The 70,628-nt window shown below is 41.7% G+C and overlaps 1 protein-coding gene across 1 annotated transcript; it reads left to right on the top strand.

Moving 5' to 3' along the window:
• Positions 1 to 19,909: 19,909 nt before the first annotated feature.
• Positions 19,910 to 48,867, top strand: LOC142095101 (proton channel OTOP2-like). Its single transcript, XM_075177883.1, has 7 exons — positions 19,910 to 19,998; positions 34,803 to 35,269; positions 44,878 to 45,014; positions 45,122 to 45,180; positions 45,367 to 45,506; positions 45,590 to 46,434; positions 46,803 to 48,867. The coding sequence occupies exons 2-7, from the start codon at positions 34,819 to 34,821 to the stop codon at positions 46,971 to 46,973; spliced, it is 1,803 nt and encodes a 600-aa protein (XP_075033984.1). The 5' UTR covers positions 19,910 to 19,998; positions 34,803 to 34,818; the 3' UTR covers positions 46,974 to 48,867.
• Positions 48,868 to 70,628: the final 21,761 nt, after the last annotated feature.

Here is a 70,628-nt window from a genome sequence, read left to right as displayed (position 1 = left end):
TGTAAATTGGACTTTGTGTTTACCTTATTAATAGACTATTCATCACTGTACGGATTTGGGTGGAGCGCCCCCTGTGTGGTATCTGTATTTTTGTGTATATATATATATATATATATATATATATATATATATATATATATATATATATACATACAAGTTAACCCGTGCATGATACTCATGCATTCTAGTCAAATCAAGCTACTTAAGGTGTTAAAAAGGTTCTTGTCATGCATTTGGGCCCTAGCCCAGGCCTCCTCAGGGGAAGAGCGTTACTTCCCGACGTAAGCGCCCTTTTTTAACGTGGTTTTGTCTACATGTCACCACCTCATCATTCTTCTCCATCACCTCATCCTTTATTTTCATCGCCACATCTATCCAGATGTCTATCCAGACACAGGGATCTCTCTCAGCGGTCCTGAGTATCACACTCCTCTCACTCTGTCACCCCCGGCAACCACCAACCACTCCCCACTGTCACCCCCGGCAACCACCAACCACTCCCAACTGTCACTTCTCCTTCAAGAAATATATATATATATTTTTTAAAATCTTTATAAACACTTTTAACAATTAACAAATTAAATTAACAAATTAAAAACATCTTAGTATACCAAATTTCAGCCCTTTCTGAATTTTTTTCTCCACACACACTAAGAATTTACTAGGTCAGTGTATAACTCCGCCCAGAAGGTGGCGCTGCAGCTTCATTTTATTTTTTCCACACACACACACACAGACAGACTAACACACGCCACTAGGCATTTGTATTATAGATATGTAAAAAAATAAAATAACTACCCTCCTTCTTCCCTTCATGCCTTTATCCATACAAAATATCAGTGATTGGAATATCAAACATCTGCTAGTTAAAAGTTTTCCGTGATTTTGTCAGAATCAAAGTTACCTAACACCATGTGTATTACAGAACAGTCAGTGTTAATTGTTTATTGTAGTGATCTATATATATCCTGGAGTATTCTTCCAGTCTTCCTCTCCAGATGCCAATGTCACAAGTCATTATGTGAGTTAATGGGAAGGAAACAACAGTGCCAAGATCACAAAGATGCAAATATATTTGGTAATCTGGTACGTTACTCCTTGCACTTCATGATGACACACGGACCCTTTTGAAAATATACATCATTTAGATATTTAAATCCACACTGGGGAAACCACCACTTTGACAAAACTTTGGTCTCCAAAGGTCACAATGACGTGTGCCCACTCCTATAAGAGAAGGTACGTCTGCCAAAGCGGCTCTTTAAAAATGAGGATTCACATAAAAAGTAACTTAACTTCCAAAGTGTTTCCCGTTAATATTGGGAGAGACAAAGGGCAGGAATTTGTCACATCACAACCCCTTCCCCACCGCAAGATGAGGACCGTTCACTGGTCACCTATGTTACAGTTCATTATAGTAAGGATTGTACATTGCTTTTCTCTAGATCATTAGCTTGATGAACAATTAATATTCATCATCATCATCGCCATTTATTTATATAGCGCCACCAATTCCTCAGCGCTGTACAAAGAATATTTGTCATTCACATCAGTCCTTGGAGCTTACAGTCTAAATTCACTATCACACACACACAGAGACTACGGTCAATTTTGATAGCAGCTAATTAACCTACTAGTATGTTTTTGGAGTGTGGGAGGAAACCCATGCAAACACGGGGAGTACATACAAACTCCACACAGATAAGGCTATGGTGGGGAGTCGAACTCATGACCCCAGTGCTGTGAGGCAGAAGTGCTAACCACTGAGTCACCGTGCTGTGTGTAAAGGAAGCTGAAAGTGGGATGGTAAAAAATATAAACACTGAAGTATATACAGAAGCAGAGGTGCCGCTGCGTTCAGCATTTTTTTTTCGACCTAAAAGTAGGGAATCTCTTCTATAAGCCACATATTATCATTATAATGATTATATCAGTGTTCAATATTATCAGTAAAATATTTTTCTACAATACATACCAGATTAACAGGGGGCTGTTGTAGATACAGCTCCAGGTCTTTTTCATAAAATAAGTCCATCAGTTTCTAACACTATTGGAAACCACTGAAACCAAAGCCAGGTAAGTAGACCGTGAAGCAGTGTTCTGTACATTGTTGGTTTGTAATTAGGTGGTGGAGGAAACTGTTTTTGGGCTTTACAAACATATGAGTCAAGGAAATGAAGTCCTACAGACTGAATAATAAGCAGTTTTTAATCTATGACACATACATAATTCAAAAGTGGGTACATCAGGATATCAGGGCTTACAAGCTTAATACAATAGGCACTCTGCCATGGTATGTGAAACACTGTCACAGAAAGTACTGAGAGCCTCTATGTGAAAATTGTTATATAAATATATTTCTTTACAACTTCATATGATAAAAAATGGGAAAGCTTTTAAAAAACGGGATCAGTGTGTCTTTAAATAATTATAAAGCCTAACTTTGGGTTGACTTTTTTGCTTTTTTTCAACTGTCTGGTTAGATTAGAGATATTTTGTCCCCGTTGTCTTGCCTGCTGTATTGGGAGGTATGAACTAGTGCCACATTTTAACCCCACCAGCAAAACTCCTGAAAGTTAACCCTGAATATGCCCCCTTGCCTGATATGCAAAATGGTAGATAGCTTAAAAGTAGCAATATAAATACTCGTGGCTGCTTATACATAGAGTGAAAGTATATCTTACAGCAAGTGGAGCTCTGTTATCTTGTAAAAACAGTGTTTGTACCAGGTATTGTGCACAACACTATCACAATCATATCATAATAATGATTTGTTTAAGTAAGTGGCTGCAATCACAATTTTACTGTTCACCTCAGGCAGTGCAATTACTAAAGCCACAGATGCACATCTTTATTACTAAAGCTGGGTACACACTACACGGTTTTCGTCCAATAATCGGCTCAACCAGCCGACATACGACCGCTCGTTCAAAAGTCGGGTCAGTGTGTGTAGCAGGGGCGGATCCAGACTATTGCTATACCCCGGGCGATTTTAGGGGGGGCGATTTAGGCCCCGCCCCCTTTCTAATTTCGAAGGCTGCCGGCGGCTGCACAGTATGTGCAGGTCCGCTCGGCAGTGACAGTGTGCTGCCCCGCTGCTCTGATTGTATTTAAAACACAATCAGAGCAGCCGGGCTGCACACTGTCACTGCTGAACGGACCTGCACAGTGTGCAGCCGCCGGCAGTAAGCCCCTGGATCTGCCACTGGTGTGTAGTGACTCGATGGTGGAAAGTCTGCCTAAATGGACGATTGTCGCCTCATTTGGTTGGTCGTACCGTTCAATATTTTCCGATCAATCACCTAACGATCATGTAGTGTGTATGCACTCATGCTGATGATCTCCATAGAGTTTACAGAGTGGGGCTCTTTCAGCTGATGTTAGCACTGAATGTCAGAGTGAATAAATGTAGAGAGTGTTGTAGAAGGAATAATTCATTTGTTCGTTCTGAGACAGAATATTTTGTTTCAGAGTCACAGAAGTTAACGAAATTCGTTAGGACATGTGTATATCTATAAAAGGAGGTTTTAATCAGTGTGACAGGAATGAATGACTATTGTACTGTCATTCTCCGGACTAGAGGACCAGATAAATAACCAGATGAAGAGCACAGATCTGAAGGTAAATCGTGTCAGTGTGTACGTATGAATCATCACACTGATTGGACTTTCAGTCGCAGGTACAATCGTTTGAGATAGCACGTTGGGCGGAAAAATTCTTCAGTGCGTACCCAGCTAAAAGCAGAATACTTAGGTGTACCTGATAAATACATTCTTATCTCTATGAGCTAATTAGTTCTCCGTTTCTGGCTGAAAGTAAATGACACTTGATAAAAATGTTTTTTGAGATAAGATTTCCAATAATATTGTTCAAGTATATAACCGTATTTAATCCTAAAAGTACTTCCTTCTGGGAAATGTATCTGCATACCTTACATTGCAACATGGTTTGTCCTTCTGCACATTTACAAAGTTAGCTGAATTTGTTCTTCAATCTAATTGAGGCCCATAATTTGTAATGATGTCCACAAGTTTTGCAGAATTTGATTTCTACAACTGTTTCCTCATTTGTAAATACAGATATATTTAACATATATTTTTCTGTATCACTTCCAATCAATTACCCTAGTTTATTTTTTAGTAGGCCAATGCTTTCTGATTTCTCTTATGCATATTTGCTACATTCCTGATTCATCAAGTCGCATATCTGTTGATTTTGTGCCTGTCGTGCACAAAATCACTCTGCGAATGAACAGAACTGGGACATAAGCCAGTAAACGCAGTAATATGTATGCAAAAGACACGTAATACTATTGGCAGAACCTTTTGGTGTCTGCTGTCTGCTGTTGGCATATTTGAGAGCAGGAACAACAGCAGTGATGCAGGTACACACAGGTTTAATGGCTGCAGCAGTTGTAACAGTTATAGAATGCAGTTAGGGTCATAGGATCACACAGTAGGAGGATGCTGATGTCATTAATCACCTACCCCTGCCCCTGCACCAGTTGGCAATAGAGGACCAACAGAGAGAGTGTGAGACAGTAGACAGCATACGGAGCACACTTTTCTCCAACAACTACCGCCCACGATTTCTGGGAGTGAAGGGGGTAGAGAATGGGTGTTCGCCCGTAGTTAAAGTACAATAAGGGCATGCCAAACTCGAGCACACGCAGCCATGTCCAAATCAAGCTTTGGACATCTCACAATTACTTGTTTTTCTGCCCTATTTATTGTTCCAACTACAGGATTAGACCGTTTCATGAGCATGCTATAACATGTGTTTGCAATCAGGAGGAACTGAAAAAAATTATTTTATGTTCAGTAGACGTTAACATCATCCTAATAAATATGTTTTGTATAAAAAAAAATTTTTTTTTAGTTTTTAACTGTTTTGCCGTTAATGCTTATATTAACAGTTGGCATTAATCCAATAGTTTTTTGTGTATCTGTGCATTCTTTTGAAAATGTATATTCCACACAGGTTTTATACATATCCTCCAGTGTCTTGTGAAGCAGAGCACAGCAGACCTACACCCAAATTCATCAGCGACATAACATCAGATCCAAAGAATTAGTGAAGAGTGGCGGTACTGATGTTCTTCAACAAAAAACAAATAAAATAACAGTTTGTAACGAAAAATGTTTTTAAAGTCTTTCTCTTGTTCAAAACAATAGAGATGAATAGTGCCCCCCCCCCCCCCAGGGGCGCAAAAAAGTGCTTAAAATAATAATAATAATAATAATATTTTTTTTTAACTATAGTGCTCCAGTGGGCCCCCGGGCCCCCCAGCCAGGCCCGGACCCAGGTAATCTGTACCTAACCCCACCCCATCTTGGCGCCCCAGCATAAAGTATCTACATGCAGTCACTGAATGCCAAAAATGACATCCAACAGATTGACACTGGTATGTTTCTTTGTGAATACAGCGATGAAAAGAGTAGCTTGCCTGTGAATGGCCTGGCTTTGTGTGCTAGCGATACTATGCAGAAATGAGGAGGAGAAGGAAGATGAACAGCCAAGTTTTGTGTGCAAAGCATGCTACAATCCCTATGAAACTGTTATGAACTCACCTTTCCTCGCTCCTGTGCCGTCCCCGCTCTTTGCATCTCAGATGGCGCTTCGGGTATCTGCGGTCACGTGACCACATGTTGGGGCGGGTGTTTTAATTTCAGTGTATATAAGTTCCAGTCTGACATCTGCTCAGTGTCAGAGCAACTTGTAAGCATCCTGACTCCTGCTCCAGTGTCCTGAGCCCTTGTGCCTCCCTATATCCTCAGTTGTTTCCTATGCACCAGACCCTTGTTCGGCTGACTACTCTCTGTTCTCCCTGCTCTGTGTACCGACTCCAGGCATATTTGACTATTCTCTGCCTTGTCCAGTTCCAATTCTGCCTCCTGACTCTGTTCATTGCTGCCAGATTGTGTACCGGACGGGCCTGCTTGACTTCACTCATCTCTATCTGCACATCCTTCAAATCATCTCTATCTTCATCCGCAGTGCTACATCTTGGGTTAGACCAGGGGGCCGCGATCTGCGAGCTCTCTGCAGCTAAGCCCATCCCACCTTGCAACGGTTCTTGGAGAGCACCAGGGGGCTCATTAGACTACGCACCTCTGGCCAGACAGCGCCAACCTTAATTAGCACTGAATCCGGAACCTGATTCATTAGAGAAACATAGTGACAAAGCACTGGCTGTTGGGAGGGTAATTTTATAGCTTTTATTTAAACATTTTGTTACACAATAAACATATATACTGCAGTATCCCAAGAAGGCAGAACCAAGTTACATTGTGAATTGGAATCTAATGTATAAAGAACGAGTCCACTTGAGGCGATTACAAAACATAGACAGGTAGAAGAATTTTGCAACAATAAATCAATGAAGAACCTTAAATATATGCTGAGGTGGATGGGGGTAGGGTGATGGAGGAGGGGAGAGTTGAGACCAGGTCTGGGGTCCCTGGCGGCCAGAGGGCAGACCAAATACAGCATTATGCAGCAATCAGCCTAGACAGAACTGTTCACAGGAAGAGGGTTGAAATATTCTGACTTTGATCAGGTGGCAGATTGGGACCTGAGGGACCATTGTAGATGGATCAATCACCCCAAATTTTGGGAGAATTTGTGGGTTTTATTATTAAGGTAAACTGACATTTTCTCAATGGATGCTAAATACCAGATATATTGAAAAGTTGCCTTCTGGAAGGAGGGTTTGGAATTTTCCAGTGTTTCGCGACCAGTCATCTGGCCGCGTTGATGATCTGAACAGACAGTTTCTCTGAGTATTTGTCTAGGGCCTCGATAGGAGACCCAAGAAGAAAGGACCATGGGCACTTTGAGACTTGGATGCTAGTAATGGCACTAATCAAAGCGGCCACGTCATCCAAGAAGTAGGCTATTCCCGGGCAAGACCACCAGATGTGGATGAAGGACGTCGGTTCCCCACAGCCCCTCCAATATAAGTCGGAAGTGAACCCGTAGATTTTCTTCAGCTGGGGAGGAACCAGGTACCAGCGGTAATAGATTTGGTAGGCGTTTTCACTCACAAGGGATGGGATAAAAGTCTTAGAGTCCCTCTCTCTAATTGTCTCCTATGTGTCCTCATCTGGCAGTCTACCCAGGTCTGGGAATGGTCAGTTTAGACAAGTAGATAGATGAAGCAGGAAAAAATGATGAATGACCATGCTCACTATATTTTCAATGTTAGACAGCATTCATCATGGATTGGAAAGTAAGGAGGCAGTAAGAATGGTACACTCAGAACTTTGTGAAAGGGTGGATTTAGAATAGATTTACAGACTGACATATTGTATTTCCCATAAAAGCCTCTTTGTCAAAAGGTGGGGTCCAGATTTATACCGATTCGTTGTTCACTGAGGCCGCAAAATTTTACAAGTATAAGGTTTGGTTTGCTTTCCAGATGTCACTGACATTTCCCCTCACAAGATTGCTTTCATTAGAAACACTTTAGATTTTCAAAGAAAAAATAGATTTGTTTTTTGGGGTCCGTTGCTCATACAGCTCTCATACTCTCTTTTTCACCACTAAATACTAGTTCAGAAAGAAGTCTATATATAGACAAGAAAAGATTCATAAAGCAGCTGGATAAGATGGTACGTGGAGAAACGAGGGGTCGATTTCACCTCGGCTGGAGCTCAAGGATCCAGGAGAAAAGATGACTGTCATCTTCTGGGTTAGTGGGGGTAAGGGATGGGGTGTGTGTTATACCTGCTTGCCATTCATTTAAAGTGAATTTTTATTCTGGTGTATTGTATAATAATAAACGCACCATGGTACTGATAACTGCTTTGCCTGAGTGATTGGTGAATCCCTAGAATGTACTGGGTATACTTCCCTGGTATAGAAAGGTACATATGGGTGGCCAGCCAATGTGAAGTGGGTATAATTGGGCCAGATAAACCTGGTATCATCATATAGTATATCCCAGTAATGCTGAAAATGATAACTTAAGTATATCAAAATAAACCAACAGAGAGTTAAAGGACCAATCAAAGTCTAATCAGTTTCTATGAGGAAGTAAGCTTGAAACTGGATCTTGGCAATGCAGTTGACGTCATTTATTTATAGTTTGCAAAAGCATTTCATACAGTTCCGCATCAGAGGTACATAAGATAAAAACACTGGGACTAAGAGATTATTATGAGCTAGATAACTGGCTGAGAGATTTAAAATAGATTGTACGAAATATATTGTGGAAAGTGGAACTGTAAGCTCAAGTCAGAGCTTCCGATTATACTTTACATGTGAGAAAAGGCAATGTTGGGTCACACATCATCATAATCATCAACAACAGCTATTTTATATATGTGCAGACGCACTGAAGACTGCCTGACAGAGCGGTAAGAGGAGTCTTACCGATGACAGCCAGGAAGCTGAGTATCACTAATTCCCTTCACAACCCTTACCAGCTCATGGTGACATCCACTGACTGGTAAAATCTTGCACTCCGCTACCTGTTGGAAGGGTATTGGGAAAGAGGGGACATTCCCTCTCACTGATGGGATTTTAAACCCAAAGTTAAGGGTTTAGACTCAAACTTGAAAGGAGGCTCAGGAACAAACGCAGGATTTCTAGAAGGAGGTTTCCATGCTATGCCGTCATCATGGGCATGACCATGACCATAGCATGATGTTATTATGTCCCATTGTTTAGCCTGCGTCTGCCTTGTTTAGGTATTGTTGCATATTCCGATTACCTAAGGGCAGCTCTAAGGGGAAAGGTGACTTCTGCAGGACCAAGAGCACTCTGAGACTAGGAGCTTAGTTCTCCAATAGTGGTTTGGGAAGTCAGGTAGTTTCCCTTCCCTATCCTCGGGTTTTTCTGCCTCATTCCATTATGATATTTAATGTCTACTTATTTCTGTTTTGACCCTGTGCTGTATGTGCTTCGGGCTCATGACCTGTATGATTTTTCTCTTGTCGTGACTCATACCCAAGGTTGCTATAACGTGAGTCATAGTCCCTCTCTGTATAATTTCCTCACTTATTGGTCCTGTCTTGTAAAATCCTTCCTTAGGATTTTGTTCTCCCTCAGTAACTGATCTGCATTGTCCTGCTGATAGTTACACAAAGGTTGTTGTAAAGGCGGAATCACTGGATTGATTGAAAAATGGATTGGATGCCTTTCTTACAAATACTGGTATCAATATTTATAATATTTATAATAAGAAAATGAAAAAGTTGGGTTGATTATCCACCAAACTCATCTGATTGCTATGTATCATCATCATTATCAACATTTATTGATATAGCGCCAGCAGATTCCGTAGCGCTTTATAAACAATACAAACAAAACAAACAGTAATAAAACAACACTCGGTAATATGTATGAAATCAAGAAAGATATGTTTCCCTTATGGAGTTAAGTTGGCAGATGCTTATGGATGTTGTGGTTGTCTTTCTGTAGGTAGATTCAGTAGTACAGTTGTGCAGGGGCTGGATGGCATATTTTAGGCCAGGACACGAGACCTAAATAACTATGGGACCAGCCTGGGGGGGAAGACAAAGTTTTTAGTTGGTACAAAGAGATTTTTAAAATTATTGTTCAAGCTGGAGATAACATCCCTTGTTGTGAGACACCATACTTTATTCTCCAAACTTCTAGAAAGCCTATTGGCATGTTATTATTATTATTATTATTATTATTATTATTATTATGTTTAATATATAAGGCGCCACAAAGGGTCCGCAGCGCCGTACATGACATATACAGAGAACAGTGACCCATGATACAACATGATGCGTAAAGAACAAAATATGAAGAACAAAAATATATAAATACACACACACACACACACACACACACACACACACACACACACACACACCGGTAACATGTTAATGCAAATCAAATTATTTCTGAGACAATGGGGTAAAGTGATGGTAGAAATCAGCGAGAAGCAGGGCAAAGCTTAAGAAAACAGGGCTAGGGAAGCAGGCCAAGAGGTACAGAGGGTGATGGAATAGTAGAAGGAGCACACAAGGAAAGAGGGCCCTGCTCCTGAGAGCTTACATCCTAAAGGTGGGGGGGAGACACAATTAGGGTGGTACAAACTGGGGAAGAGAGCTGGGACAAGGGGGTTAGGAGGAGGACTGATATACTTGAATAAAGAAATGAGTCTTAAGTGAGCGCTTGAAACCTTTGAGAGTAGATGCTAACCTGATGGAACGGGGGAGATCATTCCACAGCTGGGGAGCAGTCCGGGCAAAGTCCTGGAGACGGGAGTAGGAAGAGGTGATCAGTGAAGTAGTGAGGCGGCGGTCATAGGCAGAGCGGAGGGGGCGGCTAGGAGTCTAGGTAGAGATGAGATTGGAGATGTAGGGAGGGGAGGATTGATTAAGAGCTTTAAAGGTGAGGGTGAGGAGTTTAAATTTATTTCTGTAGGCCATGGGAAGCCAATGTAGTGACTGTTGGAGGGAGACAGCAGAGGTAGAGTGGTGGGAGAGAAAAATTAGGTGGGCAGCAGCATTGAGGATAGACTTAAGAGGGTCAAGATGAGAATCAGGTAGGCCAAAGAGAAGGAGGTTACTGTAGTCAAGGCGAGAGATTACAAGCGAGTGAACAAGGGTTTTCGTGGCTTCCGTGGTGAGAAAGGGACATATCTTGGATATATTCCAAAGGTGGAAGTAGCAGGATTTTAAGAGTGACAGAATGTGAGGTTTGAAGGAGAGGGAGGTATCAAGGATGTCTCCAAGGCATCAGACTTAAGGGACAGAAACAAGGGTAGTATTATTAACAGAAATAGAGAGGGGGGAGGTGGGAGAATCCTAAAAGGGGGGAAGACGTTAAGTTCATACTTGGAAATATTGAGTTTAAGGAAGCGTTGGGACATCCAAGATGAGATGGCCGAGAGACAGCAGGAGACACGAGACAGAAGGGAAGGAGAGAGGTCAGGGGATGAGAGATAAATTTGGGTATCATCTGCATAGAGGTGGTACTGGAGGCCAAAGAAGCGGATGAGCACAAAAATGGAGGAGATATTGAGGGAAAAAAACGGGGGGTCAAGAACAGAAACTTGGGGAATGCCAGCAGGTAAGGGAAGAGGGGGGATGTAGAGTCATTTGTAGAGACTGAGAAGGAGCGGTTGGGGAGGTAAGAGGAAAACCAGGAGAGGACTGTGTTACAGAGGCCTATAGATTTGAGAGTTTGTAAAAGGAGTGCGTGGTCAACGGTATCGAAGGCAGCAGAGAGGTCAAGGAGGATAAGAAGGGAGCAATGTCTTTTGGATTTAGCGAGGAGAAGGTCATTAGTGACCTTAGTGAGGGCAGTTTCAGTGGAGGGGAGGGGGCAAAAACTGGATTGGAGCGGGTCAAGGAGTGAATGAGACGAGAGAAAGGAGGTGAGACGGTTGTAGACAACCCGTTCAAGGAGTTTGGGGGCAAAAGGAAGAAGCAAAATAGGGCGGTAATTAGAGAGAGAGGCTGGATCAAGGGATGGTTTCTTGAGTATGGGGGAGATAAGAGCAGGTTTAAAAGAGAAGGGGAAGTTTCCAGAGGAGAGGGATAGGTTGAGGAGGTGCGCAAGATGGGAGCAGGCCTTAAGAGAGAGGGAGAGGAGGAGGTGGGAGGGGATTGGGTCCTGTGGGCAAGTGGAGGGGGGTGAGGAAGAGAGAAGGGTATGGACTTCATCTGCAGAGTGAAGGAAGAGAAAGAGGGTGAGCTAGCAAGTGGGGAGGGGAGAGAGGAGATAGCAGCCGCAGAGGGGGTGGGAAGGGGGACAGAGTGGGCCGGGAGGGGGGAGAGGGTGGGGTGAGAAGGGACTGCTGGGAAATGTCATGACATATTGACTCAATCTTGGAGGTGAAGTGGGTAGCAAAGTCGACAGCACAGTGCGTGGGGGAAAGGGGGTGGGGAGAGCTGGGAATTGAAGGTGGCAAAAAGCTGACGGGGGTTGGAGGATTGGAAAGAAATGTAAGCCTTAAAGAAGAATTGTTTAGAGAGCGATAGGGCCAATCTGTAAGATGCAAGCATGAACTTGAAAAGGAGGAAATCGGCCTGAGTGCTTGACTTTCTCCAGCGCCGAAGAAGTGATGTGAGGGAATAGATTTCCTGGGGGGAATGAGAGGGAGGTAGTAGGTAGGAACAGACTGACACTGAGAGAAGAGCGAAGGGGACAAGAGGGTAAGGGTGTGAGTGGGGAAAAGGAGGAGAGCGGGAAAGATGGTGGAGAGGGCAGCGAGTCAGATCAGGGGCACAGAGGCACAGAAGAGAAGAGAGGAGTGAAATAGGGAGGCGGGTGGGAAGGGAGAGGGGGGAGTGAGGAGGAGGAAGAATATGGAAGGGTTGGACAAGGGAAGCAGGGGGGTAGAGGGAGAGGACAGGAGAGAGGAGCAAATCATGATAAAGCTAGAGAAGATGTGGAATAGACAGTTGAAAGTAATACAGAAATCAAGGATGGTAAGGGCTTACAAGTGAAGTGAGGAAATGGTGAGAACAGGAAAGGTGAGTAAAGCCAGAGAGTGCAGCGGTAAAAGGAGAGAAAAGAGGAAGAAAGGATGTAAAGTATGAGCCAGGGAATAGGAAGCAGTTAGGACAGTGGAGATACCAGATGGGTGTGTTTAGAAAAACAATTAGATTAGACAGTGACATTAGGCATGATTGGAAGACAATAGTATAACATAAGGCATAATACAAGGTGCACTGAGCTGGTTATTTAAGTCCACAGGACAAGAGGGAGCCAGTTAACAATTCAAGCTAAGTGGAGCAACAGTGCGGTTTAAGGGTGGGAATACAGGCAGCATAAGTGGGATCAACAAGTCCTATTAAAACAGCACCAGCCAAAAATAATTGTGAGAAACAGATCAGCGGGGAGAGTCCAGGCAGTTGACAATGCAGGTGGTGGAGAATATCAGAGCTCACGGCTGATTGTGGAATGTTGTTCTCATGTAGCAGTGTTTGCAGGTAGAAGGTTCCCCTCATGTTCACCCCCTGTTCTCCTCTTGTATATCTCTTTACTATACTAACTAAATTTGTTAATACACTAGTAAAAATCCTCACTAGCTAACAGCCTCACACAGCCTTAGACTGCTGTTTAAATAGGTTCAAATAGCCATGTGACCACTTTCATGAATTAACCTCACTAATCACACGCACTGCAAACAAAGTAATAACATTCTTACACAAACAAACAGAGGGTAACCATACCATATAGCTAATAGACAAGATAGCACAAATGATCCTTTACAGATAGCTTGTGCAGTGGCGAGTGAGATATTTACCTTTTCCATTTATATTTCCATTTTATTTGATTTCTGTCATGTCAACATTTATTGTATGCCATTTCATTATATTATATATAATCACTATGTCTCTGACTATATTATCTCAAATTAAATATAAAATGTTATCAATTCTATCTTTGATTTAGAACCTCTGGTAACAAATTAGCCTTGCTCGCAAGTATTTATCTTAAGTATTCTGCTGCTGAGACCTATTAATTTAATTTTACTAAACATGTCATTTATACAAGTAATTAATTATCAGACTGTGGTAATCTACACCTCCTTAGTTATAATATCATATACAGAAAGTGGTGATAGCAGCAAGTTAGAAGTGTGGTGTATTGATCAAATGGGTATATATAGTAATTTTGTGCCATGGGGGAAGTGGCATATAAAATGTCTGAGTGGCATTAACTCTTTCAGACCCCCACATGGCACAGGCAAAATGGTAATGGAACGTCATGACACCTTGATACACATCTGGGGGCATATTTACTAAACTTAGGGTTTGAACAAGTGGAGATATTGCCTATAGCAACCAATCAGATTCTATCTGTCATTTTGTACAATGTATTAAATAAATGATAGCTAGAATCTGATTGGTTGCTATAGGCAACATCTCCACCTTTTCAAACCCGCAGTTTAGTAAATGTACCTCTAGACTTTTTAATAGGTAGAACTCAATAGGCTTTACACCAGACTATCGGGCCAATCACACGATAAACGACCGTTCGGCCCGATATTGCATTAGTGTGTACACTCCAATGATGAGCGATTATCGTTCCAAACCACATTATATCATTTCAGTTGATTTTATAAACGGACTAAAAATCTTTGTCAACGATGGAATGATGTTGTTTCAATTCTGCCTTGTGTATGCACTCAGGACCGGAAGTGTCCATAGATCTCCATAGAGTTTACAGAGTCACGATCCTTTCTGATGATAGTTATGACAAATGAAGAGGACAGGTCTGAAGGTAAATCGTGTAAAACGTGTATAGTGTGTTCACAAGAATCAACATGCTTATCGGGACTTTCAGTCATTGGTAAAATCGTTAACGATATCGCATCAGGAGAAATTTTCTGTAGTGTGTACCCAGCCTAAGAAGAGGAAGTTGTGAGGTAGCACAGTGTTAGAGGAGAAATGTTAGAGATAAGCCATGGTGGACGGAAGACACAGCTTGTTGTTGTGCAAGAAACTTTAAGTTTTATTAGAAACTCTAAGTTTGTTGAGCCTGTTTATTGGCCACAAAAGATTGTTTACGAAATGCAGAATATTCGGGGGGGAGCAATATATTGCACAAATGCTCCTAACTGACCGTCTTGTGCATAACAAGGAGTACAGAACATCCGCATTTCAGCTGTTGTACAAGCCCTGTAAAAGAGCTCTCTACACCCTCTTGTGGGTTTGCAAATTCAAAAAATTAAAACCTGAAAAACTTCACTTCAAAGTCTGACCAACAACTAATTGAGGACCATTGCGGTCATTAATTTCTATTCCACTTATCATCATTTATATTTCAAATTAATAATTGGAGGACATCAAAACTATATTTATTACATGTGTCACTTTTGTAATTTTATTATGCTGGTTGAAATATGCCTAAAAGGCATTCTAAAACGAACTCAAATAGAAAGTACTGTCTTATTTAGCACTCCAACACTCGAACGCTTTAGTGAAAATAAATGGAAATATAGTTATATTAAACCATAACATTTAATAAATATTAAATAGAGTAATAGCAAAAATTGTTAATAAAAAGCCTTCTGGTCACATGATCAATGATTTAAACTAGCAGATCACATTAAGGATCACATTAAGACAATAATTATTGTTGTGTGAGGATCCTGTGAGAATCACCAAGACTGAATACTAGATTAAAAGCCCTTTCTGATATAAGTGCTCACAGTGCTTAAATGAATAGGTATTATCTGAGAATAACAAGTTCGGACTGTTTGTGCAACTACTGATTAGCAATCTCACATGTAGAAAAGGTGCGACACGCTCCAACAATCTCCCTTGCAGCAGCTACCCCTAGCTTTGGCGAACATCATCACCATTTATTTATATAGCGCCACTAATTCCGCAGCGCTGTACAGAGAACTCACTCACATCAGTCCCTGTCCCATTGGGGCTTACAGTCTAAATTCCCTAACATACACACACACACAGACAGAGAGACTAGGGTCAATTTTGTTAGCAGCCAATTAACCTACTAGTATGTTTTTGGAGTGTGGGAGGAAACCGGAGCACCCGGAGGAAACCCACACAAACACGGGGAGAACATACAAACTCCACACAGATAAGGCCATGGTCGGGAATTGAACTCATGACCCCAGCGCTGTGAGGCAGAAGTGCTAACCACTTAGCCACCATATTGCCACACACCCAACATGGTTGGGAGTGTGGCTAGATAGGTCAGCACCAGGGGCGGGCTGGGCCGTCGCCCCCCCCCCCCGTGGATGCAATATTACCTGACTATTACCAGCGGCGCACAGGCGGCCACATCACATGACACGCGATGCGGCGCTGCATAGCGTGTCATGTGATGCGGCCGCCTGTGCGCCCCCCCGGGCTGAAATTTGCCAGCCTGCCCCTGGTCAGCACTTAGATTTAGCATGTTCTTTTGCTCACTATCATTATGTTACAAAACAAAGTTGACTGTAAGGAGAAAACATGGTGCAATCTGCTGTAACAGGAGGTGAATTTTCTGTCCGGATTAAAGAAACTGAAATCTGGACAGTGTTTAAAACTAGGCAGTCCACAGCAACATTGTGCAGCCTAGTTCTAAACTTAAGGGGTAGCAACCTTATAGGCATGGGTTGTAACTAGGGTATCAGCTGCTACAGATCCCACGTAACTGCCCCGTGCTCATGCAAGGCCCTGCTTCCTTATGTCTTTTTTCACTTATTGAAACACCAGGGTAAATGATGGACTCCAAGGATATTGAAAGCAAGGGCTTCCAGACAGGTATGGCTCACACATTACTTAAGCAAATAGCAAGTCATCATGGTCAGGGCCAAGTAGAACTATGCTGGACTGCCCTCGTTGCCTATAATTATGGCTTGCATGACTGCAAGAGGAGACCTCAGTGACTTTGTGTGGGCAGCACAGTGACTCAGTGATTAGCACTTTCTGCCTCACAACACTGGGGTCATGAGTTCAATTCCTGACCATGGCCTTATCTGTGTGGAGTTTGTATGTTCTCCGTGTTTGCGTGGGTTTCCTCCGGGTGCTCCGGTTTCCTCCCACACTCCAAAAAACATACTGGTAGGTTAATTGGCTGCTATTAAAATTGACCCTAGTCTCTCTCTCTGTCTGTGTGTGTGTGTATGTTAGGGAATTTCGACTGTAAGCTCCAATGGGGCAGGGACTGATGTGAATGAGTTCTCTGTACAGCGCTGTGGAATCAGTGGCGCTATATAAATAACTGATGATGATGATGATGATGATGATGATGATGATGATGAGGAGGAGGAGGAGGAGGAGTCATTTTTGGAAAGCATTTGTAAGGAGCTTCAATGATCAACACAGCCAAAACCTGCTAATGATTGACGAGCAATGGTGTCTAAGGTGAGATCAACATGGAACTCTGAGGTAAAAAACATAATCAGCAAAGGGCGACATGGGCGGAAGCCCATTCTCCGGCATCATGATATTCATGCATTGATTCAAAGTGCAAGACAAAACAGTCGATCAACTGTAGCACAATTAAATGCAAACTTAACCCTGTGGAGCAAGAAGACAGTTTCATCAAAAACAGTCCCACAAGAACTCCACACTTTAGTATTAACCAGAAAGTAGTTACAAGGAATCGGAGATGGCTCGACCCCACTATAAAAAAATCCCCCGTTGAAACGCGCTGGTTGCATTAATTTCGCAGGAGGACAATCAACTACCAGCAGGAGGTTAAACTGTGAAGAAAAATTTCTTCATGTGTAATTATTCCGCCCTCTGGTAGGAATAATAGCATGAGTTGTATATGTTGTCCACTAGCTGTCCATAGATGACACATGATTGTTATTTCTTTTTGTTTGAAGGTGGATTTTTTTATCAATTTGAAAGTTTTTAAGAATGTATTATGCCAGATTTTTGCCCTCTCCTTCTATTTACATAGCCTTGGGAATCTGGAGGTCGAACAGTCATGAATGTGATCTGAGATGACCATAATTGGCACTTTATATAAAAGTTGAACCTCTTACATTGGAAAGTAAGTGCATTGACAATTGGGGTTCTATTGCTGATTGGCAACTGGATATCCATCTGTACTGTCTCTTAAGACAGAAAGTCAAAAGTCTGCACCAATCCTCATATATTGTATATATATATATATATATATATATATATATATATATATATACACAAGTTAACCCGTGCATGATACTCATGCATTCTAGTCAAATCAAGCTACTTAAGGTGTTAAAAAGGTTCTTGTCATGCATTTGGGCCATAGCCCAGGCCTCAACCACCAACCACTCCCCACTGTCACCCCCGGCAACCACCAACCACTCCCCACTGTCACCCCCGGCAACCACCAACCACTCCCCACGGTCACCCCCGGCAACCACCAACCACTCCCAACTGTCACTTCTACTTCAAGAAATATATATATATATTTTTTAAATCTTTATAAACACTTTTAACAATTAACAAATTAAATTAACAAATTAAAAACATCTTAGTATACCAAATTTCAGCCCTTTCTGAATTTTTTTTTCCACACACACTAAGAATTTAGTAGGTCAGTGTATAACTCCGCCCAGCAGGTGGCGCTACAGCTTGGTTTTATTTTTTACACACACACACACACACACACACACACACACACACACACACACAGACAGACTAACACACGCCACTAGACATTTATATTATAGATATATATATTAATATATATATATATATATATATATATATATATATATAAATGGTGATGATGAAATGGTGATGATGATGATATTCTCCTTTGCTGCTTTTCACATATTCATGTAGAAAATGAATGAACAAACAAGTGGCAAAGGATAATTCTACCCACATACGTACCGGACCTTTTTTGTGATTAGAGTTGAACTGTGACACATAAGTAACAGTGCCTATTTTTTTTTTGTATTGAAAGCCTGTGAATCAGTGCTCTCGTGCCCAAGTGAACGAAAAAAAAGTGCAAAAACTTTAAAAACGTGCACAAGGGATGCAGAACTGGCCCGCTTCAAGAAAGGAAGGGCCCTTAGGGGGCAAGGGTCTTCAGACCCTCTTCACCGCAAGGCTAGGGGGATTCCTTTAGCCCCTGGGATCCATCGAAGCTTCACCCAGGGATGACAACTTGTCCACCCCTGGAAGGGAGGACCCACGATGGTTTGCAGGGGGGCCGGAACCTCAGGGCCACACAGCCCCCCCCCCCTAGATCTTGGGGGGGGAGAGCCCATAAGGACCTATCCGCACCCTAAAATCCATGAAAAAGAACTAAGAAAAAAGTGGAGTGACAAACCGTGAGAAAAATAAATTGTGCCGTGCAAAACGGCCCCAGCTTTTCAGTCGAGATGTTAAAAATTATTCCTGCCTAGACAAAAGGCCGGGGCAAGGAAGAGTGTGTGACTGTAAGTGAGGTTTGTGCATAGTGCCATGTATCAAGTGAGGGTCCCACGCCCCAAGTCAATTATGGCACCCCTGGGTCACCACTCCAGGGGCACTATCTCAGGCTTTCTAAGCCACCGGCCTTCTGGCCAAACCAAGCTTTCCCATGGTCCTTTCAGCTGCAGGAATTCCCTACTCAGACAGGTACTCACTTTATCTTAGCCAAAAACAGTGCCTATTTATTCATTTTCTTTTGTATATTGTTATGAAAAGCAGCAGAGGTGCTTTGTCTGTGAGTGCATGCAGTTATGGGAGCTCTGGCTTACTCACTGTGCCTATTATTTCAGGAGACAATTTGTACCAATTACTACAGATGAGAAAAACAGTTCAGTCATTTTCATAATGTGAAGGAGTTTAGGCTGATTAAGGCGTCTTCATTGACCTTTTTCTTAGTTAAATACTGACTGTTTTTTCATGTAGCACACAAATATCAACTTTAAATTTCAGTGTACAAATAAGCTAGCAAGTATTTGTGTGCTACATAAAAAAAACCAGTCAGTATTTAACTTATGGGCAAAACAGAATACTAATTTGCATTGCATTGTAACATGGTTTTGTCCAGGAGACTGAAATAAGAAGTTTCTTAGTTAAGATCCTTAATGAATCAGGCCCTTTTATTATTCAATGATACCTTTAGCTCAGAGAAAGTTGAAAAAACAAAATGAATGTTCCATAAAATAGAACACAATAATGCAAATAAAATAATGTAAATTGATTTGTTAGCCAATTTAACGCCAGGTGAGTTCCAGCGAAGTATATAGCCCATGTCTGCTGGAAGCCCCCCGCCCTCCCTCCCCTCTTTTGTACTCTGAGTTTGCCTGGCAAAGAACCCCTGCTAGGCAAGTATTATAGATTACTGTAATCGTGCAGCCTGTAGGTGTTGCTTCCACTAGTGACACACTTTTTGCTGTGTACACTGTTGTTATCACCACACACGGCACCTCCTGTCACAATTCTCCAGGGAGTGTCACTTATATAGAACCTGTTGGTCCACAACTCCTCTTAGCACAGGTTAGTTTTAGGAGCATACTGTGCTGACTTCCTTCAGCACACAACTGGCAGCACTTCACATAAGTCTGCTCTGATCATCAGTGATAACATCCACTTCATCCGTGACCTGCAGCAGGTAAGGACCTCAGCACCTAGCCTGTTCAATTCATGACTCTACCAATATAACTCATGCTTTCAGTAGTCACCTTTCAAACTAGTTTAAGTTGGGTGGCTTGTTTTCCTCAATTCCTAAGCTGTATATCTACTAATGTGTCATTTGCTTCAATATCAGTCTTGGGTTTTCTTTACTTTATTTGAGATTTTTTTTGTTTTCTGTTTTTTTTCCTGATGATATCCAGTATGTTTCCTGAACAACCTCACACCTATAACTTGTGGTAGACCAAGTCTGGGGTCTTTGAGGAAATTGTCACCAACCTGTGGACATCTCCATGTTCACTTTTCTTAATCAAATTCACAAACATCTCTTATAAATGCAGTGTCCCTGTCATTCTCAGTCAACTTAAAATATTTATTTTTTACAACATTTTTTTCACCAAGGTTTAGTATTTCTTTGAACTGATCTCTCCTCGTTACGGAGACATTTGACTTATAGCTGCATTGTTCCGTTTCTCTAGTTTAGTGCCAACGCATTAGTGTATATTTATCGTAGTGACATTGTGATTTTGCTGATTGATAACTTACTTTCCGATGCAGGCCAGCATTTGACAGTGTACCTATATTTACAGATAATTGAAAGTTTGAAAACTGTTCTGCTGAATATTTGTCTAATTTTGTTGTGGAATTTTGCACGTTTCTCTGGCGGAATTTGACCTTAAATGTTCGGTGCGGAATCCCCACCAAAGCACACCGCAGAGCGCAACAGATTGACACAGTGGTCCCAGCTCTATTTATAGATTAATACAGTGCGTCATGGCAATTCTGTGCATTGGTGAAGCCAAAGTGGAATTTGAATATTGCGTCACTGATAAAACAGCCTGTTCGATTGTATGCAAAATTCTGCAACAACTCTGCTTCAAATTTTAATTAGGTCTCTCCAGTATGACATTTAGCATTGATCTAGTACCAATATATTATGCAGAAGACGTGTAGTCATTCATGTCAGTCCCTGCTCCAATGAAGCTTACAATCTAAATTCCCTAGTACACAAACACACACTGGGGTTGTATGTATGTCAGAAGCCAACATTTGTTCCTGATTTAGTACAGTATGTATCTGTTGGATGACATTTGATGTCATGAAACAGTGCTGTACAGAGAACTCACTCACATCAGTCTCTGCCCCATTGGAGCTTACAGTCTAAATTCTCTAATATACACACACAGACTGAAAGAGACTAGGGTCAATTTAATAGCAACCAGTTAACCTACCAGTATGTTTTTGGAGTGTAGGAGGAAACTGGAGCACATGGAGGAAACAGCAGCATGGTGACTAAGTGGTTAGCACTTCTGCCTCACAGCACTGGGGTCATGAGTTCGATTCCCGACCTTGGCCTTATCTGTGTGGAGTTCTCCCTGTGTTTGCGTGGGTTTCCTCTGGGTGCGCCGGTTTCCTCCCACACTCCGAAAACATACTAGTAGGTTAATTGGCTAATTATCAAAATTGACCCTAGTATCTGTGTGTGTGTGTGTTAGGGAATTTAGACTGTAAGCTCCAATGGGGCAGGGACTGATGTAAATGAGTTCTCTGTACAGCGCTGCGGAATCAGTGGCGCTATATAAATAAATTATGATGATGATAAAACCCACGCAAACACGGGAAGAACATACAGATTTCACACAGATAAGGCCATGATCGGGAACTGAACTCATGGCCCCAGTGCTTTGAGGCAGAAGTGCTAACCACTGAGCCACCATGCTGCCCTGACCTTGTTTTCCACTCTAATTCCCATAGGCTTCATATACATCTGCACATTAAATAGTATATTGTTGTGTTAGATGTGTCTTCCAGTTTGCTGTCTATAGCTCATCATTAATGGGGGACCCCATAATTCTGAAACAAGAAACAAGGACGTTCACACAACCTGAAATTTGCTCATTCTATAAAAAATTGTTCTTATTCCGCTCATCCTGATAAATCAGGTACAGTAGCATTCAGAATTCTATGAAAATGAGGACACAATTTACAGATTTCAGGACTGTTCATGGAATACGGGGACACGGTAGCCTTAATCATTGAACCTTTTGGTGTATATATAAATGTATTCAGACAATTCAGGAAATCTTGAGATTAGGACATCGTGGATAAACGGATTTTCCCATAATTTATAGCCCCATGCTTAAAATCGACTAAAATACATTTAGGAATGACCCCTTCTTTCCCCACCTTAGCCTCAGCATAAACATCCTTATTACAATATGTTCTAGTGCTCATACAAGTGGCCCTCATTCACTTAGGAGCAAGGAAGCAAAAAAGGACCAAATTTGTTCCATGACAAAAAAAATGTTACACTGATTTATTTGGGGGCGTGTCTTAACTTAATTCTAAATTGCAATATAAAATAAAGCTGTTTAGTTTTTGTGAGCTACATGCAAATGCAGAAAGTGTTTTCCTGCAAGCAGAAAAAAATGCATTTGTACCCCCAGGTACAAATGTGCTCTTTTACTTGTGTTGCTCCTAATTTTAAATGAGGGTCATTGTCTGTAGGAGGAAACATTTTGGACCTGATTCATTAAGGAACTTTGGCAAGAATTTGAGTAAGTTTTCTCACTTAGGTTTTCTAGGCAAAACCATGTTTCAATGCAAGGGGTGCAAATAATTTTGTACATCAAGAAAATACTGGCTGTTTTTTCATGTAGCAGGCAAATACTTCATAGTTTATTTGTACACTGATATTTAAAGTTGATATTTGCGTGCTACATGAAAAAAAAAAAAGCTAGTATTTTCCTTATGTGCAAAATAATAAACTAATTTGCACCCCTTGCATTGTACCATGGTTTTGTCCTGAAAACTTAAGTAAGAAAACTTACTCAAATGCCCAAGTTCCTTAATGAATCAGGCCCTTGGTGACTATGGGCTAGATTTACTAAGCTGCGGGTTTGAAAAAGTGGAGATGTTGCCTATAGCAACCAATCAGATTCTAGCTGTCATTTTGTAGAAGGTACTAAATAAATGAAAGCTTGAATCTGATTGGTTGCTATAGGCAACATCCCAACTTTTTCAAACCCGCAGCTTAGTAAATATACCCCTATGTCTGTGTCTATAACATTATCCCCACGCAGTAGCGATCATTTGGCTTTTTATTTTACTTGGTTTTGGAACTTCGTGGGTAATATATATTCAGAGAGTAGATGCCATGCTTGTACATACATTTCTTGCATGTCTTATCTTGGTTGTGTATATCGTCTTCTAGTAAGAATTAATCTCCCTAATCAGTATGTACATTAATTGTTATTCTTTATTTTAACTTCTTGCATGTTTTTGCAGCCATGCTTGTACTAATTTGAGGTGCTCATGTTAATGGAAGTGTTAATACACTAAGCTGTGGCACTGTAGTTCTTTGTCCAACAGAGATAACAAATCTGATTTGTATAGTACTTTGTTAGTGTTATTTAACAGATACAAAGAAAGAACACAAACAAATCAGTTACTATTTGTGAGGACTTAACTGTGACCTGTCATCAGGTTTATTGCGTGTGACATCGTTCTCAAATGGCAACATAATAGCTAGAACATAATAGAAAAATGTGTCATGTGGTGGAGGGAGTACTGTTAAGCTAGGTACACACCTATACAATCATCATGCAGATCACACGATTCACGGCCGTTTGGTCAGTTATTGCAAGAGTGTGTACGCTCCCACAATCCTGCTTTATCATACCAAAGCACATGGCATCTGTTGAGTTGGTTTTATAACGTTCCTAAAAATCACAATTAACGATGGAACGAGGTCGGGCAAATGTGGAAGTGTGTACGCACCCGCGACCAGCAGCTTAGGCAGATATCTGTAGAGCGTGTACAGAGTCATGATCTATTCAGCAGGTGGGTTTCCTCCGGGTGCTCCGGCTTCCTCCCACACTCCAAAAAACATACTGGTAGGTTAATTGGCTGCTCTCTAAATTGGCCCTAGTCTGTCTGTTGGTGCGTGTCTGTCGTGGTGTGTGTGTGTGTGTGTGTGTGTGTGTGTGTTAGGGAATTTAGACTGTAAGCTCCAATGGGGCAGGGACTGATGTGAGTGAGTTCTCTCTACAGCGCTGCGGAATTAGTGGCGCTATATAAATAACTGATGATGGTTATGAGAGATAACGATTACAGAACTGAAGGTAAATCGTGTAGGTGTGTCTACATGAATCTGCATGATCATTAGAACTTTCAATTGCTTGTGAAAGCGTTACGGAAATTGCTTATGAATTAAGATAGCATAGGTGTGTACCTAGCTTAACTATCATATTGATATAAGGTGGCACAACATTCTCTCCACACAGTGTGACCAAGGGAAACCCTTTTCTTCACAGCTGTACAATTAGGGATGCAAAGTACTGAGTGACTAACAGGAGAGAAGTCATTTAGTGCCAAGCTGCCCCAATTGGCACGTGTTACTTTAGCATTTTAAAGAATAGGTCTACAGCGAACACATTAAAGACTGCTGCTGGCACAATAGGCTTCGTTACCATCTTGTCCTACAAGAACACTAACAGGCCAACTTCAATAAACTCAACAAAACAACCTAGGGACATTAGTACTATGTAATCAACTGTGTGATAAAACAAACAAGTATTTGAAATAATGTAGAAAGTATTTTGCCATAAAAATATACATGTATTTTTAATAACCACTATAGGCTCTCCGACTGACGGCTAAGGGCAAGATACAACTCTCCAGAGCATTTCTTTTGTGGCTCACAGCTTCTCAGGAATCTCCGTAGACTCTGTTGGATAATCTTCATCATCATCATCATCATCATTTATTTATATAGCGCCACTGATTCCGCAGAGAACTCACTCACATCAGTCCCTGCTCCATTGGAGCTTACAGTCTAAATTCCCTAACATACACACACACAGACAGACTAGGGTCAATTTTGTTAGCAGCCAATTATCCTACCAGTATGCTTTTGGAGTGTGAGAGGAAACCGGAACACCCCCACGCAAAGACAGGGAGAACATACAAGCTCCTTACAGATAAGGCCATGGTCAGGAATCAAGCTCATGATCCCAGTGCTGTAAGGCAGAAGTGCTAACCACTTAGCCACCGTGCTGCCATCTTATTTCTTCTCTCTGCTAGATATATAATACTTAACCAGCCATATAATCATACTTGCCTTCTGTTGATGCTGCCCATATGGAAAATCCAGAAATTGCAGATATAAAATAGATGGTCATTGATGATATTTACATCATAAAGTGCACAAGGCACTGTGACTAATGACCCTAATTGCATAATCAGGCTCCTTCATACAAATATATACAAGTAAAATTACAGAACAAATTTTTAAAATGTGTTTAGGCTATTTGTTATGTTTTGTAACACGGATGGTCCACATAACCACTGGTTGACACATTGCAACAGATTTTTTGTGATAAGCATATAACACAAAATGTAATATATAATATAAAAGTGTATACAAAGCAAACAACAGACATCTGTTCTTGCAGGGGCATTGACATCTCTCAGATAAATGTTGTTAGTACTATCGCTGGCTGTAGGGAATTATATGGATGTTCAAAGGGTTACAATTACAGCTAACACAGCACAACCCAAGTAAATCACAATAAAATGCCTGTTAACCAGATGTTTAGTTGGATCTCTAGTGTGTACAGACATCAAAAATTGAACATAATGATTTTACTATCTGCATAATCCTTAGACCAACATGAAAGGTCACATCAGTAAACATGACAAGGATAAGCCGGGGTCTCTGTGTTGTAACCAAAATCCTTGGTGGCGAAATGCAAATGTCATAGAAAGGTCTTATGGTTCAGAGGTGACGTAGACTGCAGCTTAGCAAAATCTTACATGTGGAAATGTGCTATACGACTATACGTGTTTGCTTTGCAGATTGGGTTTATGATGGCTTCATTTGGAAATTGTTGAATGTGTTTAGAACATCAAGGTTTTTTTTTCCCTTTGGAAATGTTCTGCATTGCTGTTTTTTTTTATAAAGTGTGGAAATAAAGAGGTTAAAAAAAAAAAAAAAAAAAATCAAGATTTTGCTTCAAATATGAACTAGGCTTACTATTGGTATACAGCTACCTGTTTCAATTTATAATATTGTTCCCCCCAAGCAGTTATGTTATTGGACATAAAAAGAGAATATGACGACAGATAAGAACCACTTGGCCCATCTAGTCTGCCCATTTTTAACCTATGGTCACCTTAAACCCTATTTGAGCCTTAGTAAACATTCTAAAGATGGTAGTAAACATCCTGAGATGGTGTTAACAGAATCGGTATCTTGATAATAAGTATCTTGGTATCTTGATCCTTAGTAGACATCCTGTGATGGCGTTAACAGAACTGGTATCTTGATAATAAGTATCTTGGTATCTTGATCCTTAGTAGACATCCTGAGGTGGTGTTAACAAAACCGATATCTTGATAATACGTATCTTGGTATCTTGATTCTTAGTAGACATCCTGAGATGGTGTTAACAGAACTGGTATCTTGATAATACGTATCTTGATATCTTAATCCTTAGTAGACATCCTGAGAAGGTGTTAACAGAACTGGTATCTTGATAATAAATATCTTGGTATCTTGATCCTTAGTAGACATCCTGGGATGGTGTTAACAGAACTGGTATCTTGATAATAAGTATCTTGATATCTTGATCCTTAGTAGACATCCTTTGATGGTGTTAACAGAACTGGTATCTTGATAATAAGTATCTTGATCCTTAGTAGACATCCTGAGATGGTGTTAACAGATCTGGTATCTTGATAATACGTATCTTGGTATCTTGATCCTTAGTAGACATCCTGAGGTGGTGTTAACAGAACTGGTATCTTGATAATAAGCTCCCAAATGCCGGTGTTGTAGCCTCTTTAATTGGGCGAAGTGGGGGAAAAAGCCATATCACCGGATTTTTGTCCATTGGTGGACTGGCTTCTTGGTCTCTTCAAGGATATGCCCACTTTTTGACAAGTCTTGCCTCTCTTACCTGTACTACCTGAGCCTGATGCCGCTATAAGCCAATTGTACTGTGAGCTGTCAGTATGGAATTCCATCCATGTCTCTCTGACAGCACTCAATGTAAGTCCTGCACTGACAGCTCACAGTACGGTTGTCTCAAGGTTGCACTAGGGTTCATGTAACGGTGGTGGTGAGGATCCTGGGAGAGGTCCTCTCGAAAGGATAATTTTGCTCTACATATAGACTGCGTAGTATTACAAACTGAGCTGAATACAGTATCCATCCTAGTTGTAAAGCACTGTGGAATGCTAGTGCTATATAATTGTTAATAAAGAATAAATAAAATAATAATGGCAGCCCTCAGTCAACAAAGGCTAAATTTGTAGCAATGTTGGGACCAGGACAGTGTTCCTAATTTAGTACCATATCTACAAATATATAAATATGTCTGATATGGCATTTTAATAAAATTAATAAATATAATGTATTGCATTATTTGTACTTAGATTTGCTTTAGTGGTGGTATATAATGTAAAAAACATTCATATTTAGTACAGCTATTTTTTTTTGTGATTTGAACAATGGTGCTTAAATTGTCTACATTGCTAGGGTCTAAATTGTTAAGGTCTACATTTTTTAATATTTTCTGATCAAATTTTAATTAAAAAAAAAATATGAAAGGAATATAATGAACAGCGCTCTAAACAATCCAATAATAGATACTATATGCAACACCTATGGCAGAAACGGAAGCTGCAAACGGTAAATACATAAAATAATACATTTATTGATATAAAACAAACCCAATACATCAAAAATATACAAAACATATAGTTGATAAAATCGTAATTTCATTGAAATAGACTATAAAATGAAAGGCAGTAAGACAGTCACCCGTATTTACAGTACAATGTTTGAACAAGGTGGTACTAATAATTAAAGCATTTTGCCAGTTGCGATACCTGGATCACTATATAGAATTGGAGCTGTACACATCCTTTGCATTGTCATGTCTGCCATCCTTGTCTCTCGTCTGATCATCCTTCTTTGCCTTCCTCCATGACTGTTGCCGGACCGCCATATGAACCCTAATTTATCCAATACCTGTCTCTCTCTATGCCTGTACCATTGTCTCCCCATGTGTGCTTGAATATCTCCATATGCCTGCCCCAATGTGTCCCACATGCATATCCGAATGCTTCCCCCAAATCTACTTTAATATTTCTGCTTCATTCAATGTCTCCTTAAGCCGGTTTTATTATCTCCCCTGAAATCTTCTGCAGTCCTGCCTTATCTTCTTCCTAAAGCCTGCCCGCGCTATACTGTACAACGTTGGGTAGACACATCTGCTGTGGGTTCAGGTGATGTTCCCAGTTACACTTCAGCCCTGGCTAGAACCCGTTGCATATGAGGATCCCAGACCAGGTCACAACTTCAACTCCTTTTACTTTGCTGCTGGGCAGAATTAAAGCAGTGAATGAAACTAGCAATAAAACTTAAATTTGTACAAAAATGTATCCTTCTGATAGACCAACATTTGCAAAAATAATGTCACATGATGATACTTTTATATTTCATGAAAGAAAGAGACACCTATCTTTAATAACATATCAGCAGGCAGTTTAAACGACTGTTACAAGCTGAACAAACAAATCTGATAATAGAACAGGACGGAGCTGGGGGCCATAGGTGTAGGCTTGGAGGGCCGCATGTGGCCCTTGGGCCACCAGTTGCTCATCACTGGTTTGAGTGCTCTGCAGTTACATACGTATTGGTAACAGAAGTGTGTGCATGGTTTTTAGTTTACGATTGTTACAAAGGTACAGTGAGAACATACCACATATTTAACTATAGTCATCACAGAGACCAGGACCTCACTTCCCAACATGGATTGCAAATGTTAATTTAAAATTCTCGTCAAAGTGAATCAGAAATGCAATTGTTGAGGACCTTGTGGAATGGTTTTATGGTGACTTTTCTTGATTTAGTCGGCAGAAAAGACAAATCACTCATTCATTACCTTGGCTACTGCCCTCTGAAATGACTGACACAAATTATGTCAATCACTATACAAAAGATCAAACACCGTTGCTTCCTAAACCCAACAGAATAGATGGCAGTAAAAATAAAATAAATAAATATACACTTTACTATCATACGTGAATTATGGTGGTTATCCTTTCATGCTAACTTATTTTTAGCTAATATTTAGCTAAAAGGACATTATACAGAGAAACAGTGTGATTTATTAGATCACAGAAAATCATAAACATTACATTGTATGTGAGCATCCTCAGAATTGTTATTGCAAACAGCACAAAGTGGCTGTTAATTTATTTGTATTAATTATAAAGTTTATATATTTATATATAAATATATAAACTAATATATATATATATATATATATATATATATATATTTATTTATTTTATTTTGTATTTATTTTATGACAAGGTGAAATGCTGCTGAATCACTCCCAACACGAACACATTATTTTCCTTCCATTGTTTTGTTGTGATTGTCAGGTTGCTTCCTGATTGGCACTAGCATATATTTCTTAATTGTCTATTAAACGTAATGTGCAATCTCCAGACGTACTTCCTTCTCCTCCTTAAGCATATTGGAGATTTCCCAGCCATTTCTCATTATCATGGGCAGTGCGGTGGCTCAGTGGTTAGCACTTCTGCCTCACAGTGCCTTATCTGTGTGGAGTTTGTATGTTCTCCACGTGTTTGCGTGGGTTTCCTTCAGGTGTTCCGGTTTCTTCCCACACTCCAAAAACACACTGGTAGGTTAATTGGCTGCTATTAAATTGACTCTAGTCTGTCTCAGTCTGTGTCTGTGTGTGTGTTAGGAAACTTAGACTGAAAGCTACATTGGGGCAGGGACTGATGTGAGGGAGTTCAGCACTGTGGAACTGGTGATGATTATTTATCCAATACATAACACAAACTTTGATGTGCTAAGATCAGGGGCAAGCTGGCCAATTTTATCCCGGGGTGGGGGGCTGGACTCAGCTGCCTATTAGGAACATTTTAAAGGAGGAAAAATGCAGGTAGCCCAGTGATCCAGCCCTAGGCAGTTTACTAAGGAACCCCAATGGAGCTTACAGTCTAAATTCCCTAACACCCACACCCACACAGACAGAGTGACTAGGGTCAATTTAATAGCAGCCAATTAACCTACCAGTATGTTTTTGGAATGTGGGAGGAAACTGGAGCACCTGGAAGAAAAACCACGCGAACACGGAGAAAACATACAAACTCCACACAAATAAGGCCATGGTCGGATGTGACATTATGATTAGTTTTCTACAATTTTCCCCATTTGGCGCCAAAACAACCAGCATACCCCATTCAAATTTGAACAGGCATGCTTGAAAATTCAATTAGCCGCATGCCACGAGACCTATTAATCCAGTTTGATCAACAAGCAACAATATCTGTGCAATTTAAACCCACCATGTGTGTGGCCAAATTGGACATAAACCCAGTCTTTTGATGGCTATGCCAAATGTGCCAATGTGTGGGCAACAATTGGCCAATATGTAGCTTTTAAGCGTTTTTTTTTAGGCTGCAACTTTCAAGCACATTATCTGCAAGGGGTGCTAGTAACCTGTCTGTGCTTATATTGAGGTACACCAGCACCTGTTATTTAGTAGTAAAAGTGAAGGAGATATTTGCTTAAATAGTTGCTGCAAAGTGAGTCAAAGGTTCAGTGGTCAAAATGGGCTGGTATACTGTCATGTGCAAAGGTTCAGTGGTCAAAATGGGATGGTATACGGTCATATGCCATACCATCACTACTTCTACTGCCTTCATTGTAAAACTGTCAAATTCCATTTACTTACATTTTCCATACAGTCAATTATAAACTTAAATACCGCCACTTCTAAATTTACATACTTTCCCTTCTAAATTTACATACCACCACTTCTAAATCTACACTTTGATCACCGGGTTTGTTTATAATAGATTTAATTGGTGCCATTATTCACCTAATTAAAAAGTGTATTTCTATGTAATTTGCAAATACCGAACAGGGTTTTGCCAAAATATTGCCTCATCCTTGATTTAATTTATTTCAACCTACTTATAAAACCACCTAACACGACACTTGCAACCAATTTTTTTCCCCATAAAAACTACCTTCTTACGTCACTGGAGGATTGGGAAATGAGATTAGTCACTGCAGAAATTTGCATAGTAGAATGGAAGATGTTTTCCATTCAGAAGGTTTCCATTATTTATTGTTTGTATTTTTTTTTTATTAATTGTGCATTTTGTTGTTGAAAATGTCAAATAATCATTTATTTTTCTTTTAGACTTTTTTGATTTTTAAATAGGTGCTGCCCCCCCATTTTCACTGTTCCACTGGTTTTCCCTTGGTTTATGCAGTCAATAACAGATTTTACACCATTGGGGTACTTGAAAAAAATCTGTTGATGCAGGATTCCACTGAGAAATTTTACATTTTCATTTGATTTTGTCAAAGACATTTTCAATGGCTCTTAACTATGTGAAATTAAGTTTTTGGTGCGACAAATGGTGGAGAAAATCGAAATTGAAAAATAGTGGGCAGCACGTTGGCTCAGTGGTTAACACTTCTGCCTTACAGCACTGGGGTCATGAGTTTGATTCTTGACCATGGCCTTATCTGTGTGGAGTTTGTATGTTCTCCCCGTGTTTGCGCGGGTTTCCTCCCACACTCCAAAAACATACTGGTAGGTTAATTGGCTGATATCAAATTGACCCTAGTCTGTGTATGTTAGGGAATTTAGACTGTAAGCCCCAATGGGGCAGGGACTGATGTGAGTGAGTTCTCTGTACAGCGCTGCGGAATTAGTGGCGCTATATAAACAGATAGACTTTTTTATTCCTTCATAAATATGCCCCATAGTGAATAACCAGCACAAGAGTTCTCAAGATTATGGAAATGTATTGTCCTGTGCTGTGCTCCCAAGAAACTTTAAAATGCTATCTTGTCATTTCTTACATTGTAATCTTTCTATTTGGGGAACAGTGTTTAGTATACCTTGTGTTGGCTCACCCAGCATATATAGAACAAGACATTTATTTAAAGGTGACTTTTTCCACATTATTTAAATAACCAGAAGCATTTATAAACTGTTTGATAGCAATGACAGGAGAGTAGTTCTAGAAACCGTTATGTTATACTATTTTACAATCCAATGAAATTCCCTATACTGGTTTTAATTTTAACCTTAGGAAAAAATCTATAACACTTTTAAAATTAGATCTGTTTGTAACCATGTTATAACATTACCAGTATTTCGTAGTCTAAAGTTAGTCAACTAATCGCTTTCCACATTCTATTTGAAATTCATTACTGAAGACCAGAATGCTGGTATTAAAGATTAAATCATTTTGTAACAACATTTTCCATGATTGTAGCATTTTCATACATTAAGGGGCAGATTAAGGTGTCGCCGGTTACGGTAAGGAATTTCCGCTTATTTCTCTGTGCACCTCTATGGGTGCGCAAGAATAAATGAGAGGAGATTCCGACCAGAACATCACTTTGATCTGTCTCCGCTGACTGTTCCAGAGACACAGCGCTCGGAATTGTTCTGCAGTCCCGTAGAAGTGTAAATTATACCATATGAGGCTGACTAGTAATTCATCATCATCATCATCATCACCATTTATTTATATAGCGCCACTAATTCCGCAGCGCTGTAGAGAACTCACTCACATCAGTCCCTGCCCCCATTGGAGCTTACAGTCTAAAATCCCTAACACTTACACACACACACACACACTAGGTCAATTTGTTAGCAGCCAATTAACCTACCAGTATGATTTTTGGAGTATGGGAGGAAACCAGAGCACCCAGAGGAAACCCGCGCAAACACGGGGAGAACATACAAACACCTCACAGATAAGGCCATGGTTGGGAATTGAACTCATGACCCCAGTGCTGTGAGGCAGAAGTGCTAACCACTTAGCCACCGTGCTGCCCCTAATTCAAGTAATAATTCTAATTCTAATAATTCTAATTCTAGTAATTCAATTTGGTTAAACACAGTCAATATTTATCAAAATAATTTGCAGCACAAATATATATGACAGCTACAAATACAAAAAGAACTATAATTCACAATACACTTGAATAATATTTAGGATAAGATAGAGGTTAATGCTGAAGACAGACAGACAGACAGTCTATTTAATTCAGAAATGGGGATATGTGCTAACAAAGTCATTAGCTCTGATTGATATAGTACGAGTTTGACAATGAAACAGCTGATTGGTTGCCCTGGGTATTAGAAGATATGCACCTCATCAGTGAAAAATGGCTCGGAAGGGTTTATCTAGAATTCGGACTCCTGATGCACCTGCATTATTGTCATCAGGGAAAATAACTACAGTTGATTTTTGTGCTTCAGACTGTGGGCAAGGCTGAGTACACACTACAGAAAATTTCTCCTGATGCGATATTGTTAACGATTTTACCAACTACTGAAAAATGAAAAGTCCTGATCAGCATGAGGATTCACATGTACACACTATACACGTTTTACACGATTTACCTTCAGATCTGTGCTCTTCATCTGTCATAACCTTCGGTTGTAAAGATCGTGACTTTGTGCACTCTATAGAGATCTATGGTCACTACTGGTACTATGTGCACACTGCAGAATTGGAACAACATTGTTCCAACGTTGAACGAGATTTTTAGCTCAGTTTGAAATTCAAATGAAACATTACGATGGGCTTTGGAACGATAATCGTTCATCGTTGGAGCGTACACACTAGTGTGATTTCGGGCCGCAGGATCATTTATCGTGTGATTGGTCCTATGCTAGGCTGAAAACACTGTACTGTGTAACCAGCCTTAGACAATGAAACAGCTGATTGGTTGCTCCGAGTATTAATAGATTTTCACCTGGATGCACCTGGATTATTGTCATGAGTGAAAATAACGACCTACAGTTATTTTACTGTGCTTCAGACTCAGTAGGTAAGAAAGGGTGGTATTTATAGACACGTAATGGGAATCTCAGATTAAGATTCTAATAGAAGCAAACGAGGGACAATAGCAAGGCAGTAAATGACAGTGGCTATAGTAAAATTTAGATATTGTCCCATACAAATAAATGTCCCTATAGCTCATGAAATTGACCATTGTAAGAAATAACTGCAATTTGTGGCTTACTTTCCATTGTTTTGAGTCAATTAAAATTATATTCCTCTGTGTTAAAGTATATTAGAAATATTATTTTTGACTCCGACAGAGATTTCTCCCAGTACGAGTATTGAGCTGAAGTCATCACAGATATTCCTAAGAGAGTTGGTGTAGTTGGTCTGAAATACAACAAGGGAATGGAAAAGACCCTTCCAGACCCCATATGACAAATGCAATGATCAATCAAAGGCCAAAGGTCTCCGAGCTTTTGTTATTCATGAAACTGCCATTGATGGTCTACCAAGAAATTCTGCTATGACATTCTAGGTATCTGAAAAGAGCTGAGAGTTCTGACCTGCGACCTTTCTGAATTCTGCAAGGGATTTATTGAACATATTTGCATTTAAATTAGATGACTTGGGCTCTGTTAATTAAAACTTGCTACAGCTGTTCCCGCAGAGTTAACCCCTTCCTTCCTCCCTTTCCTCTGATGGAACCGTGCCAACAAAGGTTTTGTATAGGGTGTCGTGAGGTGAAATAAGAGAAACTCACCATTAAGATGGAATTAACCTGACATAAATCTCTTTAGAACTTCACAGTTAATAACGGTGATATGGAATCTCCACGTCATTGGCCAATACCCTAAACACATGACCTGATGAAGGGACGTAGATTAAGCTTTTTTTTTGTTCTTTTTCCAGGACTGATCAGTGGAAGATGGGCAACACGGAAACTGCCCAACAAGAACTGGAGGTGCCTCACATAGGCCAAAGTCAAGATATTAATGTGCCTAATACAGTTCATGAAGAACCAGTGTCCCTTCCTTCTCCTCCAGCAGATGCCACAACTTTGCCAATTGCAGTCGTTCAGGTGGACATGCCTACCCTAAATCACGTGGCTGGTAGCCCACCAGTTCACTCCGATGTCTGGAAGAAGGGAGGTCGCTTGCTCTCTGCGTTGCTGGCCATTAACGTTGGTCTGGTTGCCTGTGTCCTCGTGAGCAGCGGTTCCCTAGAAGATGTCACGGTGAAGGACACAGATGTCCTTGTTTTTCTAGTTATCCTCATGCTGCTCTCCACTTTCTGGATGATATTCCAGTTCTACTTCTCCTGCCGAAAGAACGCTGTCCTCTACAAAGACTCACACGCAGGACCCGTGTGGCTCAGAGGTAACCAGGCACAAAAATGCAAAAGATAAAATAGTCAAAAAAAAAAATAAAACGTGCTACTTAAGTATTCATAATCTAACATTAGCAATACTGTTAGTTGTAGTGCTGTAGAAATTATCTTTATAATAACTTTATAATAAAAGTAGCAAAACTGGCCAAGTGTAAAAGTGAAATTTGGACGTTGTGTGCAAGAATGTGTTTCACTTTTTTTTAAACATTATGTAAATTGCAATATTACAAAAATGTCTTTTGTTTTAATTTTAATTAAAAAAGTGTATGCGTTTGGATTGACAGTCAGGGGGGTCCCAGAGTGGACAGACAGACATGAGGTTTACAAACGCAGGCAGCTATGGGTACACAGCACATGTGTGGCACTTTCCTGCATGTATGGTGGAGCTTTGCCAGGATTCGTCCCTTCTGGTCCGCTGTCCTCTCCTTCGCCTCTTCTGTTCTGGGCGTCTCTATTCCCTCTGACCCCAAACATGTGCTTCTCCCTTTGCCTATCCCTGTTCTCCTTTCCCACTCCCACAGACTATTCAGACAGAGTGCGGCGACATGCCAGGTTGGTAAAACCCCTCTCCGCCGTCACTCTGTGTGGTCTGCAGCCGGGTGTGGAACATTCACCAGATGGAACATATCACTAGCATCCTAAGGGGCTGCTCCATTTCCTTCCACATGGTTTGGGCCCCCTGGGCTACTTACCATAACCAACCACTACTCCATTATTAGACAGCCCTCTGTCAAAAGCAGAACCTACCCACTGCCGCTCTATCCCCTTAATGCTCTTCATAATTTTGCTTGGACTCCCCCTCTCCTTCATCTATGTCCTTTCCTACCCTCTGCCTTCCTCCTCTCCCTCTTACCCTCTTCCTTTCTACTCCCCCACCCCACCTCCGTTTCTTTTACTCTTTTTTTTTTCACCTTCTTTTCCTAATTCATATTAGAAAGTGCATCACTACTGGTGATCTCCAGAAAGTCACTTTTATTTTGGTATGTGCATTCCCAGGGTAAGTCTATTGTAGAAACAAAAGAAAAGTGTTGTCTGATGCGCAAAAACAAAAAATATACAAAAACAAACAATATCTCCTTTATGTATATGCTGACATATAGGGCCTGAGTCATTAAGCAGAGTAAAGCATAAAATAAGAGCAGCTTTGTACTTCCATGGTAACATGGTTTGTCCAGGAGCAAACTTACTCCTTTTGTTGTTCTCTCCTTAATGACTCAGGTCCATAGTGACTTATATATTGTTTGTTTCTGAGTGCCGGATAACGTTTTTCTTTCCTTTGCACATACACATTGATCCCAGTTGTCCTTGGCTGCCTTCTCAAAAGATTTCATTTACTTGTACACGTTTCATTAATTTAAAGATGTGCACCTTCTTCTCTTTCACTAAGTTTGTTGTGGGCCCTATCAGCAAATTTGCACTAAATTACTTGCCCTCTGTCTGCCAGTTTATAACCATGTCTGGTATGTTTGTGATCACTTCTGTTGTATCACTGGTGATGTTACCAATAATCAGTATTTAAAAAAGAAAAAAAAAAGAGAGGCATGTGGATACACAGCACATACCTATAGATATAGGGTGCCCGGCTCATACAGACCCACATGCAGTGCACATACAGACAGGCGTGGGGTACACAGCACATACCAGGGGCGGATTGGGAACTTAAAGTGGCCCTGGAAAAAATTATTGAAGTGGCCTCATGTCGGCAGGACCAAAATAACTGTAGGTGGGGCCAACACAAAAGTAGGCGGGATTTAGAACTACAGGAATTTGGTTGTAGTAGCATTTAGGAAAACCTAGATGTGATTACTTTACACACAGTGGGTCATCTCTAAAGCCATGCAGGGCAAATGTATAGTATACTATAGGCAGCCCCCTCTTAGTATAGTATAGTATAGGTTGCCCCCCTTAGTATAGTATAGTTTGCCCCCCTTAGTATAGTATAGTATACTATAGGCAGCCCCCTCTTAGTATAGTATAGGTTGCCCCCCTTAGTATAGTATAGTTTGCCCCCCTTAGTATAGTATAGTATAGTATAGGTAGCCCCCTTAGTATAGTATAGTTTGCCCCCCTTAGTATAGTATAGTATAGTATAGTATAGGTAGCTCCCCTTAGTATAGTATAGGTAGCTCCCCTTAGTATAGTATAGGCAGCCCCCCCTTAGTATAGTATAGGTAGTCCCCCTTAGTATAGCATAGTATAGGTAGTCCCCCTTAGTATAGTATAGGACCCCCCCTTAGTATAGTATACTAAGCCCCCCTCACTTACCTTCAGTTGCTCTGAGCAGCGTCTCTTCTCACATCAGACAGACAGGAAGTGAAGTCAGACTTCCTGTCTGCCGAACAGCACCATGGGAGCCTAGCAATTGGCTGCCTGTTGCTGCCCACTGAACACCAATATTTTAGATTGCTTACCTGTAAGTGCCTCCCCCCACCGCATCCAAACGCGCCCCCCGGGAAAATCTGAGGTGGCCTCCAGGTGGCCTCGTTAGGCCATTGGCCTACCAGGAAACTTCCCTGTAAGGTCTATGGCCAATCCGCCCCTGACACATACCTATAGACATAGGGTGCCCGGCTCATACAGACCCACATGCAGTGCACACAGACAGACGTGGGGTACACAGCACATACCTATAGACATAGGGTGCCCGGCTCATACAGACACACATACAGTGCACATACAGACAGGCGTGGGGTACACAGTACATACCTATAGACATAGGGTGCCCGGCTCATACAGACCCACATGCAGTGCACATACAGACAGTCGTGGGGTACACAGCACATACCTATAGACATAGGGTGCCTGGCTCATACAGACCCACATACAGTGCACATACAGACAGGCGTGGGGTACACAGCACATACCTATAGATATAGGGTGCCTGGCTCATACAGACCCACATACAGTACACATACAGACAGACGTGGGGTACACAGCACATACCTATAGACATAGGGTGCCCGGCTCATACAGACCCACATACAGTACACATACAGACAGACGTGGGGTACACAGCACATACCTATAGACATAGGGTGCCCGGCTCATACAGACCCACATACAGAGCACATACAGACAGGCGTGGGGTACACAGCACATACCTATAGACATAGGGTGCTTGGCTCATACAGACCCACATACAGAGCACATACAGACAGGCGTGGGGTACACAGCACATACCTATAGACATAGGGTGCTTGGCTCATACAGACCCACATACAGTGCACATACAGACAGATGTGGGGTACACAGCACATACCTATAGACATAGGGTGCTTGGCTCATACAGACCCACATACAGTACACATACAGACAGACGTGGGGTACACAGCACATACCTATAGACATAGGGTGCCCGGCTCATACAGACCCACATACAGTACACATACAGACAGACGTGGGGTACACAGCACATACCTATAGACATAGGGTGCCTGGCTCATACAGACCCACATACAGAGCACATACAGACAGACGTGGGGTACACAGCACATACCTATAGACATAGGGTGCTTGGCTCATACAGACCCACATACAGTACACATACAGACAGATGTGGGGTACACAGCACATACCTATAGATATAGGGTGCCTGGCTCATACAGACCCACATACAGTACACATACAGACAGACGTGGGGTACACAGCACATACCTATAGACATAGGGTGCCCGGCTCATACAGACACACATACAGTGCACATACAGACAGGCGTGGGGTACACAGCACATACCTATAGATATAGGGTGCCTGGCTCATACAGACCCACATACAGTGCACATACAGACAGGCGTGGGGTACACAGCACATACCTATAGACATAGCCTGTTGCTGCCCACTGAACACCAATATTTTAGATTGCTTACCTGTAAGTGCCTCCCCCCACCGCATCTAAACGCGCCCCCCGGGAAAATCTGAGGTGGCCTCGTTAGGCCATTGGCCTACCGGGAAACTTCCCTGTAAGGTCTATGGCCAATCCGCCCCTGACACATACCTATAGACATAGGGTGCCCGGCTCATACAGACCCACATACAGTGCACATACAGACAGGCGTGGGGTACACAGCACATACCTATAGACATAGGGTGCCTGGCTTATACAGACCCACATATAGTACACATACAGACAGACGTGGGGTACACAGCACATACCTATAGACATAGGGTGCCCGGCTCATACAGACCCACATACAGTGCACATACAGACAGGCGTGGGGTACACAGCACATACCTATAGACATAGGGTGCCCGGCTCATACAGACCCACATACAGTGCACATACAGACAGGCGTGGGGTACACAGCACATACCTATAGACATAGGGTGCCTGGCTTATACAGACCCACATATAGTACACATAAAGACAGATGTGGGGTACACAGCACATACCCATAGACATAGGGTGCCTGGCTCATACAGACCCACATGCAGTGCACATACAGACAGACATGGGGTACACAGCACATACCTATAGACATAGGGTGCCTGGCTCATACAGACCCACATGCAGTGCACATACAGACAGACGTGGGGTACACAGCACAGACAGACATGCACATGCGGTTTACGCACTCAGACAGGCCCCCGGGTGCACAGCGGGTAGAGACAGGCCTGCTGGAGCACATCACATACACACATACATGGGGTACTCAAAACACATACAGACAGAGACATAATTCACCCAGGCTCATACTTGCCAAATTTTTATATCTCCACTTAGGGAGTGGGGGGCATGACCATGCGAATCGCTTCTTCTTCAAAGCTGCGCAATGCTGCAATTCATTAGGGAAGCAGGTAGAAGCGGGTGGATGCGGGAGGCTGTGCTGCTCTCCAGGGAGACTCCTAGACATTGGGGAGTCTCCCGGATATTCAACAATACCCATGCTGCTCTGTAATTAACAAATACTCATGCTGCATTTTGCATAATAAAGACCGCAGGCATGTATGTGAACCAATTTCAGAACAACCATATAGAACATATAATTTAGAAGATTCTGAACAGCCCAAACAAACAGACATAGGATGCACAGCACAAAGAGCAGGAGCCTGAGCCAAGAGCTAGCAGTCTGAGCAGACGGAGATTATAGGAGTGTGGTGCAGGCAGCTGAATATAAGGAAGAGCAGACTGGAAAGTACATATATAACTATATGGTGTGTATGTGTTTCTGTGTCAGTACAGTGTGTCACAGGTTAGTTAGCTGGACACCTTTGTAAAGCAAGTGCTATCTGGTTTGGCAGACTGTGAGGCAATTCACCCATGTGCTTCTGTAATACTTCATTACATGTCTAGGCTTGTCTCCTGATTGTCTTCTGAAATTATTTAATTTTTGTCCACATTTAGCAGTGTCTTTCTTGCTCCTTTTCAGAAGTTGTATGATTTGTAACCCAAGTCTCATCATAGCAGTCAGCCTTAGATCATACTTGCCAACTCTCTAAAATTGGCTTCCGGGAGCCTGCCGGGGGGAGGTGGGCGTGATGGGGGGGGGGGGCTCCAAAATGTGCGTCATTTTACAGCAGGGGGTGGGGACAAACGGCACGATTCACCAGGAATCGCTGCGTTTTGTGCCTAAATCTGCCCACTTCACTAGGAAGAGGGCAGATGCAGGAGATTGCCACACTCTCCCGGGAGTCCGTGAGACTCACGCGAAATGCGTGAGTATCCCGGACATTCCGGGAGAGTTGGCAAGTATGCGTCAGATATATTTACAAAAGTCCCTACAACATAATATCATACTTGCCTACTTTGAGTTAAAGGCATCTTGGAGATGCTGGATAGGGGGCTGGAGGGGGCAGTGTGTGGTCAATTGCGTCATTTTGGCCTTGCCCCCGTGACGAATACGCCATTTTGTTGAGGGGGGGGGCAAAATGACGCGATTCACTACGAATCGCGTCATTTTGGCTGCTGAATTACAGGATAGGGAAGAGTTGCCTGCTCTCCCGGGAGTCCAGGAGACCTACTTCCGGGAGAGTGGGCAAGTATGCCTAGTATAGAGTATGCAAATTAAATACAGCAGCTCAAATTCTGGATTATAAACATAGTTGAAGTTATATAGTTGGCAAGGTTTGAAAATGTCACAAGTTCATCAAGTTATTTCATAATCATACAAGGGCATAAGGCCTCAGGTACAGGTGACTTCAAATATCCATACAGGTTACAGAAAGGGGTATGTTATTTTCTTCAAAACATGAGCTGAACCAATATCCCTACACCAATCTTTGCAGATGTAGTCACTATTTGCAAAATGTCCATAAACAATCTCACGATTTAAAGATTTGCCCCTGGTACGGTATAATTCTTATTATCCTGTATATTGGATGTAATTCTATTTTTATTCTCTGGCCTCTGTAACGTAATGTATTGAAGATTTTTTAATACAGTAGAATCAAGTTCAGTAAACATAACATAGTGGGTAATATAGTGCACATTTGTCTATTTAAACAGCACAATTTTGAGGTGTTTCCACCTCTACTGCAGAAAATGACATTAAAATGTTGGCAGTTATTGTATACTGGATCTATGATTCCGTATGTCATGTACGCTTTGCTTATATTTTGTTAAGCATTGTGAGAGACTCCTGTAGAGTCAAGTACAGTATAGTCATTGAGGCACAGGAGTGAGCCATAACAATGGAAACTGAGGCAACTGTCTCAGGCCGCAGTATTTGGGGCAAATACATATTGGACAGGGGCAAACGCAGGATTTGTAGAGGGGGGTTTCCACACTTTGCCACCAGTGGGCATGACCAGCATGTATGGGGGCGTAGCTATAATTTTAGACAGTGCTTGGCTGCTCTCCAACTGTTCCTATCCCCATAATATACATGGGCAATGCTGCATGCACTACTGTTAGGTGCACACAGCTCTCCCTTTTCAAGCAGAGCCGTGTGAAGCGGGGGCAGGGTCCAGCTACCTCAAATATACAGTGCCCCAGGCTTGGAGGGGGGTTCCAGGCACTAGGAAACCCCCCTCGGTTTGCCTATGTTGGGAATGAATTAGACTGCCACAATTCTCACTGCAAAATGTAAATCACTGCTTTCTACTTTGCTTCTGTGCAGAAGCTTTGTGCTGCCATTTGTTACAACTCTGCCTGTTATTTGTATCTAGCAGCAGTACCTTATACCACCAGAGGTGCTGCTGTTCTGTTCCTGAACTTTATACATGCCTGAAGGAGTTAATCACCTTGCATTATGCCTAATTAGAACTGCACCTGTCGCACTGCTTTAAATACCTGCCTCAAGCTGTGCTCTGTGCAGTTCATCATGTTACGATTCCTAGTAAACTCAGCAAGCAGCCACGGAAGTATAATACAAATGTCTTTATTCCAGCAAAATATATAAGCAAGGATTCAGTTCCAGGAACATGCAGGTTTTCATAAACAGGTATAACTCCCAACATAAACATGAACAGGTGTGGCAGGAAGGTACACAGAAATAACAGGTTCCACAGAATGCTAATATAGTTTGAATGCAGGGATAAGAAGGGTGAGTTACCCGATTCCAGGATGCAAAAGTCTTGTCCAGGAAGCAAACAGAGTCCAGGAAAAGTAAATGTCACAAGCAAACTTGCATAGTCCGGTAATCAGGTCAAGGTCTAAGGTAACGAGAGGTCAAGCAGTATCCAGTATTCAGGCAAGGTTCGGGGTCACGAGCAGACAAGCATAAACGGTAAACAGGCCAAGGTCACAACGGGAGATCAAATATCAGCTGGATCAAACTGGAACAGGGGGAACACAAGCAGCAGCCAGGTAAACAAGGATGAACTGCACAGAGCACAGCTTGAGGCAGGTATTTAAAGCAGTGCGACAGATGCAGTTCTAATTAGGCATAATGCAAGGTGATTAACTCCTTCAGGCATGTAGAAAAGTTCAGGAACAGAACAGCAGCACCTCTGGTGGTATAAGGTACTGCTGCTAGATACAAATAACAGGCAGAGTTGAAACACCATTCAGGGGCTGGCTGGCAAATTTTAGCCCGGGGGGCAAAACTCGGCTCAGCAGCCTATTAAGAACATTTTAAAGGAAATAAAACCCAGTGACCCAGCCCAACTATGGGACAGGGGCAGATGCCCCCTGACCCCCAGCCCAGCCTGCCCCTGCTGCCATTACAAGATTCTGGGTCCAAATGGTAATGTGATTGCAACAAAAAGTAAAAAGATAACACAACGCATTTCACAATTATAGAGACAGTTCCTCATACAAAAGGGGGATATCCTTTGTAATGCAAGAGGGAGACTGTCCAGCTCCTGTTGTTTAAAAAAAAACATTTATCAAAATATGGCAGATAGTAATGTAAAAAAAGCATAAAAGTCATAAAACAAAAATGAATGAAAAATAAATGCATTTCAGATAAATATACCATGAACACGTGAAAACATGACCTACCAGATGCTACCATGTACAGTCTATAGCAGTGTTGGCTTAGCTGTGACACTCCAGGTGTTGTGAAACTACAAGTCCCAGCATACCCTTCCAGCAATAAGCTGATATATATTGGCAAAGCATGCTGGGACTTTCACAACACCTGGAGTGTCACAGGTTAGTCAACACTGGTCTATAGCATACTTGCCTACTCTCCCGCTATGTCCGAGAGACTCCAAGGTCTTTTCCACACTTTTTTCTATTATTGAAATATAATGTATATGGTTTCTGTGCTCTATTTTCTCTGAATAGAGACAGCGGTGCTCTCAAACAACATGGCTTCTTCTTGTCCGTTTACTCAAAGTCCCAATCTTTCTCTGTTCAAGGCCAAAACCAAGAAACCACAGATTTTTTCATATGCTCATATGAACTAGTTTAATTTACCGGGACGGGACATAATAAAGTGCACAACATTTTGGATGGCTCTTCCTTCAGGTGCAAGAATAATACTACTTGGGACATGTTACTATTTGGCATTTGACCTAGGAGATCATAGGGTGATTGTGCTACAAGTAACTGTGTAGAAAATGGGGTGTTGCTTTCAGCAGACAAATATTTGCTTTAATTTTATCAACTGTAATGGCTGCTGTGAACAACACCACTCTTTCTAGAGAGTTACTGTAGAATTTGTCCCGATTTGCTCAGGGCGAACGCCCCTTTTGTAAAACGGCCCAGAGGAGGATGAACATTCTAAATTAATTTAAAATGTTCTACAAATTCTATTCAATGCATAAAAGTATCCAATCTTGTTGTCTTAGATCTTCTTATAGTCATGGAAGTCCTTGGTGTCTTAATATATCCTTTTAATCTACAGTAAGGACCACGGGCCTGATTCATCAAGGTACGCAAACGCATACGCATCTGCTAAACGGGACTTGAGCTACGTAAAACACCACATACGCAGCGCAAACAGAGCAGATACGGCACTCAAAGTCAACTCAATCTCAAACTCCAACGCAAATATAACGATTTGCGTCACTCAAAGTATGAAACACAAATGCGTATGCGTTTGCGTACCTTGATGAATCAGGCCCCACATTATCATATGTAGACTTCAGTTTAAGTTATTTTTCAGTATTATAATAAAAAATTATAATTGATACTCTGTTTTGACAAAATTGTAATTGATTGATGTATCCTTCAATGAAGCTCATCAAGGCTATTTTGATCCCTTTCTTCTAGGTGGTCTGGTATTTTTTGGAATCTGCAGTCTGGTTCTTGATGTATTTAAGATTGGATATTACATAAGCTATATTGATTGTGAGTCACCAATCAAACTCATTCATCCCATGGTACAGAGTGCATTCATTATCCTTCAGGTAAATGTCCCAATTAGCTGCAGATAGAATGTACTGTCATCTACTCGTCTCTTTTCTCCATGTCACAAGTCAGAACATGACTCTCATATGTCATTCATGTCTTTCAGACGTATTTCCTCTGGGTCTCGAGCAAACATTGTGTACAGATTCACACCAACATTTCCAGGTGAGAGCATCCTCATCGTATAAAAATATCCACCCCTTATTTTCGACAGAACCTTCCCACCAAAACTAACCAACTTTTCTGTCGTCCTTCTAACACCCATTGCAGTAACTGAATGGCATTACTATCCCATTATGAAAACAGCTGCAGAACATCTTCTGTACTGATTGTAAATCATTTTATTTTCAGATATGGTCTTATGTTGGTACTTATAACAAACCTCAGTATATGGATGGCTGCAGTGACGGATGAGTCTGTCCACCAAACACGAGAGGTGGAGGATGATTTGAACGACTTGACCAGTACCGTTGGGTACCATGATCACAGAGGTATGAAAAGTCAATGTAGTGGTAGAAACCAAAATATGGCATGGTGTTTTCTATTTGTTAACCCACTTATGACCTCTTTCTAGATTCTGGTGGAGCGCATGGACACACCTGCCGTTGCAGTAACCATTTGTGCCACATCTTCCAGACAGGATATTATTACCTATACCCATTTAACATAGAGTACAGTCTCTTTGCTTCGGCTATGACATATGTCATGTGGAAGAACGTTGGCCGTAAAATGGATGACAACATGCCAAGCCACCGCCGTTTCAACCCTTGTTTCTGCTTTCATAGTATCTTTGTGGGCCTTGTGCTGGGCGGAGTAGTCCTTCTTGGCGGCATTGTGACTCTTGTTACGTACAAGGTAAAAGTCAACATTCGAGATAAAAGCCTCCAGGCTCATATAATGTTTTATTCGTTCAACATTGTGGTCCTCAGCCTTATGTCCATGGGCTCGCTGACTGGAACCATCATTTACAGATTTGACAAGCGGGACATGGATGGCCATAAGAACCCAACCCGTACTTTAGATGTAACCCTGCTCCTGGGAGCAGCACTCGGACAGTACTGTATCTCTTACTACTCCATCGTAGCAATGATTGCAACATCTCCCGGGGAGCTTCTCAATGCTTTGAACCTGGTCTACTCATTACTCATGATTGTACAGCTCACGTTGCAGAATACCTTCATCATTGAAGGGCTGCACAGAGAACCATTCAGAGACGAACCTCTGGATCCGCAGAAAGAACTTGTTTATACCAATGAGGCTGTTGCCCCTAGCCTGCAAGATGGAATCTCTACAGAGTCCATAGTATCTAGCGCCAATGCAATGGCCAATCAAATGCAAAATACACAAGACCTTCCATGGAACCTAAAAAGAAGACTTGTTCAGGAGATTTCTCTTTTTCTACTGCTATCTAACATCATAGTAAGTATTGAGAACCAATATGTTTGAACACAGACAACCTTCTTTATCATTACTTAATCTAATACACTATAGCAGTGGTTCCCAAACTGTGCGCCTAGGCTCCCTGGGGTGCCTTGGAGATCTCACAGGGGTGCCTCATCCAGGGCCAGTGGTAAGCAAGGCGGGGGACTACTTGGTAATTATTTTGGCTCAGGGGTGCCTTGAAAAAATTTTGGAGACCTTAACGGTGCCTTGAACTGAAAAAGTTTGGAATCCACTGCACTATACTAAAAGTACGAACTCACCCTTGATCATCCTAGACTTGTACTTGTCTAATTTTCTCAGTGATTATTATTTTATTCTAATGTCTTTAACTTCTGTTTCCACAGCTTTGGCTCATGCCGGCATTTGGTGCCCGCCCGCAGTTAAAGAACAATTTAGAGTTGAAATTCTATGGACCTTCGGTATGGACCATAATCACCAACATCTGCCTTCCTTTCGGCATCTTCTACCGCATGCATGGAGCTGCCAGTCTTCTGGAAGTGTTCAGAATGTCCTAGGGTGTAGGGACCCGAGAACACACAGGAGGATACATGTAAGATACAGAACTGGAAGAGACAGGACACATAGAGGAGGAGACCAGAACAACCTGGGTGGGGGATCTGGGGAGGAAAAAAGAAGACACCTCACTGCACCCTCCCCAAACGGCTGAGGTTACAACAAGACACGATTTTACTTAGGACTATTTATAGAAGCGTGAATTTATTTATTGTGTTGTGTTTTTGCTGCAAGGTCCTCCTTTAGCTTGTGCCCAAAGTCTCCTGATTTGTGCCAACTGAACTTGCTCTTTATAATGTGCCGACTCTACATTTCTGCAGACATTGGACGTTATTTACTCACAGAGTGCAAATGTACAGTAATCCAGAGTGACCAATCAGGTGTCTGCTTTCACTGTCTAAGCCAGAGTAACCAATCAGACATTGGCTTTCATTGTCTAACTTGCACTTGATCATTTAAAGCTGATTGCTGATCAGCTTCTATGGGCGATTACACATTTGACCAAAGTAAATATCTCTCCTATTAAGAGTTGCATGGCAGCCTGGCAGTTTTTGTCTACAACTAATAATGGGTGTGTCAGTGACAGACAGGTGCTATAACTCTAATTACAGGGACTAAAAAAGATTTAGGTTTCTGGAGACTTTGGTGAGTTAAGAATAACCACATGTCAGACATGTTTTATTTAAAAATGTAAATGGAAATATACATATAAATAAAATACGTTATTTTCATTTTTCACTGAACATTTATAGCAAAGTAAAGCTGAAACTCAGAATCTTACTGTGCCATACTCTATAACATACTTGCCAACTTTTCCTCGTTGGCTTCAGGGAGATCCCGGGGGAGGTGGGTGTGCGGGGGCGGGGCTTGATGAGTCGCATCATTTTGGCCCTGCCCCTAAACGATTGTCACAATTTTGGCCAATTACAGCATTGTGTGGGGCTAAGATGACACAATATTTGCATCATTAAGCCCTGCCCCCACCACTTATCTATTAAGGGGTCGAGAACCGGGAGGTTGCCCTGCTCTCCCGGGAACCCAGGAGGTCTCCCAGAAATGCGAGAGTCTCCTGGACATTTTGGAAGAGTAGTCAACTATGCGTTAAAGAAAAGCAGCTAATGAATCTCTAGAGACTGAAGTGTCTTTTACATTTCTGTCTCCATTACTGAAGTCATGTTGTCTTACCTGTCAGTCTTTGATTAAATCTTGGTCTCCATGAAAATGGCCGCCTCCATAGGCATCAATACATGAAGATAGGACACAATTTCTGAACTGAGTCATTATGCCACAGATGGCGAAACCAACCACGTCTTGTCTTGGCTCAGCATCAAGGAGAATGCCAGACTCTTCAGGGAGTGAGGGAGATCACCCCTATTTCAGGGAGTCTCCCTGACATTCAGGGAGAGTTGACAAATATGCTCTATAACACCTATGCCTCCAATCATTCTACTGTATGGTGCATACTGTCTGTCTATGATGCTCTCTATAATATATGCACGTGTCTGTCACAGCACTGACTATATACTGTGAAGCTACTATGAAGTGCCTATTACCTACTACACATCAGCCTCTTGCTGGGTACTTACTGGTTTGCTGCTGAATGGTCCATTAATCATGTATGAGTGGTATGTGTTATTATGTCTGTGTGTATATATACACATCAGTGAATGTGCATTTGTGTATGTGAATGATATTGTACATTGCAGAAGTGTAAGTGCATACTGTATATATTTAGAGATCCATGAGCACATATAAATGTGTATAATTATATGTGTACATAGTAAACCATTTTCTATGACATCCTCTTAGCTGAGGTTGGCATTTTGCAATAAAGCCTAATTGTAAAAAAAGAATAATGACACCAATGTACTTTTGGGTATTAAAACTGGAACTCTTCGCTCATCTCTGCCTCCTTCAATGGGTAAAAGTGAACATAACATCGGCCCTTTAAATGATGCCATTTAAATGTAAGTGCTCTTCTTGAAGTGGATAAAATCAAAGTGACTGGTGACTTTGTGAGATTATAAGAAGAGAATCTTCCGCATTCCAGGATTTACTGTTAATATTCGCTTAACGGAACTCTGCTTTTATACTTGAAATATAGTGATCCATGTATTTTGTATCATTATATATAACAATCTTTAAAAAAATATTGTCTCTGATTCAGAGATGGGCACAAATCGGGCATATTTTACGCTCCAAAAAGTTGCACGTAAAAAGAGCATATATTTGCCCATATTCAGAGCAGGACCCATCTCCAGATACGTTCAGCACTGAATCAGAAGTAGACACCATGCTTACGCTAGGATTAAAAATAGCGTATATACATCCACATGCAGAGCCTTATTGTCAATGAACTCTACATTAGTAGCATTTGTACATTACGTTATTAAAGTACCCTCATATTTTAGTATGATAGACAGGTAACATTTTTATCAAGGAAACAGCCACATGTGAAACAAAATAAAATCTGTATTTTTAATGTAATGCAAACAAAACATACAAAGAAGCCTCCGTTTCATTTTGTTAAACAGCCACGAGCAATGATTAAACTGCTATCAGCTGGTCAGGTAATTACACAATCATCCAATCAGCAGCGACTAGCTGTTCTTGCCATTGCTCATCAGAATGTATTACTCGGCCTGCGTTGGAATGCCCATTCCCTGCCCTGTCATGCCTCGCCAGTAGAAATGCATTTTGCGCTCCGCAAACTGGCATAAGTCCAACTCTAAAATGAAATATATGGAAACAAGAGAAGAGAGACAGGAAGCTGGAGCATTGCTGGGGGCCTAGAAGGTAAGGATTGTGATTCTGTAGTTAATCCCGTCAGAGACAAGCAACCAATGCAAACCTGAGGGTAGTAGTAACATTAATAAAATATTAAGAAAAATTAGTCTATCGGCTACATTCAGAGGCTGGTTGGGCTGGGGGGCATCCGCTCCCCGGGCCGATCCCATAGTGGGCTACCTTGGACTGGGTCACTAGGCTACCTGCATTTTTTTACCTTTTAAATGTTCCTAATAGGCTGCTGAGCCAGAGTCCCCTGGGGTAAAAATTGTCAGCCATCACCTGACTACATTCAAATAGATGGAAGTGTTGCTAACTTAGTAATGGGCGGGCTAGTTAGTAAAGGGTAAAGGGTTAAGTACCAGGCTGAGAAGGCATCTCCCAAGTGCTTATATTCAAGAAAAAAAGTGAATGTAAGAAAATGCAAATGTAATACTAATACCAGTAAGCAAATGTAATTTAGGGGGGCGATTTAGGCCCCGCCCCCTTTTTGACTTCAAGGCTGCCGGCGGCTGCACTATATGTGCAGGTCCGCTCGGCAGTGACAATGTGCTGTCCGGCTGCTCTGATTGTGTTTTAAACTCCGGCTAGCGGAAGGGACATCTTAGTTATATGTTTAACCTAGATGGTAGTGCAGCTTTGAGAAATAAAAATACAGCAAAATACATACCACAAGGTAAGACTTGTGCACAACCCTTACTCAAAAATGAATTTCACACAATAACAAACAGAACACAAACACAATATACACAGTAACATTCTGTAATATACTGATGCTTTGCTCTGGTGATCATTGTATTTAGTTTTTCTCTATCTATGGCAAGCATTCAGTCACAGGTGAATCCTATTCACTAACAGCAACAGTGACACCTACTGGTCATAAAACAAACTGGAGGAAGATGAAGTATTATAAACCAGTAAATAAAATAATAATGAGGATATTTACTAACATTGCATTTAGGAGCATTTATGCACTAAAAAATTCTAAAATTTCCTAAAGTTGAAAAGCAAATTTATAAGCACATTTATAAAATGTAAAAATATATCTTTATATTAGTTTTTCTATAAGAAACAAACAATCCAGTGATTAGACGTAAAGATGTGTGAAATGAATGTTGTGTATATATTACAGCAGGCATTCAACAACGATCACATTATCAAGTTAGGATATGACACCAAGGTGCAGGTACCATGGTAGGAAGTGTTAGTAGAGGGAAGGGGAAGAGGAATGTCCAACTTATTTGGCAGGACTGGGGTATCTGTACTCTATTCCGGATGCCAACGCCTCAAGTATGTTCTGGCCTGGCCATGGGGCTGCAGATATTCGCCACTTTGACTATTCCTGCACCAATTCCTCAGCAGAGGTGAGGGCACAACCAAGAGCAACATGGAACGGGGGACACTCACTGTAATGTGATGGCTCCTACAATCGAGTGAGACACAACAGCCCTCGCAAAGGACTAAGGGGCACATTTATCATTCATCGGCAGAAATGAGAAATAGTTATCAATCCTTATCGCATGGATAAGGATTGATCTATTTCTCAAATTTATTAAAAATGGAACACAGAAACAGCAGTTCCGAAAACTGCTGTTTCTGTGATAAAAAAAATCATACTTACCCCCCTCTTCGGGACGCGCTGTCTCTAGGATCTCCTTCACGTCATCTTCGTTCCTCTTCTTCTTTCCATTGCGCATGTGCAGTTCCACAAAGATCCCGGTCTGTCTGCAATTCTGCGAGCGGTGAGTGACAGGGAGGGATCATGTGATCCCTCCACACATGCACTGTCCAGCTCTGCTCTTCGGAGCAGAGCTGACAGCATTGGGTTTTTTCATTTCAGCTGGCGTACATTATCAAGACAAGTTTCCGAAAAAAAAAAAAAATTCCGGAACTTGTTAGATTACAGCTGGGAGCAGTCACCATACTGTTGAATGGTGACTGCTCCCAAAAACGAAGAGGAGTGCAAAGCAGCAGATATCCATGATATCTGCTGCGATGCCCCCTTAATAAATTTGCGGAGGTCACGGAGGCACCTTAATTACTCGATAAAAGCACTGTCGTGCTTTCTTAAATATGCCCCTAAGCTAATTCGACCAGTATATGCCACCCACTCTAGTGCTCGCTAACAATAAGAACAACAACAGTCTGGTCCTAACAACACTTTATGTGACCAGTATGTTGCACAGTTCTCACCACTAACACTGGGTGTAGTGTATTACCCTTTCAATAATTCCCCACAGTTCCAATCAGCCAATCCACAGATTAACAGTCGATACAATACAATACCAGATACCAAAAGCCTACCTTTAGCCTAACTATCAGATGCTGGGGGCCTCACTATTAGATTGGTTGACAGCGAATCTCTACAGATTCACTGTCACCAATGCCAGAGAGTCCAGAATGGTGAAAGAACTTACCGGCATCCCGACCACAGTGATCTGGTAAATAAAATCTTCCTTTCTTTGTTCGGCTCCAGCGCTGCCCTCAGGGTAGCTCCTCATCACCCTCTGCGTGAAGGTCACGCTGTCACAAGCGCACGGCTTCTTCGTAGTAATAAGCCCATTAAACACTTGCATCATTTTTGCAGTTGTTTCACTTCTTTAACAGGGCATTCAGTAGAATCTGCCATGTGATGTGTTGATCCACAGCTGTAGCACAATTTCCTGTGTGTATTGTGAGGTCGTTGGTGTTGTGCAGTCCCTTTCACAGCATTTTGGAGGAGCCTCTTGTACTTCTGTGTTTCCCGGGCCTGTAGAGGATGTTTGCTTTGCACGGTGCATGCAATCACTTGGCCTATTGTTCTTGCCTCCGCCATTGTCCTTTAATGCTGTTTGAGTAGTAGCATATCTGTCACCCACTAAAGGAAGCATGTAATAAATGTGTTGAAATTGTGTGCCGGGCAGTGGATCAGTAAAGCACATTTTCTGGCTTCTGAAAGGTCTGTATCACTTCATCATACAGATCTGATTGCAATACAAGCAGCCAAGAAGTAATTTTCTATATATAAGTGCTCAATTGTCTTTTTCATTTCGCCCTTGTGACAGAAGCACTGGACAAGTGGTGAATGGTAGAGGTATATGCAGGGCCGCCATCAGAAATCATGGGGCCCAGCACAGCCCCCCCCCCTTCCCCGGTGAGCGCCCCCTTCCCCGATGAAGACATCAGCGCAGAGTAGCGAAGACCAGCGGACTGCAAGACAGCGGGCCCCCAGGTAAGTTTGTGTTGCGCTGTTGTACCGGGCCCCCTGGTGAGCCCGGGCCCGGTACAACATTACCCCCTGTATCCCCCTGATGGCGGCCCTGGGTATATGTCCCAGGCTTTCTGTCTTGTATGCTCTAAAACCACAGGGAGATTGTCTTGTATGGGAAGGAACAGGGGGTGGCTGGCAAATTTTAACCTGGGAGGCAAGACTCGACTAAGCAGCCTATTAGGAACATTTTAAAGGAAAAAAATGCAGGTGGCCCAGTGACCCAGCCCAAGGTAGTCCACTATGTGACCAGCCCGGGAGGCAGATGCCCCCCTGCCCCCTTACCCAGCCTGCCCCTGGGAAGGAGCTTCCAGAAAAGTATACTCAGCTTCAGTATGGAGAGATAAGGGTGGGCTCCATCAATAAGGCCCAGTCCGAGTCTTCTGGTCTCCCAGTCTCACAGCGGACTAATCAGGTGTTGCACCTGCAAGGTGCTGACAAAAGCGGCTAGACAGTTTCCTCTGTCTCTCATAGTCTGGGGAGGAGGTTGGATGCCTCCTGAGGAGACACTACAAACAGTGACCAGTAAGTCTTGTATTTTATATGTGTGTGGGACACAAGCTCCCTCACTTGAGAGAGGGTGTTCCTGGATGTTTAGTTAGTCCTGGACAGGCAAGGATTTTGTTTCTGTTTATTTTTTTACGACTGGAAAATAAAACTAGCTGTGGCTAGTCAAACCAAAACGATTGCCCAGTGTGATATCTTTGGCTGGTCTGTCTGAAGTGAAGCCGTCTACTCCAGAAGATGGTAAACCTGGTCTGATTAGCTCACACCACCTAGTGTAATAAACCGGCAATACCCCACACTGACTCACAGCATTCACCCTTCAATCAGTAGGGTAGGGACCAAGTCCAATATTCTCCTGCTTTTGGCAGGTCCACAAGGTAGCCAAGTCAACGGAGACTTCCACGAGCCAAGTAGCACAGGGATATTGCATATTAATGCTTAGCATGGGGGAGTGGTAGCTCTGAGAGTAGGGCACAAGTGGCTGTCTAAAATTAGGATTTAGATACAATATACAGAAATCTGTGCTTTCCCCAAATTTCTTCCTCCCTCACCATTTAACAGTTAACCTATTACCTCTAACACACAGGCCCACAGGACACACATGGACCCTTTGGTGTGGATTTAAACAAAGGAATTTGGAGGACAAACCACCCCCCTGCCTGGCCTTACAACAAATTCTTAATTAACATGGACTTTTTCTGTGTAACAGGCTTTCTTAAGAATGACAATACCTAAAATACAGTTACTGCATTACAATATTATATCAGGCACGCTGTACTAATAATAGGAATACGTTTCTATCTGTGAACCCACCTGGTGACATTTAAGAACAAGTAAAACCCCAAACTTCAAGATACATGCAATGAAATTTATTAATCCCCTTTCTCCCCCTTCCTCCTGTCTCTCCGTCTCATCCATGTGTCTGTCTGTCTTCCTCTCCCTTTAGATTGTTCGCTCCTTTGAGCAGGGCTCTCCTACCTTCTGTTTCCATCACTTTTAACTGCGCTCTCCAGCTACTCAGCTCACCTCCTCTCAGTCCCTCTGCCCTCTGTCTCCTCTCGCTTCTCTCCGCTCCCCTCAGTGACTCTCAACCTGTCATCCGTGCCCACCCTCTTGGGCCATTGTTACCTGCCTATACTCACTTTTCCCCTCCCTCCCTCTCTTTCATGCTGTGCCTGAGCCCCCAGAGTTATAGTGCTTACTGTTACTTGTACTGTGCTGTTTCACCTTGTACTGTGCCAGTTTGTCCTTGTACGGCGCTACGGATACTTTGTGGCGCCCTATAAATAAAAATTAATAATAATAATAATAATAATAAAAATAATTAATATACATTACATTACTGCGGAAAGTGGGTGTCAAGCTGGATTAATCATTATTTACAACATGCCCAGCACCTTGGTCTCGTCACACTGGAAACTGGAGAATAACACATCTGTGGATATAGAATGAATCCAGGAACAGGCCAAGAACTTAGGTGAAATGCTATATATGGGCTTCTGGGAACTGCACTGTAAGCTGTGAAAGGTGCCCTCTGTCTGGTGGCTTATGACGCAACTACATGCCCTGGCTAGCTGGTGGGTATGGGCAAACAGAATCACAGGACCCCCCCAAAGAAAAACGGGTGTTAACGCAGTCCTACATGTGGAGTGGACACTAGTATGTGTGGTGCAGTGCAAATGAAATTTTAATGCCAGGTCATCTCAGTTCAAAGACGAGATTTAAACTTTATTACCTCTTCCTCCAGCACAGAAAAGTGTAACAGTTGCAAAAGTGTACATCAGATGTTATTGCTTTCTGCTCTCATCTCACTCCTGCACAGTACTTATAGACTCACTGCACGTACAATACCAGCCATTGCTGCTGGGAGCTGTTATGCACGTTTTGTCACTATCCAATAACGATTGTCGAATCTCAATTTGTGTTTCCAACGCACAAAGATTTATTATCCAAAAGTAGCAGAATAATTCAAGCGAAATAATAATAAGTACAGCCGTTACTTATCGCAGGCGCCCTGGATCCAGTGCACAGTCATTCAGGTCTGAAGTCTGTGGTCAAGATGACTGAACACTAGATGAAAAGCTCCTGCTTATATGCAAACAGAAATACAGTAAAACAATGCAGATGGTGTGGCTTGCTTCTATTGGTCCAGGTTTCAAGAAGGTCCAGGATGTTGCAGATCATAGGCCAGTTCAAACCAAAATATCCAAAGGTGGGGGTCATCTCTCCAGGGGATGTGCTCCGACTTTCCCGCCAAGAATCCAATTTCAACTAGTCTATTACCATTTTATAGTCAGTATCACTTTAAACATTTATTCCCTAACATCGCTAACTAGAGTATGCAATGTGCGATATCTTCGGCGAAAGAACCGGACAGCTGCTGATGAATAGGGGATTAAAATACCAGACATGACACATTTCCTATAACCTGAACCTTATGTTTTACTAACATGCATATAACTTATAATATTAAACATAAATACTACTATATTTTGACATAAATAACTATGTGTTGCAACTACAATTAATGTGTACTAATTACAAATATGTGTGTTTGTGCGAATGTGTGTAAAAGTGTAAAAACTGTTATTGCCACGTGTTGCGGCTGGATACGCCCTTCCACGCTGTAGCGTTTTCTATGCATATTTTCAGACAAAGACAACCAATTTTGCTCGATATTAATTGAAATGACTTTATCCAATTTTCTGACTTCGACAGAGCAGTAGTCCCACAGTAGACACCAGAGGTGCATCACACAGGCGTTGCATATTATACAGATCACCCGAAAGCAGGCATGCAGATAGACACCTCACAGGTCCTCAGGACCTCTATCACAATCTCCAGAGACTCTCTATTTCGTGAGGTACAAACATATCCTCATTCAGCGACTCCTCCGCCATACAGTTTCCTCCTCTCTTACAGCTGCACTCTCCATTAGCCGCGCTGCACCGTGCCATGACCCCCCCCCCCTCACGGTATGGGGGTCTTTCCAAGGGTGTTATTCTGAGTACACAGGGGCTCTCAGACTCTCACTGCTTCTTTTCTCTTTAGTGCCAACCGGTGTCTGCTGTGATGGTGATACTTCTGGAGTACCTCTGCAGGTAGGGATCTCTCTGGCCCCCATGGCAGCCACTTTCAAAATATTGGGGTACCCCAGGCTCTGGGGAGTAACCCTCTGGTGCCTCCTGGTAGTTAGGGGTCTAACCACCCTCCTATTGGGGTTAGAACATGTATTCCGCGACATTCCCCCCAAGGATCATAGTTAATACCAATGTGTACCAGTATATGCAGCATGCAGCTCATCAATGATATTGCATAGATTGCTGCGAGAGCCAGACTCATAGAGGCCATACAACAGGTACAGCTTGTTAATTGCTGGAGAAATAAGCAGGACTAAATCACTATGAAGGTACTGGAGTAGCTGGTTGGAACCGATGTACTACAATAACAAGGTCTAAAATCTGCAGAGACCGGGGGGCTCATGTACAGTTGGACATAAGTCTGTATTTTTTGCGCTAAATACACATTTCCATTTGGTGCAGCTCCCGACTACTCCTAACTGGGTGGTCAGAGTGGGAGAGTGCAGGTGTGGGCGACTGTCGGACGAGTACACAAGTGCATGTTCACCAAATTGTAACAGAGGTAGACCTTGGGCTAGATTTACTAAGCTGCGGGTTTGAAAAAGTGGGGATGTTGCCTTTAGCAACCAATCAGATTCTAGCTTTCATTTATTTAGTACATTCTACAAAATGACAGCTAGAATCTGATTGGTTGCTATAGGCAACATCTCCACTTTTTTAAACCTGCAGTTTAGTAAATCTAGCCCCTTGACTTAGATGAATATAAACCTGAAAGAAGAAAAGGTTTTTATGTCGCACAAATTTGCAGGACTAATAAAGTAGGAGTCATTTTACCCTGTGTTAAGATTTCCGAAATATTATTTATATATAAAGTATGGGGTGTAACCACCAAACTGAGTTTAACAGTTAAGAAGGAGAAAAAAAAAGAGTTTATTTACTGTGGTGCACATAAATTGCTCCTTATTCTTGATATTATTAGATTGACGTCTTTTAGTACTTAAAAACAACTTTATTAATCTGTGTTTAAAATTTGTTTATGAATTAAAAACAGCAAAATAAAGTGGATTTGTGTAAACACGAATAAATCAAAAGTGAGATGAAAATAGCTGGATGCACTTTTTATTTTCGTTGCTATAATTTATGGAGGTAGGAATGACTTGCTGAGTCAGCAATAATAAATTAAATTATAAACAGATGGTTAATCAAATTGTTTTGCTGCGGTTAGTACAAATTTGTGTGAAGCTTAGGGGATCTTAATAGAATTTGTATTGCTTTATAAGTGAATAATAGTTTCCATTATAATTAATCGTTCACATTAATATCCACTCTCCTCTGTTGATACTTTGCAGAGGATTAAATAAGATAATATCACCCCTAAATCAGAATTCATAGCTTTTACCTATATTTCACTTAGTAGATACGTTAATTACTTTTTTGTTCTATGTTGAGCTTTTTCACCTACAACTCTATCAATTGGAGCCTCACTCTTTAGACTACTCACAGAAAGCTATGTATAATGTATTCATATTCATTCATTCATATAAGATATATACCTATATACACCTGTTGGAAGCTGTATCTCTTGCAGGTACCAGAAGACTGGTGCAACAATATATACAATGATAATGATGATCCGCAGCACTAGCTAGCGGCTTCTGATTGGCTGATTGTGGATTGCTTCCAATAGCCAATAGTACTTCACTCACTCGTGCGGCTGCTATATTGTATGAAGTCACGGCTGTCGGTCACATGACCGAATTGATATTTACTTTTCTACTGCATTGTAAAACCCCTCTGAGACCTGTGTTGTATTGTGCAGGAGTTACCTGAGGTATCCGGTTTTTGCATGGCACCCCACTTGCTATAGCCCTCCTCCCCCGCTCCTGCTATGGCGTGGGTATGGCAGGGGGTCCCTTCAATGCTCTGGAGGGATTTCATCACTATTACAGTATAGTGGCCACTAGTGGCTGTGCAGTGTAAATGTACATAAATATTGTTGGAGTGGCCACTAGTGGCAGTGCAGTGTAAATGTACATAAATATCGGTGGAGTGGCCACTAGTGGCAGTGCAGTGTAAATGTACATAAATATCGGTGTTGTGGCCACTAGTGGCAGTGCAGTGTAAATGTACATAAATATCGGTGTTGTGGCCACTAGTGGCAGTGCAGTGTAAATGTACATAAATATTGGTGGAGTGGCCACTAGTGGCAGTGCAGTGTAAATGTACATAAATATTGGTGGAGTGGCCACTAGTGGCAGTGCAGTGTAACTGTACATAAATATTGGGCATCTCAGTTAAAAACAGAAACAGCTGGCACACACTCATCCCTTTCAAGGGTCTCTGTCTGGGAACCATTCATGCCTCTCTCTTCCAGGCACGCTCTTCCAGACAGCTTTCCATCCAAAAACTCTACCATCCTTATGACCTTTGATTGTTTGGGACTCTCTCCCTCTTGTCCACTGTCATCCAGGTGCAGCTGTCATGCAGTACTGCATTCCTTTATGCTTTCCCTCACTGATGCCTTTTCTGGGGTACCCCTAAAGGTGGCATCCCCCTCTGTTACGGTCCCTTTCTACAGGGCTCTTAATAACTTGAGGTTTTAACCCCCTCGGTTACTACCCCGTTCAGGGAATCTTACACAATTGGGGCTTTTTCCCCCTTACTGGGGTGTAGAAATGGCACCTCGCAGCACTTGCCAGTCAGCCCCCCTCTGTACGCCCCCTGTCCCGCTGCCAGGGACTGGAATGTTGGGGAGGTATTAAACCATGTACACATCATGAGAACGTCCATATTCTGACCTGCACTCAAAATAAAGTAGTGATTAATGCAGATATTAAATTAACTGAAATTAAATATACACATAATCTAAGAGTGGAAGAAAAATTGAGTTCCTGTGCATCAATATTTATATTTAAACAATTACCTTATTCTACCATTTAACAGCTGGCTTCATGTCCAAACCTTTAGCACAAGTAGCAAACTCAGGAACAGTCATGTGATAAGCCAAGGCAGAATGGCACAAGGTGTCTGGAATTTACAATAACATTAAAAAAAAAAAATTACACTGCAGATATGAACACTGCAGTATGTCCAAAAAAGATTGCTTTATCCAGTGTGTCCACCTGATGGCAGTGTCACACCAGGAATAGTGTAAATGCAGCAGCAATCTACAGACAGAGAGCCTGATGCAGAGTTGGTTACAAAATTGGCGTAATGTGTGATAAAATAGTTACACGCAAAAATAACATATCTACATCTATATTCTGAGCTCCCACGAAGGGTCTCACCACTAACCGCAGTTCATTAAGTAGCTCTGTGGAGAACATGGCTCTCAACTTGTGCACCAACAGATCATATTACGTCCAGAAGACAATGTCTGGTGAACGTATGAATAGAGGACCATCCAGCTGCTTTGCAGAGATCCACGGTTGAGCCGTGAGCCCTACGCGCCCAAGATGTTACCACTGCTCTCGCTGAGTGAGCCTTTAGGATTTCTGCCAATTTGCATCTGTTTCTCTTGTATGCCTATATACGGTAGATACTTCTCTGATCCATCTGGAGATTGTCTGGATGGGGCACATTCTTTACTTGGTCCTGTAGGGATCATAAAGTTTTGTGTTTTTTTAAGCTAACTTTGTATCTAGCAAAACTGAGTGCAGGCACATGTAGCTTTGCAAAGCTGAAGAAAATCAAGCATATGTACAATAGTACATATGCAAAGTGGTTAGCACTTCTGCCTCACAGCGCTGGGGTCAAGAGTTCAATACCCGACCATGGCCTTATCTGTGAGGAGTTTGTATGTTCTCCCCGTGTTTGCGTGGATTTCCTCCGGGTGCTCCGGTTTCCTCCTACACTCCAAAAACATACTAGTAGGTTATTTGGCTGCTATCAAAAATTGACCCTAGTCTCTCTCTATCTCTCTGTATGTGTGTATGTTAGGAAATTTAGACTGTAAGCTCCAATGGGGCAGGGACTGATGTGAATGAGTTCTCTGTACAGCGCTGCGGAATCAGTGGCGCTATATAAATAAATGGTGATGATGAATAGTAGCCAAAACTTGATCCACTTTAGGCCCACACCACATGATGAAGTTCTTCCAAATGTTATAATAGGCCACCAAAGTCCATTATATCTACTCGCGGGCAGCCAAACTTTCTTGTTAGCAACTGGAATATTTCCTGGATGTCCAATCAAGTTTATCTAGGAGTCCTCTCTCCTGTATGAACTTGTTTTCGACTGACGTCACGTAATCTACTACAACAATCTGCCTGTCATACGAAGTGCCGAGAGCAACTTCAGGTTTTTTTGCCCATGACAAGACTTTTGCTACCACTGTCATCATGGTGCTGCTCCTTATACTTCCTTGGTGATTTATGAAGCAGACTACAGTCCTGTTGTCTGAGAATAACTTGAGTCACTTTCAGTGTAAAGCTGGGTACACACTACAGAATTTTCCACCAACTTTTTATGCAGATCGATTTTACATCCGATCATGATCCGATCGCTAGGTCCATGGACTGCATACACACTAGCCTTGTTTAGGACGATAAAGGGAAGAGCGGACGTCCCTTTAGCGACTTTTTACAGCCATGTTGAGCAATGACTGTAATTTCGTACTCACTGTTGTGGATCGGTCGGAAGTCTATACACACTACACAACGGAAACGAGATTGGAACGAAAATATTAAACGGTACGACCAACCAAATGAGGCGACAATCATCCATTTGGGCAGACTTTCGACCATCGTGTCACTGCACACACTGACCCGACTTTTGAACGAGCGGTCGTATGTCGGCTGATTTAGCCGATTATTGGACGAAAACCGCGTAGTGTGTACCCAGCTTAAGACAAGATGAAAGGACTTAATTGCATTCCAGACTGCTCCAATTTGCAGAATATTTATGTGCAATTTCTTTTTGTTCTGTGACTATGCACTCTGTGTTACTTTTTGTTATGATCTGCATATAATTTGATCATTTTGTCTTCTGCCAGCCTGTTGTCAATCACATGCTTTTTATGACAGTGTTTCTGATGCCTTATGGCCGCTTTGTGTGCATTTGAAGGTGTCAAGTGATCTACATCATTGGAGCCGCATCCTCTCCTTAACCTAATTAGAGATCTCTCAGATAAAGGAACCCACCTGTCCAGCCATAAATTCCCAGTCATAGTGTTTCCTATGCTAGCTTCTCGATTCTGTAACCTGCTTACTTTCCTGTTGGTTCTGGCTTTGACCGCTGAGTTAATACAATTGGTCACTTACTCAGCAGCAAGCAGGCCCGCGCTCCCATTAGGCAAGGTTAGGCACTTGCCTAGGGCGCCGGGCTCTGGAGGGCGCCTGGAGGGCGCCACAGATTAAAAATTTCTTTAAAACTGTGCGGCGACCGCTGACCATACCTTTCACGGCCGCCGCACAGCTTCACATACATCCACAGGGAGGGGGGACGGGGACTATTGCTCACCACCACCGCCGCCTCTCTGCTCCGTCTCCTCCCCTCCACTCACTGACTGGCTGTTGGGCGTGACATCATCATCACGGCCCGACAGTGTCAGTGAGTGGAGGGGAGCAGAGAAGAGGCAAGTTAGAAGCAGGTAAGAAAAGACGCACATTTTCAAAATCGGCGCCCCCACCCTGCACACTAACACACTATTTTGTAAGTGTGCAGGGTGGGGGCGCCGTTTTTGAAAATGTGCCTAGGGCGCCACGGACCCTAGCAGCGGCCTTGGCAGCAAGCAAGACTGATATACATGGTAGAATGTTGAGTATGCGTCTTGTATGGCCTGAGACCTGTCCACTGGGAATAGAACTAGTTACTCTGAGCTGACTAGATCGGGAAGAAAGAAATTTAGTCTAGAGGCCAATAGGGAAACAAATATTTATAAATCATTAGTGAGAAGTGTTATCGGTCTGTAGTTAGAACATAAAACAGTGTCCTTATCTGGTTTTGGGACTGTAATTATTCTGGCCTCCAGCATTTCTCTTGGAATAAAAGAGGAAGAACATTTTTATCATTAAACAGTGAGAGGAGCTGGTTCATAAGAACATCTATAAAGATTTTATGGTGCAGATTGATAAAGTTATCTGGCCCAGGTGCCTTGTTAGATTTAAATTTATGAACTACTTCATAAAGTTCCACAATTAGAACTAATATTAACTCCAACTATATCTACCTGAACTTCATCTGACTGTAGTCTGTATATTCCATGTATACTTCCACAATTTGTTATCTATTAATATTAAACTCTTAATCAATTATGCAAATTTTATGACTCTATGCTAACCATATTTTCATTAACCCTAATATCACTTTCATATATTTGATTAGCTGACAAATTTGCTAAAATGTGGTTTGTTTTGTATTTGTGCCTTATTATATTGATTGACGTCAGTCTAGGGTTGTTTTTGTTGGGGGCAGATGCATTTGTGATTTTCTATCTAACGTTCTTACAAGTGGTAGGAAAACAGTTACACAACACAGTGTAACTAACAACAATCTGCTATATTTGTATTTCTCAACTCACTACATTGGACAGTGTAACTTGGTGATTTTATTTCTGTCTATTTCCTTTGTTCATTTGCCTGAGTCTCTTGCTACCTTTTTTCAAATCCCTATCAAATCTTACAATGCATGGGGGCATAGCTATAATATTAGACAGTGCTTGGCTGCTCTCCAACTCTTCCTATCCCCATAATATACATGGGCAATGCTGCCTGCACTACTTTTAGGTGCACACAGCTCTCCCTTTTCAAGCAGAGCTGTGTTAAGCTGGAGCAGGGTCCAGCCATCTTAATTACACAGTGCCCCAGGCTTGGAGGGGGGTATCCAGGCACTAGAAATCCCCCCTCGGTTTGCCAATGCATTGGGTTGGGGTTGAAAAGTCGAAGGTAAAAATGTCTACGTCTTAACAGCTTCATGTTCATAAGGTTGACACAGTTAAAATGTCGACATTTACCTCCCATCAACTCGCAATAACCTCCAATCCTGTGATTAGCTAGATTTGTAAGACATGTACTTTGCTTAATGCTATGCGGTTAGTTATATAGTGTTATGTCTGCTCCACACTCTGTTCCCCCCCCCCCCCCTCTTGTTCCCTTTACCCTTGTTTTTATTTTTGCATCCACCTCCCTGAAACACTGAAAACCTAATAAAGCTATTGGTGTTTAAAAATATGTCGACATTTAAAATGTCTACAGGGTTGTAAAGTGGACAGTCAGAATGTCGACATAAAGCACTAGATTTAAAACGGCACTACATGTTAAGAAACGGAACTATATTTAAATAAAAAATAACAGCGTGCCCCCCCCCACCCAAACAGCCTAGCCATCCCTAGTGCTGCCAGGCTAGGATGGTACTAGTAAACTCGGGGAGGAGGGGGGGGGGTGACTAAAATTGTGGGGAACCCCCGATTTTACCATTATGAGCAATAGGCTTTGCCAGCCTGGGCTTTGTGGCACTGTAGCAGGGGAACACGCAACTCTGAGTCCCCCTGCCATAATGACAAATCAGGCTGGTCAGCAAGGGGCTGAATTCCCAAGGGCAGTGAATCCCAAACTTTCTCAGTTCGAGGCACCCTTAGGGTCTCCATAATTTTTTCAAGGCACCCCTAAGCCAAAATAATTACCAAATACTCCCCCGCCTTGCTTGACAGCGACCCTGGCTGCGGCACCCCTGTGAGATCAGTGCGGCACCCCAAGGAGCCTAGGCGCACAGTTTGGGAATCACTGCCCTAGGGAGATAGGGATATAAGGTCTGCAGTGCCCCCCCCCTCCCTGCCCTAGGTGTACCCAGCTCCAAGCTGGAAGCACTAGGGCTCTTCCCACACCCTAAGCAGTGGATGTGGGGTAATAAAAAAAGGTAGCGTGGGTTCAACTTGCCATTTTAGGGACTTTTTTGTACCAAGAAATATATATTTATCCAAAAAGGATACAACAATGGGTGCTTCTGTGAGACTTCAATACGAAATTGTTAATAAATCAAATGAATTCTAATAACAAAATAAATTATTAAAAAGCCACTTTAGAATAAACTTGGTACTGGTGACTGCAGCTTTTCTGGGGGTTTGTTGTGTGACAATCCCTAAAGAAATTGGAACAATATATACAGTTAATAAAAGCGTAAATCTCCTATAGCAAGTAAATCATACCACCACATATTTATCAATCTACATATAGCAATTTAATTAATGTAAAATATATGCAAATACAATAATGAGAATTAAAAATACTTAAAAATTTATTTAAAAAAAGTCCAATTTATTCCAATTAGGAACCTGATGTGCTATTCAATAGCATCATTGGATCTAAAGTGCACTAGTAGAATATGGTCATCTTGTAAGTTGTAAGAATCCTTCAAATAAATATTTCCCTTTCGGGAATCAACTTCACTTTTAACCTTTAGGTCTCTAAACCTTTCACTAATCCACTACGTTGTTATGTAATCAAATGCTGATCAAAAGGATTGAGAGGAGTATTCCAAACTAATGATGTTACAATGCAATTCCACTTTGCGATTCCACTTTAAACGGGAGCTCAAGTTAGTAAAGCTGAACTCAGCTGCTCCGTGACTTAAGGAGAGGTATGTACATAGAGCTGGGCACAGCCGCGTCGGTGGTAGTGCTCTCCGCCGGCTACCTCCGTTCACTCTTGATAATTTGCACACAGTCTCCAAAGTACAACAGTATATTTACTCACAGTAAATTTCTGCTCCCAAGTGGAAAAAAGATAAGATCCATTTCCAGCATCTTCATACCCACAAAAATCTCAGTTCTATTAATTTTCAAAAACTTTCAACTTCTCTGCAACATCTTATATCTCAAATGTGTATATTCTCTTGTCCTGACCTGGCAGAAGCCCATCTTAATAATATCCTAGCAATAGAACATGATCAAGAGACTGCAGCAACTCTGGTTCTGTGAGTCAACCACAGACTCAGCAATGGCTCTCTAGAAAAATGCTACCTTCAGAAATTCTCCAGCAAAGTAGAATGGCATTGGTGAAAATCTCGTACCTCCCTTGACTTCCTCAAATATACCAATATATCTACGGCTTCTCAGCCATATATCCCCAAATGCAAGGGTATATATACAATCGGTGCAGAAGGTGCAGATGCTATGGGGCACACAACTTAAGGGACCTGCCAACCCTTTCAAAGCCCCATATGAATATAAGTTTTTCATCATTGGAAAGTTCATGAGGGAACTTACCAAATTTTTGCTATGGGATCACAAATATCTAGTTACACCCCTTCCCAAATGCCTCTTTAATTCATTTAAATCTCATATCAACCCTCCCACACCAATTTCTCCAGCCACCTGACAACATCACTGACCAATATATTGCTTCCTACTTCAATGACAAGATCGACACAATCTAATATAAAATGGTTTTCTCTTCCAGAAACAGCAACCTGCTCAATTCCTTCCTGCACTTTCTGGCACCTTCTCTTAACTTGATCTTAAAAATGATTATAAAGATCTCCTCTCTTCTTCTCTCACTCTACTACCTGTCCACTGGACCCTATCCCCTCACAAATCAGTTGACCATTCCTCTGCTTCAAATGGTATATTTCAACAATTATTCAAGCATGTTATTATTACTCAAGTTCGGAAAAAAAAACAAGTACTGTCCCAAACTCTCTCTGATTACTGTCTCCTCTCATGCCACACTCAAACTTTCTGAGCCTACTCTTGCCTGATACATATCAGGAAATTTGGTCTTTGTGTGGCAGATACTGATTGGTAGCGTCCAATGGCATCAACAGTCTTGGGGGCTCTAGTAATAGCAAGTCTAGAGAAACGCCTGTGGTATATAACCAGAGAACGTAGTCATTTGAGAGCCAAGGGTCAGGAGCCAGAGAGGGCAGTCAGACTTTTGTTCCCAAGACTCCACAAAGAGTGCATTGATTAAGGTGGTCAATGATTTTATCGTTTGATTTTAAGCCACCACTCCCTTCAAGTTCACCTTTGGCACTGTTCACCACTCATTTCTCCTACAAATGCTGCATTCCCTAGGATACCGTCCTATTCAGGCTCTCATCCTACTTATCAAACCACTAGTACAGTGTTTCATTTCACTGGATCACTCCCCTTTCCACTTCCTCTATCTATCTATATGGAGTACCCCAAGGCTTGGTCCTGGACCCTGTGCTACTTATACCACTTCTCTTGGGAGACAAATACGCTCCTTTAGATTTCAGTATCACCTCTATGCAGATGATTTATCTATCGTCTCTGAATCTTTCATCATCATTTTTTTTATATAGCGCCACAGAATCTGCAGCACCGCATGATCAACAAAATATAAACTGAAACAATTACAGATAAGTAAGGGACGAGATAAACAATAGAACCAGTGAAAATCAATACAAAAGACTATAGAGAAAGCAGCTACATAAGAAGGCACAAATAGAACAAATGAAAAATTACAAAGAGGATGATGAGATAGAAGGTAGAGAGGGACAAACTTGTTAACATTAAGGGAGTAGAATAGAAAATGTATTTACCCGCATTACTGAATGTATTTCTGCCATTTCATCTTGGATGTCCTCCAAACCTTCAAGCATTTCGAAAAACCCATCTCTTTATAAGTAAGCTTACGAAATTCCCAAACCACGCTTGTGACCTCCATAATAGACTACCCAATAACCTCTCCTTTACAATATTGATTCTCTTTCCATACTCAAACATCCTTCTGACCTCCAAACCAAATTTTGTTTTAAGTACTTACAAAGTATAAAAACTATAGTATATTTTAATCGATGGATATAATAAAAAAATATAAAATAACTAATAAAGCAAAATATAGGAAATAATAAGAAAGCAATAAAATAAAGATTATAGTCGAAAGTAATAAAAAAAAATTGATAAGCAAATTGAGTCTGGAGCGGCTTCTTCAGTCTGTTGTTTTGCAAGAATGAATGGCTGTGCAATGATGCTGTCTATTTAAAACCTAAAGCAGTTTTGGTTATACTTTAGTGATAGACTGTTTATTTAGTATTTCTAGTCTACCGTGTACTACTGTGCAATACTACCTAGTGAGCATACAAGGTTACGCTCAAAATAATCTTTAATAATTTATTGCGTCATCACTTTTGCCATTTTTGAATGCAATACATCATTTTGTAATTTTCAAAGTTACGCAGTGAGTTTGGCTTATATATTTGCCATTTAATTACTATATGGTTATGATCTTACCAGTGACTCTCATGAATGTATATGAATTATGTGGAGAAGAATAATAGGTATAAATCACATTAAGACATGCGTTGTACTCGCCATATATCCAGGCCCGGCGCTTCCATTAGACAACCTTAGGCAACCTGGGGGGGCGCCGTGGACTGGCTGTTGTTCGGGGGGCCGTAGCCACCGGCTGTTTGAAGTTGTCAGCAGCCACTGGATGAATAAAGTACGTGGCGGGTGCTGGATGGATGAAGGGGTGTGCAAGTGTCAGCTGTGTACTTCGGCGGCAGTGTCACTGTGATGTGTGGCGGCACTGCCTACAATTGTCAATTTGTCATGTGCCTGCTGCGGTGCTGCCCACAGGATCTGTCTGCTGCACACTGTCTGCCAGTGTAAATAAAGTTATTGTAGTGCCACTCTGCCCACTCCCCATCATTCCTTTCTGTGAACTCCCATACACCCTCCCTCTGAGAAGAAGGTAAGATCCGTGATCGTGAGGAACAGTTTTGGGTCACCATTGACACTTGTACAACCAGAGTTTGAGTCCCCCTGCAGCTCCTGATGTGCTGACCAGCCAAGAGAAAAACAATAGGCAAGTAAAATAAATCAAATATTCATTAAAATGTTTTTTATAAAAAATAGGAGGGTAGTTGGGTGGTAAAAAAATTTAATGTAAAATAATTAGTTGGCACTGTATTTTATTGTTTATTTTGTAGTTACGTAGTCTCTAATAAAGTAAAATTAGGTAATCTTTATATTCATAAGCTATGATTTCTATTTTTGCTGCAGTTCATTCAAATTTATAAACAATGTCTCTAAGTCAATGCTGATGCAGATTTACACAGTCCACTGCAAATTCTCACAAATGAGCAATAGCCAGTTACTGCAGTCTGTGCCTGGGATTCTGAGTAGAGCTATATATGAATAGTGAGTAGGTACAGACCAGAAAAAGGGAGCCAGAAGACAAATATAAACAGATCCAGGAACTAGTAGTCTTGTATGATACAATTCAGGTATACAAATGAATGCAGAGCCAGGAACAACAGATGTAAAATAGAAGACAGGTAGAGGAACCAGGAAGCTGACATGTCCAACGCTATCACTGGCAATGAGTACATGACAGGGGAGGGTTTAAGTAGTGGAGTATACCAATCAGCTCACAGAGGAATACACAGCTGAAGTGCAGATCTGGAAATTAGTTTTCCCCTACAGGCCTATTTTACCAGAGGGCATCTGTCTAAATGAAAGAAATGTAATACAGGTAAGTAGAAATGATTGAGGATTTACTTATATTGATAGACTTGTGTGCCCAAACAAACCTACTTCCCAAAACACAGCAAAAGAGTAGATACAACTGTAAGCACATAACCCCAAGCCAGGCAAAATTCTCCAGCGATATGTTTTCTACATAGAAACTTCTTGAGCCTTGTAGCTCTTGTCAGAGAAGAAAAAGTATATCTAAACAGTTTAACAGCAAATTCAGGAGATAATAAGCTTCTCCTATGATCTACCCAAACTGCTACCATGAAGCTACACCTACTCTTCTCTTATCCTTACTCCTTTCAGGGTCCATGGATTGAGACTATGGGGACGTAGGGAATATAGCACTATTCTACTCAATTCCTACATCCTAGATAGAGCCTTCATACAGCCAGATACTGTTTTTACTCCATTGTAGTCTAAATTTTGGGGACCGTAATGGGGTTTGAAGGTGACCACAGTGCATCACTTTGTTGACAAAACAGATAAGTAATTTTTTGAATTGTTTGCTTTGCTACTTCATCATCATCATCATTTATATAGCGCCACTAATTCCGCAGCACTGTACAGAGAACTCACCCACATCAGTCCCTGCCCCATTGGAGCTTACAGTCTAAATTCCCTAACACAGACACAGACAGACAGACACACAGACTAGGGTCAATTTTGATACAAGCCAATTAACCTGCTATAATGTTTTTGGATTTTGGGAGGAAACCGGAGCACCCGGAGGAAACCCATGTAAACACAGGGAGAACCTACAAACTCCACACAGATAAGGCCATGGCCGGGAATCGAACTCATGACCCCAGTGCTGTGAGGCAGAAGTGCTAACCACTAAGTCACCGTGCTGCACCTACTTACCACATTTTAGAGACTGAGAGAGAAGGGACTTTGCCCAGTTAAAGAGCCAGATCTATTACTAACATTTGCCAAGTTTATTTTTTATACACCAACACCACTGTCAACACCATTGGAAGTTAATCCCATCACACCATTTCTCAATTTGAACCGGGAGTTTCCAGAAAAGTGTTACACTGTCTGCAATTCACACTGGAACCCATTTGCGACCTCCACATTTTCTTCTTTTGGTACAGTTTCGTGTTGGGGAATAGATGTGCTAACATAGTAAACCTCGTAACTGTCCTGATTTCAGTGTAGCAGTCCTGAAGTTAGGGCTCTGTCTCAACGAAGGATATTCCAGCAGGAGGGAATGTTGGGGGAAGGGAGATAGCTAATGGGCAGTCTGGCGCTTTACAGAGCTAGGCAGCCCGCTAGGGGTGTGGTCATGCCTCCACTGAGAAGTGGCCACGCACCCTGCCCCATTGCCGGAGACTTGCACGTTGGGAGGTATGCACATAGCACTTCATTTAGGAGTTATGAGTAAACCAACTAGAAGGTGCAATTTTGCATCTTGACAAAACCATGTTTGCATTGCATAGATTTAAAATGTAGTGTTTTCCCTGCATGCAAAAAGAAAAAATGTATTTGTACTCCATACAATGCAAGATGGCAACCCTTTAGCTGGATTTGCTCATAACTCTAAATAAGGCCCTATATGGGTAAATTCAGCCAGTATGTTGGTTAAACTTCTGACAAT

The sequence above is a fragment of the Mixophyes fleayi genome, chromosome 6 (assembly GCF_038048845.1).
Source record: "Mixophyes fleayi isolate aMixFle1 chromosome 6, aMixFle1.hap1, whole genome shotgun sequence".
NCBI classification, from domain to species: Eukaryota; Metazoa; Chordata; class Amphibia; order Anura; family Limnodynastidae; genus Mixophyes; species Mixophyes fleayi.
This window is presented reverse-complemented; position numbering and strand designations above follow the sequence as displayed.

What these genes read in the sequence shown, in the direction of transcription:
- LOC142095101 (XM_075177883.1), top strand. Translation starts at nt 34,819, where the DNA reads ATGGGCAACACGGAAACTGCCCAACAAGAACTGGAGGTGCCTCACATA. An exon ending in ATTCACACCAACATTTCCAG is followed by an intron (nt 45,181 to 45,366) that starts GTGAGAGCATCC and finishes TTTTATTTTCAG; the next exon opens with ATATGGTCTTATGTTGGTAC. An exon ending in TGGGTACCATGATCACAGAG is followed by an intron (nt 45,507 to 45,589) that starts GTATGAAAAGTC and finishes ACCTCTTTCTAG; the next exon opens with ATTCTGGTGGAGCGCATGGA.